Here is a 72,089-nt window from a genome sequence, read left to right as displayed (position 1 = left end):
CATTATACATTATATGCATGTGTGCGCAATATGTTAGTGGGAATGTTGATTATATATGGTATTAGAATAAAGAGGAATAACCCTATCTAAATTGGTTGCACTGTTGATTTAGTAATTACAAAATTCTATGTTTGATAATCAAAATGGTTGGCCTGGTAGTTCATCACCTCGTCTCTTAAGCATGAGGTTGTGGTTCGAGCAAACCATTTGGCCAGTCCCTTATCACTTAGTGTGCTGACAATAGGAACGTCAGATTAATCTTCTGGCTATCGGCTGGAGGGATACCTTTAAACAACCAAAAAAAAAAAAGTTCTATGTTTGATTTTCCTTGAGAGAAAATATTCTTAGTTTGACCCAACTTTAACCTGTAGGGTTGGGTTTGATCCCTGCTACGAACATATTTTGTTGAGTTTCGAAGTTAGATTGACTCGAGGTAGAGTTCAATTCTTGCCACGAATATTGAGGTTTGGTTCCTTGTGTGCAAAAATGTAAATTAAAGTTTGTTATTGAGTTTCGAATTTAGATCAGATTAACTTCATTTACCTCTTTATTGGTGTGGGGCAAGTTAATAGGACCAGAATATAGTACGACAAAGAAAAAAAAAATTAGGTTATATATTAAAAAAAATAGAAATTCTAATTTACTAAAAATCTACTATATATATATATATATATATATATATATATATATATATATATATATATATTATATACTAATAAGAGCCCAAGAGAGTTAGGCCTATAATGGGTAGAAAAAATGACGGTCAAATTTTTTAATCAAATGAATGGCTCAGATTGATCAGATTTTAATTTTTCCTTAAGATTTCCTAATTTATCCTTAATGAATATGATTTTCCGTTAACTTTTCCGTTAAATATTATCTTTTCCGTTAACTTTTGTTAGTTCACCGTTAACTTACTCATTGAATTGATTTCAATAAGAAAGGTCTTAGGTTCGAACCCCATCCTAATCAAAGTTGGCATAATTAGTATTCTATTTTACACTTATTAAATTAAATAATAATTTAGTAGCTACAACAAAAAATAATACATATGCATTTCTTGAATTTAGAATTGTGTCTCCAATGTCTTTATTCAAAAAAATTATTCATTATCAATAAATAAATTAAATAAGAGAAATAAGTTCATTAGTTATATTGTCTTTATTTTTCTCCAATATAAAAATTCTTTACATTCAAATTCATCAATTGATTATATTCACTACATTGTCTATTATCTTTTTTTGTGCACTATTTTTTAATTAAATATCAAAGTTATAATATAAAATAATGTTATATATTTATTTACCAAGTCTTTTATTAATACCATGAAAAAATTAAACAATTATAATTAATAAAGTCAATCATATTAACTACTTGAAAAATTTGTTGACAAAGGGAGTATACAAATCAAACTACAAATTGAAGTGAGAATTACCTCGCAATGTCCTTGTTTGACAATCAGCAGTTAGCGGATTTGACCAACGAATTATATCAACGCTTGGTAAAAAGATATTTGAAAAAATTAGCTATTTAGATTAACATGTAAAATGACCTAAGTGTACACATATATTTAATAATAATAATAATAATAATAATAATAATAATAATAATAATAATAATAATAATAATAATAATAATAATAATAATTATTATTATTATTATTATTATTATAATTATTATTATTATTATTATAATTATAATAATAATTGTTTTAAAAAATAAAAAAAATAATTAAGTCAATCATATTAACAAATTGAAGTGAGAAACTACCTCGCAATGTCCTTGTTTGGCAATCGCAATTAGCTCTTCAATATTAGTATATATTTAATATTTTATGCCCTAATTTTTATTTGATCTCCGTTATGTCCCGTATTTGATTTCAACCATACCTATATAATTATTTCATTAACAATTATAATCAATCTTGACTATATTATCTTGCATTTGTAAACTTAGAATTGTCTATTTAAATATGCAAATTCAACATTCAATTATCTATGCATGAATAATTCCAATATAATCTTGCCTTGATATACCTTAAAGTACTTATTTTAAAAAAAAAACATTGGGCATTATCTCAATCGCGCAATGCGCGTAAAAAACTAGTATTTAAATACAAGACACACAAATCGCTCACTCAACTAATTAATTTAATGATTCCCGGTAACATTCTTACTTAGGTTTAAATTAAAGCTCAAAATTTGAACTGATTTTTAAATTTTGGATAAAATGGATATGTTATTAATTTATTTAAACTGGTGTACCTAATAGATTGTTGAGTTAACTTGACTTATCTATTCATTATCTTGTCGGGTTAGAATGTTTGAGATTCTGAGAGTTTTCATTGGACAAAAAACAGACCTCCAATTATATTACACATTCAAACAATCAAACTTCAAAGTCGAAAACTACATATATATATATATATATATATATATATATATATATATATATATATATATATATATATATATATATATAGGGAAGGGATCAGGTGCATTTGTGGTTTCTCGTGCGGTTGTGCGGTTGATTAATGTACGTGAGATTTATACTTAATGTGCCTGAGATTTATACTTAATGTGCGTGAGTTTTGTACTTAATGTGCCAGAGTATTGTGCTTAATGTGCGAGAGGTTTGTGCTTAATGTGCGTGACTTTTAACACAATCGAACATGAAGCTATAAACAAAATACATTTAGACCACAAACTCACACACACTAAACACAAAATTCAGATGAAGACGAAAACGTATATGATGAAGAACAGAGAGAGAGGAAGAGATGATTAAGGGAATAGAAATAGAAGACGAAGACGTATATGATGAAGAACAGAGAGAGGGGGAGAGAGGATTAAGGGAATAGGAAGAGAAGACGAAGACGTATATGATGAAGAACAGAGAGAGGGAGAGAGAGAGGAAGATATGATTAAGGGAAAAGAGAGGAAGAGAAAACGAAGACGAAGACGTATATGTAACAGGAGCACATTAACATTACATACTCACGCACATTAAGTACAAATCTCAGGCACATTAAACACAATACTCAGGCACATTAAGTACATAACTCACGCACATTAACATTACACACTCACGCACATTAAATACAAATCTCAGGCACATTAAGCACAAGACTCACGCACATTAAATACAAAGCTCACGCACATTAATCAACCACACGGGAAGCCCCCAACCGCATGAGAACCTTCAATATATATATATATATATATATATATATGGGGCAATCTTTGTCACCTGAGTCATTGCAAAATAGGATGTGTATATGTTGTCGGGAAATGTCTGTACGCTATCTACATAAGTGCTGCATGCCTCCAGGTTTAATTAAAGCCTTTCTCATCGCTTTTGCACCGTCCTCCAAAATTTTCCAACTTACAAGAGAATTATATTGTTGATGAGACCTCAAAGATGTCCCATTACTAATAATTATGGGGTAAAAAACTACTCCAAGTATGGATTTATGAGAATATTATTTCAACTATATTCTTTATTGTCTTAATTATTATTTTTTTTAAACCTAAGACAATAATCTAGTGGATAAAAAATATCAGTTAAAGACTTATTCCCTGCACCAAGGTAGAGACTGCCACACCACAAACTATAACAGCAAGTTTGGTTCACGGAATGAATTTTAAGGTAATAGGAATGTTATTTCATAAGGAATGGAATAGGCAATGAATAGAATAGGAATTGTATTCTATTGTTTGGTTCACGGAAGGAATAGACTTTAGGAATTATATTACAATGTTTGGTTGATTTAAGGAATAGAAATGAAATATGTTTTAAAAGACATAAATACCCTTATAAAAATATGTGATGGTGGCGATGGTGGTGGTGGTGGTGGCGATGGTGGTGATGGTGGTGGTGGCGGTGGTGGTGGTGTTGCTGGGGTGGTAGTGGTGGTGGTGGCGGTGGCAGTGGTGGGGGCGACGGTGGTGGTGGTGACAGTGACGGTTGTGGCAGTGGTGGTGGCGACGGTGGTGGCAGTGGTGGGGGCGACGGTGGTGGTGGTGACGGTGACGGTTGTGGCAGTGGTGGTGGGGGCGGCGACGGTTGTGGCGGTGGTGCTGCTGGGTGGTGGTTCTGGTGGTGGCGGCGGCGATGGTGGTGATGGTGGTGGTGGCGGCGGCACTGGTGGGGGCGCGCGACAGTTGTGGCGATGATGGTGGTGGTGGCGGCGGCGGTGATGGTGGTGGTGGCGACGACGGTGGTGAAATAGAATAAATTTATATATATGATAAAAAAATTAGGTTAAAGAAAGGGGTAAAAAAAGAAAATAGATTCTAAAATCTATTCCTAAGCGTTCAGTAATAGGCTAATACCAGGGGGGCCTAGTAATAGCTATTACCTTATTTGAGGTAATAGGCTATTACCAGAAATATTATTCCTGATAATAGAAATGGTTACCAAACAAAGGAATATGTCTATTACTGGGAATGCTATGCCATTTTCGGCCTATTTCTTGAACCAAACGGGCCATAAGAGTTTGGGTTTGGGTTAGACTCATTGTGGGCAAAAGTATACAGTTTTAAAAACAAGAGATTTATTTCAACATTTATTCTATTGGACTCAATGTTAGACTTATATATATATATATATATATATATATATATATATATATATATATATATATATAGGATCGCGTTTAGTGCGAACTGAACGCCCAGGAGAGAAGTGAGAACCATTCAGCGTTGCCCACGCGTCCAGATCGTCTAAGGGATGAGAAACACTGATTTTTTTTTAAAAAAAACGCGTTGATATTTTCGTAAATAATTGAACACCGGCGTGCAAGTAAAATGTATTACAGGTGCAAGTAAAATGTATTACAAGTGTAAGTAAAATATATTACAAGTGCAAGTAAAATATATTACAAGTGCAAGTAGAAGTTTCATATAGTGCATCTCAGTACATGTAAAATGTATTACAAGTACAGGTGCAAGTAAAATTTACACTAAACATCAAAACTAAGTGCACATAACGTTATAACTAGGTAAACATATAGTTATAAGTAGTTGCACCTAGGTGCATGAATGTTAATCAGGTAAAATCACATGCACTTGTAAGTGAAAGTAGGTGCACTTGTAAGAGATTTTACCTGTACTTTTTACTTGCAAAGGTGCACCAACTACTTGCACTTATAACACATTTACATGCACCAAAGTTTGAGTTATTTACAAAAACATCACCGCATCGTTTTTTTTTTAAATTACATCTGATTCATTCATCTGGACACGTGAACGACACTGAATGCATGGTTCTCATTTCTCTCTTGGGAGGCCGTTCGCATGAGAGCGTGCCCCTATATATATTACACATTCAAACAATCAAATTTCAAAGGAGAAGACTACATATTATATATATATATATATATATATATATATATATATATATATATATATATATATACACACACATACACACATACATATATATACACACACACACACACGCGCAGCATATAGGGTGTGCATATATGTAAGAACTCCTTCCCAAGAGAGAATTAGGAATTAATCGGAGCCTTCCATCTGAAAAGATCAGTCGATCATAAGTAATTTTTTATGAAAAGCAAAACAAAACACGGTGCAATTTTTTGCAAATAACTCAAATTTAGAAATGCAGGTAATATGTATTTAAAGTGCAAGTGTGCAAGTAACATCATCATAAAGTGAAACCTTTTACACTATGAGTGCAAGTAATTTACCTTAGCTTTCACATTTGATGTAACTAATGATATCATTAGGTGCACTTAATAATGTTGCTCGGGTGTACTTTATATTGTTACACTCTATAATGTTTTTAAGTGCGCACCATACTATTATTACTTACAGGGGCGGATGCAAGTGTGTGTTGCTGGGGGCCTTGCCCCCCCCCCACCCCAATTTTTTAATATTATACATAATATTAAATTTTTTTAAAAAATATTATATAGAATATTAAAATTTTGTTGTTCCTCCCAAATATTTGGCCCCTCCAACTTAAATTAATCTCAGGTTAAGTTATAAATTTCATCTTCTCAAAAATTTTCAATTCTCTCCCATTTCAAATTTTGTTTTTCCTATATTGTTGACTCACATTCAAATTAAACATCATTTAACTTACTAGTTTCTCTAACTAGAACCACACATATATGCGACATATACGCTATAACAAAATAATTTATCATCAAAATCTATGCATATTTTTCAAGTTAATTTTTGTTTGTTTTTTTTTTTTTGGTTTTGTTTTCTTTTTATTTTATTTTATTTCTAACTACTTGTTTGGTTAATTTTTGTTTCATATTATATTGTTTATTTTAGATAGTTATTTTGTTCGATTCTAAATAATAGATATCAAGGTGCATTTGTTTGGTTAATTGTGCGGATTTGTGGTTATGTGATAAATTTTGTATTTAATTTAACATGCATAATAATGTAAAAATTGTGTAGTATATGTATTTGAGAAAACAATTGCTATTATGTGATGTTATGAAGAGAATAGTTTTCAAGAAATAATCAATAGTCTTTTAAAACATGCGTGAATGTTTTCAGTCTTTTCAACCGTACAAAGCAATATGCATCGAAAAGCATATTACAAAATAATTTAATATAGATTCAATTATAAATGATTTATTCTTAACTTTATTAAATTTATAATGCAATGATTATTTTGAAATATGTTAACTCGATTTCAATATATTTGATTTAGTATTTCAACCATAGTAATTGCCCCCGCACTACTCAATCCTGACTCCGCCCCTGATTACTTACATTTCAAGTTTAAGTTATTTACAAAAATATCATAATATTTTTCAAAAAATTATTTATAGTCGGTCAGATCTTTTGAGACAATGGACGACTTTGATTGGTTTCTATAATTTCTTTTACTTCTTTGAACTTCACCACCACGCACCAAATCACTAATCCAACCTTCATAGAGGTGAAACTTTGGTAGAATGACCAGGGATCGAGTCGCATCAGCGGCAGTGTGGGAGCTACCTCTCAAAGTGAGGAGGTTCCTTGTGCGCAGTGAGCAAAGGTCTATCCTCTGTGGTTCATGTTAGTTGAGTTACCATGATTTACATCCTCCCAAATGCTCTGTCAGGTCGGAGTGTGGGGGCCCTTAGGGTTGGGGTTCAACCTTTTGGAAGAATGAATCCAACCTTCACTATGGTTTGTACTTTGTAGTCTTCATCGTTCTCCACTGAAATTGCACCGTGAGACTTGAAATCAAAAAGTAATGTATTTTTACTTGTTTTTAAGTTATGCACCAGTTATGTTCATTAATTAAACTTGTTTAAACAAATATAAATAATGAAGACAGAAAGCATAAAATAAAGTAAAAACACAAAAGAATTGTTACGCAGTTCGGAGCTCCTTCTCCTACGTCTGCGGGGCTCCCCACGTCTGCCCAATCCATTATAGATGTTCACCAAAAGGAGTATTACAAGAGGTAAATACAGATGGCCTCCAGCCTTTACCACTACCACTCTTTCTAACACCTATCAGGACTGACACACGTATGCCTGGACAATCTTCACTAGATGCTTCAGCAGTACCACGTACAAATAATGTATTACAGATTAAATCTTCTTAACAATTAAATAACATGGCAGATAAAATTAGGAAGCTTTGTAAGGAAAGTGTGCACTTAGAATTGTAGACTCAAAATTGGCAACTTTCCTCTTTGGTGTGGCTTCTTTTTATAGCAAGTATTAAGCCTCATCTTTGATCCTTAATCTTAGCCTTTTTCTTTGTTCGAATAAATCATAGCCACGTCCTTTTGTTTCTTGAAAGCTTCATGCGCTGCTTGCTGACTTCATTCACCAATAGATACTGTCCACTCATTTAAACATCACATGGTCCAAAGGAAAATTAATTCTAACAACTCTAATTAACATCTTAATTAAAACTAATAATACCACTATTAAATAAAATAGCCAATAAGGTTTAACATACAATAATTTTACACTTACAATCTCCCCCTTTGGCATTTTATTTGGTAAAACTTAAGTATCAAATACTTTGGGCAAAAAATGAAAGTATAATCAATTTAGTTTTTATTAAGAGCCCTTAGTATAGGTACTGAACAAGACAAAAGGTAATAAAAAATAATAAACCTAAATTTCCTTTTGGACCATATGAGTCAACAATATACTTGTGTAGGGTGCTTCATTTATCCAACCACAACCACGAGTAGACCTGACACGGTAGTAACGAAAAAGCAGTTGACATAACATAATCCAGTAGAAGATTTTACCATAAAGCTTGTTCATGCGAGTAGTAGCTCAAAACATACATACCATACATATGCCATCATCTATCCATGCCATAATTTCTACTACTCCCCCTAACTTAGTGCCTTTTATTTCCAAAGAAGATACCAAAAATAAATATACCTTAAAAACTTCCAAAAACATCCATACTCCAAGAATACTCCCCCTTACTCTAAAATCTCCCCCCTTTTTTTTTTCAAATAAATGACAAAGGAAGGTGAACATCATAACAGTGGATTAGGTTTACCGTGCAGACGGGGTGCCCGAAACTGAGTCGTCGTCAGCATCATCAGTTTCATTGGTAGTAGCGCCAGTATCAGCCCTCATACGTACTTGCTGGCTTAGTTTATCATTTTCCCTCATATCCAATCTTGCATCATATTGATCAGTATCAAATATCATACACCAAGAGGATAAAGCCTTATAAGCAATCCCATCCAAAATATTCCTCATAAATAATCTCATCAAGTAGATAATCCAAGAATAATCCAAATATGATGATGATTATAAAATGAGACCCCAGAGATTATGATGAGCCAAATAAAACTATAACCAAACGAGATAATCCAAAATCTGAGAAATTCCAGTAAGAGAATCCAATGCATCATATAGCCATCATATAGCCGAATAAAGGCTTTATACTTGGTGAGAGATTAATAACCATAAACTTCATAACCGGAGACTGATATAATAGCAAAAGATTTACCAAAAGAAGATTACCATAAGAGTAGTAGTACTAAAAAGAATATCATATGCAGCAGTCATAGTTAAGCCAATACATCAACCATTTTAACTACTACTCAACCTTTCTTACTTACCCCCTTATTCCAACAAAAACAACCAGAACATACCAAACCAAAATTCCAACAATTTTAACAAATAACATATACGCACAAGTCAAGTTGGAGCAGATTAAGTAGATAAACCATACCAAGTAACAAACATATTCAAGCACAAATTCGTAGCAAATAACACAAAAACACACAATTGGGTCACTCAAGAAGACAGATTGGTAAATAAGGCAGTAAGCACATTCAGGTAAAACATATTCGGCCAAAGATTCAAATAGAGCAAAATCAGACACAGATTCATATAAATCAACTTCAGGTAAAAATTTATAACAGTTAGCACAATGAGTATACAAGCAAACACAGATACGGTCATGACCGGACCAACTAAAACACATTCACATAGTAACACAGGAGAATACAAATATTAAACAAATTGTATCAAATTTTCATTCAAGTAACCATAGAGAATTCAAAGATTCAACACAAGAAACATCAATAAAATAACCTAAGCAAAATAGTTCAAAAGCACTCAAAACAACGCAAGTAGAACATTTAGCAAATACATAGAAAACAGTCAAGAACAAAACACAAATAATCAATCCGCAATTTAGAGTAGTAGGTAACGAAAAAGGACTTATTGCGAGAAAATTAAAAAAAATTGGAATAGAGGAAAAATCAATCATAGAGAGACACATGCACAAAAAAATATAGATGCAATGTGAGAGCATGTAGGAACAGAACCATTACTTCAAAAGATAAATTCCTTGATCCTGAAATAGATTCTATCACAGATGCAGAATATTACACTGGCAAAGATGAATAATTGTCAACATTTGATGAATGCAAGGATATTGAAGTAGAGAGCACCAAATTAGGTAAAGGAACACATAAAACTCAGCTTTATACATAGGAATATTTGCAGGTATTTCACAAGACACATTAGACAATGACACCCTAAAAACATTCAAGGAAATAACAAAAGGAATTAGAGAGTAATGAACCTGTAAACTTTATCGCCAACGATGATGACAAAATTAATTTTGAATATGGTGTTCTATTGTGGATGCGTGTTGGAATGTCAATGCCGTCTTGATCAGTGTCAGATTTTGATTATGGTTCTAGGTCAGGTTCAGATGGCGTGGGTGATTCTGGATATGGTTCAGGAGTTTCAAGATCAGGAGTTTCAAAAAGGTTTGCGTCAGGTTCTGTCACTGACACAGGTTGTGAAACTTCAACAATATCATTCGGTTGATCATCAGCTACAACATTTGTAGATGCCATGATGGTCTTGGTCACTTTGATGTATACACGATATGCACTGCTGTTCGTTGAATAACCGGGAAAGATCCCCTTGTCGCTTTTTGGTTCAAATTTTGCAACATGATTTATATCCTTCAAAATAAAACATCGTGAGCCAAAAGTGTTAAAGTATTTAATATTCGGTTTCTTACCTTTCCATAATTCATACGGTATTTAACTTGTGCCTGGCCGAAGATAGACTCGGTTGGGGATGTGACATGCGGTGTTTACAGCTTCTGTCCAGAATTTTTGAGGTAATCCTTTGGCGTTGAGCAGGACTCGTCCTATTTCTTGAATGGTGCGGTTTTTCCGTTCCACAACTCCGTTTTGTTGGGGAGTCTTTGGGGTTGAATACTCATGAGTAATTCCTGACTGATTGCAGAACTCATCGAACACCCTGTTTTCGAATTCTCTGTCGTGATCACTTCTGATTCGAACAATGGATTCGTTTCTTTCTTTTTGGAGTTTTAATCCCAAAGTTTTGAACGCTTCAGGTGCTTCGGACTTTTCCCTGATAAAAATTACCCACGAAAAGCGTGAAAAGTCATCAACACACACTAGTATGTATTCCTTACCTCCGAAACTTTCAGTTTGAGTTGGACCAACGAGATCCATGTGAATCAATTCTAGGCACCGACTTGTGTTTATAGTATGCTGAGTTGGATGAGATGATTTGGTTTGTTTCCCAGCTTGACAGGCACCACAAATGGTTGACTCGACTTTCATCTTGGGTAAGCCACGAACACCGTTTGCTTTTACAAGTTTACCAAGTAGCCTGTAACTGAGATGACCCATTTTTTTGATGCCATAGCTCAGCTTCATCTATGCTGGACCTGCAACACAATATATTATTTGTTAGAATATAGCAATTATCAGTTGACCATTTACCTTCCATAACACATTGGTTTGTCGTGTCCATAACACTGCAGTTGTTTTTGGTGAAGCACACGTTCCAGTTTTGGTCGCATAATTGACTTATGCTGATAAATTTAGCATGAAGTCCACGGACAAGTAGTACTTTGTCCAGCTTTGGCAAGCCAGCTACATTGAGTGTCCCTACGCCAGTAACCTGACCTTTAATGCCGTCACCAAAGGTAACTTCACCTTTGCTGGCATTTACATTACTTAGAAACTTGGCATTTCCTGTCATGTGACAGGAACAACCGCTGTCAAATTACCACTTCTCTTCTCTTCCTGCACTTTTAGAGTGAAAAGAAACAAGCGAAATATAGTCAGTCTTTTTAACCCAAATTTGTTTTGTAAAGGGTTGGATATTCTTGTGCCTAAACTTCTCGATTCTTTGATCCTTGTAGAAGTAGTAGCATTCGGGTCTGGTGTGGCCTCGCAACCTGCAATAATGACATACGGGGTTATAGGATTTATAATGCAGTTTGTTCGATCTTACTATACCATGGGTGCGTTTCATTATGCTGGATTCAGGGATATCCTCTGGATCAGGTCCAGATGCCTTGACAAATACCGTTTTGTCTTTGGAGTTGCTTCCTGTGAAGCCCAAGCCGAATTTTGCAGAAGTTTTTCTACCAGAATCAAGGATTTTGTCAAGTGTTGAAGTAGTGTCCATCATTTGGATTTGTCGTTTGTAAGTGCTTAGTTCTTGCTTCAAGGTCTGTACTTCTTGTTGGAGTTTTTCTTCTCAGTCGACAGCCTCCTTAAGCAGTACATTCCCAGTTTGTACTTGATTTTGTAACTTTTCTTCTCGATCAGCTGCCTCTTCAAGTAGTACATTCCGAGTCTGTACTTCGCTTTGTAATTTTTCTTCTTTGTTAGCTGCCTCTTTAAGTAATACATTCCTATCAGGTATTTGAGTTTGATATACTTTGCTAGCATTTATTACAATCTCTATCTCACTAGCTAGTTTACGATTTACTTTTCGTAGGGCTTCCCATTTGGGATACAACTTATTGAACTCAACTTCAAAAGATAAAGCATTTAGTTCCAAATCTTTTGCGGAGACATATTCACCACTCTCTGAGCCAGCTCCTTCAACGGATTCAGAACACCCAGTGACTCGTGCAGTAAACGCGACAAAGTTGCCCGAGATTTCTTCGACATCTGATCCAGCTGGTTCAGCGTCAGGCTCATCCTCACTCCAGGTAATGGCTGACATAGACTTTTTACGTCTAAGATAGGTGGCACATTCTGCTTGTACATTTCCAAAGCCTTCACATTCATAGCACTTAATTCCTTTGTTGTTAGGTTTTTCTTTAGACTGTCCTGGACGTGAGATAGACTGTTTGAAGTTTGATGAACCTATCCTGGGACCAGCTTTGGAGGATGTTGTTCCCCTTTGTGAATTTCTGTTGCATGAATTTTTGGATACCTATTTCAGAATTTTAGAAAACTGTTTAGTCAAGAAAACAACTGTATCATCACCTGTTTCGTTTGAATCAGATACAACATTATTTTCTTCAGCGACAAAAGCAACATTTTTTTTGTTTTTTCGTGTAATCAGTTAAGATTTCCATTTCATATGTTCTAAGATTTCCCATTAACTGGGTGACCGTTTTATTCTCCCAGCCATCAGGTTCTTGTATAGCTGTGACTTTCATTCTAAACCTGGATGGTAAAGATCTCAGTATCTTCTTAACAAGCCTTGTTTGCGAAAATGGTTCATCAAGAACCATTGCACGATTCGCCAGCTCTTGTACACGTGTGTGAAAGTTGATGATTGTCTCATCCTCATTCATTCGAAGCTCTTCGAAGTCAGACTGGACCAACTACAGTTTTGATTGTTTCACCGATGTAGTTCTTTCTTAAGTTGACTCAAGGGCTTCCCAAGCACCTTTAGCTGAAGAGATACCTGCAACAATTGAAAACTGTCTTTCATGCATAAGAGATTAAATTGTGTCTAAAGCCTTATCATTGTTTCCTGCGTTAGTTATCTCTGTTTGAGTCCACTCAGTCTTAGGCTTAGCTACTTCTGTTCCGTCAGTGCTGGAACTGGGTTTAGTGGGATGTGTCCAACCTGACATCACAGACCGCCACACGGCTTCACCTTGAGCTTTTAGGTGCGTACGAGTGCGAGCCTTCCAATAGGCGTAGTTGTCACCGGTCAACTGGGGAATGACTTTAGTTCGATCCATTCTGTAACACTTAACACCCCGTGAGATCAAACAAATAAGCAATAAACAGATAAATAATAAGAGCCGCTGAAGAGATGAATTCAAGGGACACGGAATCGCCAGATCGATAGACTAATAAATTAAGTCTACATGCTCTGATACCAATTGAAATTGCACCGTGAGACTTGAAATCATAAAGTAATATATTTTTACTTGTTTTTAAGTTATGCACCAGTTATGTTCATTAATTAAACTTGTTTAAACAAATATAAATAATGAAGATAGAAAACATAAAATAAAGTAAAAACACAAAAGAATTGTTACACAGTTCGAAGCTCCTTCTCCTACGTCTGCGGGGCACCCCACGTCTGCCCAATCCACTATAGATGTTCACCAAAAGGAGTATTACAAGAGGTAAATATAGATGGCCTCCAGCCTTTACCACTACCACTCTTTCTAACACCTATTGTAACACCCCCTAATTTCCATGCTATTTAAAACCTTAAACATGCAGATATCTAATCAAAACATCAAACACAGCGGAAGACTAAAAGAGGTTTATATAAACTGGAAGTAAAAGGGGTGCTATGCCACGCTCACCCAGAGGTGAACGCACAGGCTAACATCTGCATAGTTCAACATCTAAAAACCAAACATGTCCAAAGTACTAAGTCAATACTTGGCTCACAGGCCACAAAACACAAGAAAGGAGCGACAATAGCTGGCACTAAACCGCGCTCTCGTCTAAACATCACCTAAAAGAAACACATAAAAGATGGGAAGACGCCCGGTCAGCGAATAATGCTGGTAACCCACCAATACATGTGAAATATCATACATAGATAAGATATATGTTTGTAAAATCATTTGCGAAACGGAATACATATATATAAGTTCAGAACCAAGAGTAGAAGTCAGCACAAGACTCAAACACTCACAACGAAGATAAGGGAACACATCCCAAGACCACAAAGAACAACAACGACTCACAAGGATGGATCAAGGTATAATCTATCATCACACAATAGATCAACACCCGACAAGCTTAACACAAGAGAGTAAAGACACAACAAATGGCAACACATGCCTTTGTGACTACACACGTCGCAAAATGGAGAAATACACAACAACGGCTATGCAAGCCTTCGTGACATCACCCATCACGAATTGATATGCCTTCCTTATGCCCGGTTCCAACCTTATGGCTACCCCCAACCTTATGTCTAGTTCCAACCGTTACCTCCAGGACCCCTGTACAACCAAGTCCAACCTTTTCCCTCCTGGGACTGTCGTCCCCCACCAACGACCACCAACAAGACCACCAATTCATAGTACACGAGGGTACCGATCACACACACGGCAACACATGCCACCCAAGAAATACGTGAACCCATCACTCAGGTCACGAACTCCATAATCGCGTCATGGCCACCACGAGGACCACTATCGTACCTTGGTGACTAGTGTCTCATACCACTAATCGTGCAATCCAAGTACAGCCACACACACTACACCATCACAGGAATCAATCAACGGATTACAACGAAGATATGAAATCATACTCAATCAAGGAATGGATCACAGTCCAACAACAACGATGATTAACACAAGTCATCATCAACAATAGGAAAGGTACAAACAACACACACGCTAGCATTTAAACACCGAACTAGCATGCTTATCAAACGGGTAAACCGAACATAGTTCCGAAGAACACACAAGACTCATCACGGTTCAACGAAACACAATGTTGAACACTTAGCACGATTCAAGACACCAAAACCTACATGGATACCTACCACATAGTTCTAGACATACGAAACATCAAGAAGACGCTCAAATAGTTCCACAAAAGAACATCGGGAAGTCAAAAGACCAAATACTGAGTCAAAAGAATCACGGGGAACAAATCCCCGCCAATCACCAATGTGTACCCCGCGGGTGGGCCCACGGGTAGGCCTGTTGGTCCCAAAAGAGGTAAGGTGAAACTGTGAAAGTCTAGAGGGGGGGGGGGGGGGGTGAATAGACTTTCAAACTTTTTAGCACAATACAACAATTGCTAAGCCAGAGATAAACCAAAACTCTTAACTAGATTGTTAGAGTATGGTGCACAACGGAAATAATAAACGATACGGTGTGTGTATAGATTGTGTCAAGATTATTCTCGTGAGAAGCAAGCAAGAGCAGTAAGTAAAGAAAGCAGTAAAGAACACAAGGCAATTTATAGTGGTTCGGAGGTGGTGTAATCCTCCTACTCCACTTGCTCTTATCGTCTAAGAGCAATTCACTATATCCACCACTTCTTGGTTCCAAGATACAATGAATTCCGTGATCTAGTGCTTTGATCACCAAGCCCACACTAATCACGCCCAGTGCCACCAACACTGCTGCTTACAATCCAGGATTTCACAACTCCGTGTTACTTTCCTCCTTTCCTTTGTTTTGCTCCAAAACAAGTTTTGCCTTGCTTCCAACTTTGAGACTCTGTAGATGATCTTCGATGATGCTCTTGGTCTCTTGTAGTTGATGAAGATTCTAACACTCTTGGATATTGCGTTTGTAAGCTATGTATCACTCTGGGTGTTTATCTCACTAAGAATATATCAATTTAAGCTCTTGAGATGGAAAGCTTTATTTGAATTTCGTATGCTCTGTTTAGCTCTGTTTTTCCCTCTTTGTATTCTTGCTTCTGCTTTCCACTGCTTTAATCTTCATCCTTTTATAGCTGGTAATGAGAATCTGTCCGTTGGAAAGAAACGTTCTCATTTTTTAATTTCATCTAGCTGTATAGCCTTTTCAGAGGATAAGATAACGTTGCAGATATGTCAGAGATTCTCTGCAAGTTGAGCTTGAGGGTTTAGCAAAAATGGCGTCCCAAAAATCTTCATCTGGTGTAGATCACGCCTCTTGGGATTTCTACCTTCAAAATATAATCTCCAATTTAATCCCTTATTAGTTTAGACTAGTATTTTTGTTTCTGCAACTTCTTCTTGTATTTTCCTCTGTACTTCACGCCTGGGTCTGTCTACTGCTTCCAGACTTCATCTTCTAAATTGACTTGGGAAATCTCTTCCCATGTAAACTTCATCCCTTACTATATTTGGAAGTGAAATCTCATCCCTTCCTTGATTTGTCAATTGAAATCTCATCCCTTACTTGATTTGGACTTGCAACTTCATCCCTGAAATCTCATCCCTTCCTTGATTTGTCAATTGAAATCTCATCCCTTACTTGATTTGGACTTGCAACTTCATCCCTTGCTATTTATATCTTGAATTGAATTGAAGCCCTTTGCAAATCTCATCCCATTGTAAGATTTTCCCTAATAATATATATTGTATATTATATATTAGGGCCTTAATTAAGTGGTGCAAGTTGACTAGGCTTATTAAGTGGTCTGGTTGGACTTAATAACTAGTAGTTGTTAGTCAACCAAACTCTGTGCCTAATATAAACCTGGATTGATGGGATACAGGTTTATGGATTAGATAGCACATTCAGTTACGGTACTCAGACTGCTCAGTAGATACCAATACACCATCTAAGGTTCTGAGTCAAGTCTGAGGCAAAACATGGCTAACGGTCTACCGTTAAGAGGCAACACAACAGGAACATCAACTATGGCTGGAGATCAACACGTATACTATTGTTCAGTTAGATTATTATGTATCTAACATTTGGTTTCAGAGCCTTTATAATCTCTGTCTGGTTGATTGAGTTGCCTATAATCAACATTAGTTTGTTTCATATACATCAAAGTTTTTGTATATATTCTATGTTAATATTTCGAAATCAGCATACAAGTATATCTTGAGATAATTGAGTAATGAATTAACTGTAGTTGGTTTTTAAAATTTTTTTTTTAAAAAAAAAAAAATCAGCATGATGCACAGTTAATCTCCATATTTCATATTTCATATGGATTTCGAAATTTAATCTCCATTTTGGCCGGAGGTTCACAAAGCTGTTGACTACGGGAGACGTTGGCTGCTTTTTTCCGAGGCTGTCAGTGCTTCCTTCAGGTGGCCGCGGTGAGGACGGTGGCGGAAGTTGCTTACTGCCGTCATCTCCCCTTCAGGCGGCAGTCGATCCGGCCGTCGCTGCTTCCTTCTTCAGACACCTTCAGGCGACATTGGTTCACGCCGGCGCCGGTTGTTGGTGGAGGAGCATGCAGGTCGCTTCTTCCTTCTTCAGTCGGCTGCTAGGGCTCGGCTGCTAGGGCTCATGGCTGAGAAAGAAGATGATGGTGATGGAAATAAAATTTGGGCCGGGTCTGACCCAGTCCACTATACAATTAATAAAAAAAATATTGGGCCTATTTAAGATTTTGGGCCTGCTTCAGTTTCATTCATCATATTAGGACTTCTTCTGACTTAATTGATCAAATTAATTCATCTTTCAGTTATTATTAAATTATCATACAATTTTGGGCAAATATTAAGTTTTAAATTTGCTATTTGAATTTTAATTTAATGTTGAGATTTATATTAAACTGCCTTAAGTATTGCAATTTACTTAGGATATATGGGTTAATAATACATTAATATGCAAATCCAAGCATGCTACGTATATTTATTAAATAATTATTTTATTGTTATAATTATACATTTATAAAAGCATGCGTTAAGATTGGATATAGCATATTATTAATTCATAAATTCATTATTAAATATCATTTAATTTTGGATCCTTAGGTCAATTTTAGGTATTATGACCTACTAAAGCAGCTTGTTTGGTTTCTCCTTAATTTTGAGCACATTTTAGTTTATGTGTCTCAAAAACTTTAGAACCTATTTTGAACAAGCTATTTGGGACCTATCTTGAGTCATTAAAGCATGGATCCCACCTTTTTTATTGATATTTTAATAATAATTATAGCTCCTTATAACATATTTATTAAGTTTTAATTATTACTAACTACCATTTTTAGGTATTCATCGTTAGTAATAATATTAAATTTTGGGTCTATTTCAGTACTTAGACCATTTTTTATTCATGTTATAATTCGATCACTTGGGCCATTGAGGTTTATGTGCCTAATTTGAGTGACAAAAGGCTATAATTATTGTCTTGACCTGTTTTGAGACATTAAAGTTTTAAGCATTTAATTGTTATTTTGGCCATTAAAACTATAACTATTGTTTAAGTTGATTAAATTTTTAATCTATCAATAGTTTTTCAGGGCTTTAATAATAATATTAAGTCATTAATTTTATGGCAAAAGCAATATAGTTGGTATATTGTGTATCATGGTAATTTGGTAATACATGGTAATTTGGTTATTACCTTAACTTCAGTCTCCCTAAGTATCATAATAGTCATGGTTAATTATTATGTGATGAATTGAGATTTGTATTTGGCATCCCTTAATTACAGTTTTGCCTTTATTATAGTTATTATTAATTGGCATTATTAATTACTGTTATTAAGTTTAAGGGCTAATCTCATTTTATTACTTTTCATAATAATTATCATTTCATGGTAATCTACTATATGTGCTACATTGGCATGATTACCACTCCATTTTTACATGACTATTAATGTTGGTAATTAAGTCCTACCAATAAATTTTTTAACGTACCATTGGACGCTGCATCGAGTTTATTGACACCGATAGTGAAGATTGGGAGAATTATGGAGTCTTTTCTTCTCTTGTGGATCATCATCGTTGTTAGCGCAATGAGGAGATGCGGTTTGCATCATTAAGGTTAGCCATTAATTATCTTTTATGGTTGTTATTGATAATTAGTGCTACAGTTTCAGTTTACCGCTAATTTGGACTAGTCACGTATTTTATCTTTAGAAAAATGGAAACATTAAAAGTGCATTACCATACTTTAGTTTGTCGTTATTATTAATGTTAATAGTGATTATAATGTTACTTATTGCTATTAATAATTAATTAATGATAACATTAATATTGTTATGGTATTCAGATATGCATCTTAAACTGTTTCCAAATAAATTTATGTGACAATACTCCAGTTCAGAAAATAATTTTCTGGACATTAATATTTTTCGGACTTCAAATTTTATTAAGTTTTTCAAAATTTTATCCGAAAACAGTTATAAATGTTAGCGGTTTTAACTATTGTTTTTCCATATTTAGTCTCCTACTTAATGTGATAATATTATTATGGCTATTTATTGCTATTTTGATTATTTGCAATTTTGCCATTAATAATAATAATATTATCAAATGGGTTATGGAGAGTGATTTTGAATCAATTTAGTAATCTTGGAAAACATATTTGCTAGGCAATTGACTTTTGCCATTAATTCCATAATTCATTTAGTTCTTGAAATTATGATTTTAGTTTTGACTGCCCATATTTGGTTAAGTATGAATAAATGAATATTTTTGTTTAAATTCATATTCTTTAGTTGGTTCATATTCCTTAGATTGTTTTATGCACTTGATCACATTAAGTGCATAATATTAAGTTTAATTATGCAATTAGGGTTTATGAGATTTTAATTTACAAATGATAGCATATCCTTTTGGTTTGATATTGTTTGAATTTGTAAATTCAATTATTTCTCATAAATTTGATCTTTATGCATTAAAACATTTTACCATGGGCTTACAGTTTAAAATTTTAAAGTATATATTCAATATATTATTATTCAAAATGTTGGGTCTCTTTTGGTTTGGACTCATCGGTGTTTGAATATTAAGTTTATACTTTAAAATCTCATATTATAAATTGCTTTAAGTTATGCAATTTAATTATTTAGAATATATGAGTTTAATGTTTAATTTATGCATATTCGTCCTCAGCATAATATTATGTTTTAAATTATGCAATTTTATTATGCCTTTAGCAATGCATACTTTGAGATGGAATTATATTAGTTCCTATTTAAGTTGGACTTATTCATAAACTTTAGTTGCGGTAGTGCCTGAATTTAAGCACGTTTAGTCCGCTAATTTAGTTCACCATTTAAGCTTTAATCATAGGTGAACCCTACAGTTTTCTGGTGTATACCCTACAGTTTTAGGTTCATACCCCCAAACAGTTATACATTAAGTATATATGAATCGGGGAGACATACTATTTTTAATGGCCATGACTTAAGAACATCTTATGCCACTAGTCTCCTTAAATTGATACTCTATTTAAGGAATTGGTTTTCAGTGAGACTTAGTCTCTAACCACCTTTGATTGGAGTATATTTAGATTTTCCCATCACAATCTGGTATAATCTGTTTGTCAAAATTTTAAGTATTTCTTGCCAATGTGATTTGATTTCGGTTCATTAAAGAATAGCCAAAGCATCTTTAATTTACTGAAGTCTCTTAAGTTTTCAATCTTGGTTAATTAAGGAATAGCTACAGCATATTCAGCTACCTAAGATTATTAAGTTTTAATCACATAAAGTTTAGGCAAGAATTTGATAATTGTCTAGTGATCTTATAATTTTAATTTGATTTGGGAGTAGCCACAGCATCCTTAATCTATTAAAATTATATATTAAGCGGTTTATTTTGATCACATAAAATTTTGGACATATCATTTGTGATTAATTGTATGTAATATGATGGAATTTAGCCCACAGGCAATTTCGTTATATTTCTATAATTAATCAGGATGAAATACTGGACTACGGTCATAATTTACCCCACAGGCAATTATGTATCGGAATGTAGTTTAATAGTTTTATCAGTGACGATAGAAATAAATGAATTTATTTACTTTATGGTTGTTTGTAAATAATTTCCAATTCTATCATGAAGTTTAATTTTTTGATGTAAACTTTAGATCATATTTCTTAATTTGCCCACAGGGATTAAAAAAAGAAGCATGATTTCTTAAGTTTTATCATAATGGTTGTAATGAATCTTATTGAATAAAACTTTAGCCTACAGGCAAGTTTTATGTCACTTGATTATTCGACTCATTTGATAATTGTTTCATCACAAATACAATTTCAGTTGTATCTAATTGAGTAAAACATTAGCCCACAGGCAAGTTTTATGTCACTAGATTCCTCTGGCTCTTTATCAATTGTGAAAAATATTATCATAAGGGTTTCTTAATTGGATTTAATAGAATTAAAACTTTAGTCCACAGGCAAGTTTTATGTCAATAAATCCCTTAACCCATTAGATAATAATTTTATCACAATTCTTAGAATTTATAAATTTAGTTCAATTATAATTCTAAGTTTCATGGTTTGCATTGGCAAAACATGTATTCAGTCACTTCCCAAAATTTAGCAACTTTTATTAATTGATCCACGGATCTTGCTCGGTTCTACGGACTAACTGTAGTAAGTTACGTGATTTGACATACCTCTTGGATTCCAATAATGATAAAATGTATCTTTTGAGCCAAATTCTAACTTGGTTTTGGAAGGTGTATTTTTATTTTAGTATGTCCAACTATGGTGGGAAAATATATCTTCATTATTTAGTTGGACTTTAATTGGAACCAAAAATTGATTATTTAGTATGTCCAACTAATGGTGGGGAATTATGTCTTCATTTGTTAGTTGGTCAATAAATCAATTTTGAGTATGTATATTATTAAGTTCATTTTATTAATTTCGCTGAAGATTGTTTTAATCAGTGGGAGTGATCATTTAGAAAAAAGATCATTAAGATACTCCACTAAAGTTTTTGGATTTAATTATTGTATTCATACATCCCATATTGGATTGTATGTCAAACAATAAGTCTAAAAGACTGCACAAGTATTAATCTTGTATTTGTTCATATAAATTCATAAGTTCAAATTATTGAACATTTTGTAGTGCAACATATTTATGAAAATGTTGCAACAATATTAAGGAATTTATTAGAACAAAAACATTTAACTTGTGGTGCACTGTAATTTAGTAAATTCTTCGGTGATTAATAGATTTTTTAGTTTCTTCAAAATTGATCCTGAGCCATTTTGGTTTGTAAGGCTTAAAACAATTTTGTGAGACATATAAGTAAGACTCATTATGTTCAGTTCGTTTAAAGTGGACATTGAAGTTATTTGGGAAGTTATGGTGTATGTTTAAGATTCCAAATTTATGGACTTAGGCCTTTGGTTTTTTGTCTAAGTTATTGGAATGCTTCTGTGACTTGACTATCTTTTGGCTATTTTTGATGAGTGGGAGTGACAGACGTGTCAACTCCAAGCTCTTAGCTGTTAGAGATAATACTTAAAGTTAACTTATAAAGAAGTCATGGAATATAGTTAGCATTATGCTAACATTAAGAGATCTCTACTTAAGGCATGCTTATAAAGTTTTAGAGATCATACATTGTACTCTTTTGTACAATTTGGATGCGTTTTCTCCTTCAGTTGTGCACATAATGTATTTTGAGAAACATCCCTTAAGGTACCGAGAATAAACATAGGGTTTGTTCATTAAGGACCTAAGTTGGAGAATTAAAATGCATGTGACCATAATAGATACTACTCTTATTAAATAGAGGAAATGTCACTATGATTCGTGTGTTTTGTTCTTTGATGAAGGTTGTGCTAGTACTTGAACCAAGTGGGAGAATGTAAGATTTTCCCTAATAATATATATTGTATATTATATATTATATATTAGGGCCTTAATTAAGTGGTGCAAGTTGACTAGGCTTATTAAGTGGTCTGGTTGGACTTAATAACTAGTAGTTGTTAGTCAACCAAACTCTGTGCCTAATATAAACCTGGATTGATGGGATACAGGTTTATGGATTAGATAGCACATTCAGTTACGATACTCAGACTGCTCAGTAGATGCCAATACACCATCTAAGGTTCTGAGTCAAGTCTGAGGCAAAACATGGCTAACGGTCTACCGTTAAGAGGCAACACAACAGGAACATCAACTATGGCTGGAGATCAACACGGCTACGCTTCCGCTATCATACGAGGTCAGGTTTCTCGTATACTATTGTTCAGTTAGATTATTATGTATCTAACACCCATCAGCCCTTTGCAAATCTCATCCCATCAAATTGAAACTTCTGCCCCAAGGGTGAGATACGTGAACTTCATCCCTATTTCAATTTCAAATTGCATCCCTATTTCAATTTTGAGATACTTCATCCCTTGAAATGCAAATTGCATCCCTATTTCAATTTTGAGATACTTCATCCCTTCAATTCCTAGTCAACTTGGAAATCTCATCCCAATTGACTTTGCAAATTGCATTTCATCCCTTGGAATGCAAATTGCATCCCTATTTCAATTTTAAGATACTCCATCCCTTCAATTGGAATTGCATCCCAATTTCAATTTTGAGATACTTCATCCCCATAGTCAACTTGGAATCCCAATTGACTTTGCAAATTGCACTTCATCCCTTCAATTGGAATTGCATCCCAATTTCAATTTTGAGATACTTCATCCCATAGTCAACTTGGAAATCTCATCCCAATTGACTTTGCAAATTGCTTCCCTTCGGGCAAACCATAAACTTGGCTTCTTTAAAATATGTGGGATATGAGATTCAAACTTGTGACCTTGCATATAATATTTCAAGCTTCTACCAACTCGTCCATACAACCTTTTGGTTATCATTTTGTTTCACTTGGTGTACTTCTTTCTTTCTATAGATGCTTGATCTTCAAGATAGCTTCATGCAAACTTCAAGTCACGTTCTTTCTTCTTCGGGATTTCTTGAGGGATTTCTTCATTGATTTCTTGAGAGATTTCTTCATGGATGATAGTCTTCATAACTTCTTCATACGCATACATCTTCCTATTTTGTTTGCCATTTTCACTAGGCAAATTCTTGATTTTAGGCTTTATCTCTTCTTCATCCATTTCCTCAACTAATGAATTTATTTTTCCCTTTCTTGGTCTATGACTCGACTAGTCTAACCAAAATAAAATTGGGGTTCTACGATTTACAATATGGCATATCAAAATCTATTACAATTTATTCCTAACAAGGTCCCTACCCGCGGGTACATACCCACGTCTCACTTGTACCCCGCGGGTGGGCGGCGGATGGACGCCTACCCGCTGTTCCGCCCGCGGGTACGTACCTGTACACCAAATAATCCCTTCGGGGATTTTCAACACCAAGCTCAAATTCAAGTCCAAAACATGCCAAATCTCACCAAATACAACAAAATGACTTGAATCAAATGAATAGCCAAGCAATGGCATACATGAACCCTAATAACAAGCTCTAGATATGCATTTTCACAAGACAATGCATCAACACTCACATTTCATAGCAAAACACATGTAGAATCCAAGAAATCATCATATAGGTAAGCAAAATAGATTTTGTAGAGCATGGGTTACCTCTTGTAGACAAAAACCTTCACTTAACACTTCACTAAGCTCCTAATAAGGCTCACCCTCCAAACCCACTTCAAGAACACACCAAAAAAATCATAAAGATTCTATCTTTAAGAAAAGACACCTTAGAAAATACTAAAAACACAAGATGAACATAGATCTTACCCTCCTAGATGCTCAAAGGTATGAAAGGTAGAATCTTGGAGACAACCCTTGAAGATTTGACAAAGCTTCAACTTGGCTTGGAAGAAAAACTATCTACCTTTTTAGAGAGAAGATAGAGCTAAAGTTTGGAAAGTGTAAGGAGAGAAATGAGGAGTGTCTACTAGGTTAGCTCGCATTACTAACACAAGGTGAAAAGTCATGAATACCCTTACTAAAATGAAGAGGTGTAAGGGAACAAGGGAACTCCTCACAAAGCTTAAGATACAACCTTGACTTTGGGTTGACTAGTCAATTACTAGTCCTCGACTATTGAATTTTCAGGAATTTAAGGAATTAAATTACCAATTGAATTAGGATAAATTACTTAATTAATCCCTTAATCGAATTTGGATTAAGGGGTGTCACATCCTCTCACCCTTCAAAGAAGCTTCGTCCCCGAAGCTTGGGTACGACGAATTATAACAAACGGTGAAAAGAACAACAATGTGACAAGAGTGTCAAGAACAATCTCTTTTGGTCAAAACCCAAAAGATTCCACAAGAATTCAAGGCAACAAGGAAGGTATACCAAAACAAGGATTGAAAGAATTTAACAAACGGATATATTGAGCATAACGAACTCTAAACCAAACACAACCACTAACTTCTAGCCAACAACTAAGAACTAGACAACTACCTCAAAATACCAACCACAAAACTAGCTACTCAACAAAACAAACAAGCAAGAACAAGCACACAAGGCAAGCAACAAACAACCAACAAACGGTAACAACAACTAAGAGATACAACAACTAAAGAAATGCAAACGAGATTACCACAACACCGAGCTAGAACGACTCGCTCTCCGACTCATCGGTGCTCTCCTCGGATTCTTCATCATCCCCTCCTCTGCGGCTCGAACTGGCCTCAATCTGATCTAGCCTTTGGTGCACGACAACAAACTGCGTCTTCATGTACGCGAAGCATTCTTCGATCATACGGTTCTGTTGACGAAGCAAGGTAACAACACGCTCCTCATGCGTCATGGAGTCATGCTCTCTCTTGGTAAGGGCTTCCCTTCTTCTTTGATTTTCTTCACTTTCAGAATCACTTTCTTCGGCCTCGGCAGATTCCAGTGCTTCCACCGCTTCCTCACGGCCTGCTTCACCCTCATCTTCTTCATCGCCTCCCAAGCTCTGGACTGCGAGGTTCAACTTCCCGGCATGAATCCCAAGCTCGGCTGCCAACTAGGCTCTTTCTTTAAGGGATTTCCTTGCAATTTCTTCGAGAGTGATGTAATCACCATCGTCCAGCTGAAACAAATTGCAACTTCGGAGATTGGTGGCATCCAACACCAACTTTCCCATGGCCTTCGGTAGACAACCATCAACACTTACACCTTTCCTAACAAGGATCCAGCTCAACACCATCCCATACGGTAGGCTTTTCCGGTTATGATCACGACAGAAAACCATATGTTGCAACATCAAAGCTGGCAGATTGAACTTGACCATATTCTTTGGACAAAAGGCAAAGGTGCACTCTAACTTTCCCAACAACTTACTTTTGTTGTTATTGGGCAACAAACAATCCGACACCAGCATAACCAAGATCCTTTGCTCCACGGACAACCACTTTTTCTCCGGTCTGGAAGCTTGAGTGAAACCACTCGTGCGGCACAACAAATAACTCAGGTAGTCCCGGTACCCCATGGTATCCGTACTAATCCACGAGTTACCGCTATACTGAGCAACTCCCGAAGCAGATAAACTCAAAAGCTGAGCCAGCCTCTTTTCAGACAGAACTACCTTCACACCTCTCAGTCTCTCACTTTAGAAGTGATCTCAAGCTTATCACCATCCTTTGTCACAACCATGTGACGATAAAATTCCTTAATCAAACTTGGGTAGGTCTCGACCCTTATGGCGAGAAACCCATCCAACAAACCTTGGAATCTAAGCATATCCAACAAAGAATTAGGAAAAGATTCCGGGTCAAAGGCTTTACCTTCAAGAACGAGGTAATGGGTATCCACCCATTCCGCTTTCCTAGCCAAACTTGACCTTCTAGGCATGGTAGAAGATGATCCAAAGCTCAACAAAAGAAGACCACAACTCCTCTTTCTTCTCCTCTTCACTCTCGCTGTCTCTCACTCTCTCGCTGCTCTCTCGGCATCGCGGCAACGCAGCAGGTCGACGGCGAAGCTCCGGTGGATGGTGGCTCCGGTGGGCGGCGATGGTGCGGCGGTGGTGCGTCGGCGGGCAGGTGGTGGTGGCGGGTTGCAGGTGGGTTCTCGGCTGCACACGGGTGGGAAGGGAAGAGAAAGAAAGATTTGGGAATTTAGGGATTTTGGGAAAAAATGGGAAAAAGATGATTTAATTTGGGGATTTGGGTAAAGTGGAAATTTATGGTTTAGATGGAATTAAAGTTGGGTAGGTTCTAAGAAAGATAATTAGCTCAAGTGGTTTAGAGGTTGAGTTGGCAAAGAGTATATTCGGGTTCAAAACTTAAGGCTTGTGTATAAACATTTTACTTGACTTTTAGGCTACACAAGAAATGATTTTGGTTTGGGTTTTCTATTCTCAAATTCAAAGAATACTTGGAAAATTTAGGGGGTTCTCACAGGAAAGGTTGCAAGAATTTCCAAGTGCAAAGATTATAGAATTAACCCAAGCATGATTCATTCCAAAGATAAATAACTAGCTCCGCAACGAAGCTTACTCGTGAAAACTAAGAGAATTATCTATCAAGAAGAGCTTACACTTAATTCCAAGAGAATCATTTATCAAGGGAAAACGTGACAAGGATATCCAAGTAACTCAAGTAGACAACGAAGAAACACAAGACAACACACTAGGCAACAAGGAACAAGATGCGTACTAAAGACAAGGGTAGGCTAGGAAAGGATTACCTGCTAGCTCCTCCTCCACTAAACCCTCGGACTCCGCCTGCGAACGCCCCATCACAAAGACTCTCCCTGATGGTCTGGCACCAGCTGCTCCACGACTCGAGCTACCTCCCGCTGCTCCTCCGGCTCCTAGGGGTGGTGGCAACGCCCTCTGATTGGCTTGCTGGGGACACTCAGCGACCTTATGACCCCTATCTCTGCATCGGAAACACCGAAACGCTTGGCCATGACAATCTTGGCCCGCGTGCACCTTCCCACATCTACGACATGCAAACATCCTAGCTTGATTCTCTTGCTCCATCCGGTTGGGTCCTTGGGTTGGAGACGATGTATTCTTAGCTTGAAAACTCGGTCGTGGCTTCTTAAAGGTGGAAGAACCTTCGCTCTCGGTCCTCTTCCTCGCTAGCTCATAAGACCCTCGCTGAAGCTGCTGAACACGGTACAGATTCGCGGCACTCGCATAAGCATCCTTAAGAGAACTCGGCCTGCTCACAGTCAAGGCCTTTCGTGCCTCATAATTCAAGCCGGCAACGAATTTCTCGACCTTAGCGAGCTCCGTAGGCACGAGCATCCGAGCAAAGCGCGCCAACTCCAAAAACTTCTTGTGGTACTCGACCACAGACAGAGATCCTTGCTGCAGATGGAGAAATTCCTCGTACATGGCGGCTCGAACGTGTGCCGGGTAAAACCTCTCGCGCGTCCTATCCTTAAGCGCGGACCAATCGAACTCAGGCTCCTCAAGGTAGGCAGGACCCTCATGAATCCACCACAGATCAACCTCATGACAGAAGTAGAACGTTGCCAGTTATACCCTTCTCTCCTCAGGACAACCCACAACCGCGAAGATCTTGTCGAACACTCTCATCTATTCCTCCAAAACAACCGGGTCTTCTTCACCCGCGAAGGTCGGTGGCCTGTGACCCGACACCAAACGACCCATGTCCCTGTGCCCAGCAGGTTGAGGAGGTGGCACGGGGTGGTTGTTGTTCAGCAACGCCTCACTAAGAGTCTGCATCGTCTGTGTCAACTGCTGGAGGCTCTGAGCGAGCTGCTCATTCGTAGGGGTCTCCGGGGTACGCGTTCGTGGACGAGGAGGTATCACAAACTTGTACAACAACAACGCGGTTACCAAAAAGACAACAAACAAGCAAACAACTATAAACAACACTCAGCTCACCGCGCAACCTAGAGTCCTAAGCCTAACACTTAGATTCTTAAGGTCACTTTAAGGTCTCAAACCACACTTAGCCACTTAGAAGTCTAGACTTTACCCTCCTAGGCTCAAACCTAGGCTTTGATACCAACTGTAACACCCCCTAATTTCCATGCTATTTAAAACCTTAAACATGCAGATATCTAATAAAAACATCAAACACAGCGGAAGACTAAAAGAGGTTTATATAAACTGGAAGTAAAAGGGGTGCTATGCCACGCTCACCTAGAGGTGAACACACAGGCTAACATCTGCATAGTTCAACATCTAAAAACCAAACATGTCCAAAGTACTAAGTCTATACTTGGCTCACAGGCCACAAAACACAAGAAAGGAGCTACACTAGCTGACACTAAACCGCGCTCTCGTCTAAACATCACCTGAAAGAAACACATAAAAGATGGTACAACGCCTGGTCAGCGAATAATGCTGGTAACCCACCAATACATGTGAAATATCATACATAGATAAGATATATGTTTGTAAAATCATTTGCGAAACGGAATACATATATATAAGTTCAGAACCAAGAGTAGAAGTCAGCACAAGACTCAAACACTCACAACGAAGATAAGGGAACACATCTCAAGACCACAAAGAACAACAACGACTCACAAGGACGGCTCAAGGTATAATCTATCATCACACAATAGATCAACACCCGACAAGCTTAACACAAGAGAGTAAAGACACAACAAATGGCAACACATGCCTTTGTGACTACACACGTCACAAAATGGAGAAATACATAACAACGGCTATGCAAGCCTTCGTGACATCACCCATCACGAATTGATATGCCTTCCTTATGCCCGGTTCCAACCTTATGGCTACCCCCAACCTTATGTCTAGTTCCAACCGTTACCTCCATGACCCATGTACAACCAAGTCCAACCTTTTCCCTCTTGGGACAGTCGTCCCCCACCAACGACCACCAACAAGACCACCAATTCATAGTACACGAGGGTACCGATCACACACACGGCAACACATGCCACCCAAGAAATACGTGAACCCATCACCCAGGTCACAAACTCCATAATCGCGTCATGGCCACCACGAGGACCACTGCCGTACCTTGGTGACTAGTGTCCCATACCACTAATCGTGCAATCCATGTACAATAACACACACCACACCATCACAGGAATCAATCAACGGATCACAACGAAGATATGAAACCATACTCAATCAAGGAATGGATCACAGTCCAACAACAACGATGATTAACACAAGTCATCATCAACAATAGGAAATGTACAAAAAACACACACGCTAGCATTTAAAAACCGAACTAGCATGCTTATCAAACGGGTAAACCGAACATAGTTCCGAAGAACACACAAGACTCATCACGGTTCAACGAAACACAATGATGAACACTTAGCACGATTCAAGACACCAAAACCTACATGGATACCTACCACATAGTTCTAGACATACGAAACATCAAGAAGACGCTCAAATAGTTCCACAAAAGAACATCGGAAAGTCAAAAGACCAAATACCGAGTCAAAAGAATCACGGGGAATAAATCCCCGCCAATCACCAAAGTGTACCTCGCGGGTGGGTCCATGGGTAGGCCCCTAGCCGCGGTTCCGCCCGTGGTTACATACCCACGTCTCACTTGTACCCCGCGGGTGTGCGGCGGGTGGACGCCTACCCGCTGTTCCGCCCGCGGGTACGTACCTGTACACTAAATAATCCCTTCGGGGATTTTCAACACCAAGCTCAAATTCAAGTCCAAAACATGCCAAATCTCACCAAATACAACAAAATGACTTGAATCAAAGGAATAGCCAAGCAATGGCATACATGAACCCTAATAACAAGCTCTAGATATGCATTTTCACAAGACAATGCATCAACACTCACATTTCATAGCAAAACACATGTAGAATCCAAGAAATCATCATATAGGTAAGCAAAATAGATTTTATAGAGCATGAGTTACCTCTTGTAGACAAAAACCTTCACTTAACACTTCACCAAGCTCCTATTAAGGCTCACCCTCCAAACCCACTTCAAGAACACACCAAAATGATCATAAAGATTCTATCTTTAAGAAAAGACACCTTAGAAAACACTAAAAATACAAGATGAACATAGATCTTACCCTCCTAGATGCTCAAAGGTATGAAAGGTAGAATCTTGGAGACAACCCTTGAAGATTTGACAAAGCTTCAACTTGGCTTGGAAGAAAAGCTATCTACCTTTTTAGAGAGAAGGTAGAGCTAAAGTTTGGAAAGTGTAAGGAGAGAAATGAGGAGTATCTACTAGGTTAGCTTGCATTACTAACACAAGGTGAAAAGTCATGAATACCCTTACTAAAATGAAGAGGTGTAAGGGAACAAGGGAACTCCTCACAAAGCTTAAGGTACAACCTTGACTTTGGGTTGACTAGTCAATTACTAGTCACCGACTATTGAAATTTCAAGAATTTAAGGAATTAAATTACCAATTGAATTAGGATTAATTACTTAATAGAATTTGGATTACGGGGTATCACACCTATCAGGACTGACACACGTATGCCTGAACAATCTTCACAAGATGCTTCAGCAGTACCACGTACAGATCATGTATTACAGATTAAATCTTCTTAACAATTAAATAACATGGCAGATAAAATTAGGAAGCTTTGTAAGGGTGTGCACTTAGAATTGTAGACTCAAAATTGGCAACTTTCCTCTTTGGTGTGCCTTCTTTTTATAGCAAGTATTAAGCCTCATCTTTGATCCTTAATCTTTGCCTTTTTCTTTGTTCGAATAAATCATAGCCACATCCTTTTGTTTCTTGAAAGCTTCATGCGCTGCTTGCTGACTTCATTCACCAATAGATACTGTCCACTCATTTAAACATCACATGGTCCAAAGGAAAATTAATTCTAACAACTCTAATTAACATCTTAATTAAAACTAATAATACCACTATTAAATAAAATAACCAATAAGATTTAACATACAATAATTTTACATTTACATCACTCCTACGAGTACCAAATTGCCGCATCTGTCTCTAACTTGCGTTTCTGGTCACACCTTCTGGTGCTTGCATGCAATCCGGAAGAAACATGAAAAAAGGCACCCAAGGTTGCTTAATTAAAAGCTTATTATTATTATTATTAAAAAATAATAATAAATGTAAATAATCAAAACAAAACATAAATAAAGAAGAGATTAGTATTAAAAAGAAGTTGTCAAGAAAGCTTTTTGTATAATTGTATACTTTGCAAGCTTCCAATAAAAGAAAGCTTGCAAGAGATATAAGGGAAGAAATAAATTTGAAAATTCTTTTTCATAAAAACATGTCATCTTGAAAGCACCGAAATTGCAGGGATAAGGCTGGATAGCTTTAGAGTTAAATTAGCTTATGCTTGCTTATGAAATTTATTTATGTGTTATGGAGATATTCTTTAATAACATGAATACATATTTTGGTTCATCCCGTCAAGGTAGTGTTGAAGTGTCAAGTGTATGACCATGTATTCAAGTTAATTTAAAAGATGGACGTGGACCTGTTTACTAACTAGAGAATTTCACCCGTTTTCTGGAAAACGGGAGAATTGGGGAATAGAAAAAAAAAAAAAAAAAAAAAAAAAAACATGTTTACTATCACAATTTTTCATTTTAAAAACGGAAAATATTCTCTAGTTTTCTATAAAACTAGAGAACTTTATAAACTGTTTTCAAAATGGAAACCAAAATCATTTATTATAATCATCTGTTTGGCTATATATTACTATACCCACATTCTCGTCATTATCTACTTACATATTTATTCATTACTATAATTACATTCATTATTATCTTCTTTTACTTATCACGATCTTCTATCTTTTCTACTGCATTTATTTACTTATATACACATAACTTATTTGATTACGCTTAAAAGTAGACATTATTCACATCATCACAATTAAAACTTGAACTCTACAATAAGCTTTAGATGTTGATTGAATTCAATAGATTATTGGTTCAGATATTTTAGTTATTTTATATCATAATACAATTTTTAGTCCGGATATCAGATATTGAAATTTCACATATATTAGATTTTAAAGTAAAAATTATATATATACATTTTATTCAAATAAATTTATCCAAAATTATTTTAAATATTAGCTCAAAAATATTAGTATTATCTAAATTAAATTTTATGTGAATTTAATAGGTTATTAGTTCGGATATATTTTTAGTTATGGATGTTATAAACAGATATAAATTTGGTTCGGATATCAATTGTAAAAATATTACGTATATTAAATTTAAAAGTAAAATTATATTTATTCTATTTAAACCAAATATATATATATCCAAAAATATATTAATTATAAGGTCTAAAAATCACACTAGTTTTAATTTTATAACGTAAGTCTAAAAAATATTCCGTAATAATTTATTTTTTTAAATAAACGTTATTAAACAAATTTTATAAATAAAGAACATCGAATGAAAATTAAAAAAAATTAAAAAATTGAAAATTGAAAATAAAAAACAATTTTCTGAAGTAAATCAGCCCTTGATGTTTGATATTTAATTATGAACATTTTTGAATCATTTAAACTTCTCCCCACTCAGCAATTTTCTGGAATTGCCCCTATATATATAGTTTAAATTATCACCTCTATTGTATACATACTATACATCTTTCCTCTATATATTTGATTCTCTTTATTTTTTTCTTTTGACAATTAGTGTTGCATGCATGGCCTAACAAGGAGTTTAGGCATTTCCTAAAACCCTAAAAATAAAAGAATGAAAAACAAACCCATTATTATATGTGAGTACTTTTGTCTCCCTAAGTTGTGGCAAAAGTAGGTGGGAAGTGCTAACTTTGTTTACTTTGCCTTGTTTCAGCCAATCATGTGGGGCTAACGGATTCAAAACCTTAATGGAATAGATGCATTGGATCTCTTTTATCCCTGAAAACAAAGATATATGAAAAGGTTGAAGAAGAGACAAAATAGATGATACGTTCCATAGTTATTTTATTTAGAAAACCTTATTTGTAAATATTTTTGACACTTTTACTACAATAATGGACTCATATTTTACTATGTATAATTTTTTCTTGTTATCATCTATTGACTCGATAATTTCCTAGCAAGTTCTCGAGTTTCTTTTCTTATAGTTAGTCAGCAATAGTTTACCAAGACCATCATCTGTAATGTTTCGATCTTATCTGATCTGCGTATCTATATTTATGTGTAGGCATAGTCTTTCACTTGAATATGTGCATATAATTGATTAATTTCTTGCACACACACACACCAACAAACTAGAGATGCATTTTACCATAGATTTGAGGTTTGCAATTCCTCCAATTGTGAATTCCATCCTTTACATAACCCTCAATCCAAAAGGAGGGTTTTGGGATTGGGATGAACACCCCATGCTAAAGATGACTCTACTACTTGCATTTTCCATTTTAGTCCTTGTAGCCTCCATCAAGCTCCCTCTCTCCCTCATGTTAATGGCAGCTCCATTGCAAGTCCAGTTTGGGGATTTCTACTCCTCCATCCCCATCGCATTCGGACTCTTCTCCTCCTACCTTTTCCCACCACCATTCTTTTGGTATGTTTATCTCGTTTTCCTATGCATTTCTCCTTGCCTGCATTCTGTTCTCTCCATTGTTACACAGTCGTTGCGAACGATTCCCACGTTCTTTATTACATGCACAACCACCCTTCTTGGAGATGGAAGAGCTGTTGAGGAGGAGCAGCAAGTGGATATAGAAAATCAAGAGCTTGAAATGGTAGTTTATGGTCATGCGTAGCTAGCTAGGGTTTTACTACTTAACTTGCATGTATGTGCTTTACATCTCTCTCTCTCTCTCTCTCTCTCTCTCTCTCTCTCTATATATATATATATATATATATATATATATATATATATATATATATATATATGTATATAATGAAACATACTTTGACGTACTATGTATGTTATGCTCCAAGAATCATATTTTTTTTTCTGGGGTAAAGTATGTAAGATGTGTAATTATGTCCAAATTAAATGAGGAGTTAACTTTTGTTAGGATGCTAAAGCTTTGAATGTGCTATATATACATATGTGTATGTGCGTGTGGAGTTATCGGTATTTTATGTTTGTGTGTGTGAGACAGTGTATAAAAATATTTATATTTATCCTATTCATGATGTATGTACTAGGGTGGATCTACAAGAGTAATGTTACGTACTTTCACTCCTTAAAATGTCTTCTTAGGTTGACTAAGAAAATACCCAACCACTACTTAAAGGTGTGTACTAGATAAACCCAATCCGGTATAATATATATAATATTAAACATTATCAAGCAGCTTTTTTACACAAAAGTAAAAGCAAATTTTGAGCACTATATGCATATATGTTCCTTATATATATTGCGTTGACCAGTGCAAGGTCGTCAAGTCGGAGGCAGTGAAATGATTTTGACTTAAAATTTAATTACCATAATGAATCTGCATTGGGGGCTGTGAAGAACATAGCACATTAGCACACTAACTAATAAATTTGATGAATTTGTTATTGATGTGCATGAGTATGGAACTCGTATAGTGTATAAGTATAAAAATCACTCGCATAAGTATGGAATTTGTTAACCCGCACGGACTTAACTTAACTCACTGATTCAGTAAGTAGGTATGTTTGGGAGAAAAGAACAAAGTTCAAACTTCGGTAGCGGGAGTTTGGGAAATATGCATGTCCAAAGTAGACAGATTGATCCCTTGTGCGCATTGACATTTGGACCTGTCTGCTGAGCCATTAAGTCACCGTAATTTACATCCTCTTAAATGCTCTCGGGCCAGGGTGTGGAGAGCCGCCCTTGAATTGGGGATTCAACCTTTTGGAAAAAGAAACTTATTGACTTATTGACTTTTTTACTTTTTTTTTTTTTTTCCTTGCAACGTATTGAAATTTCACACTACATTATTACTGTTGCCTGAGCTAAACTCATGGGAGATCTTTAGTGTCATATACAAAAAATTTAACTAATAACTACACCAAAATCTTTGTGAAACATAATAATTACCAAAGTTATGTCATCTGGATGATATACTCATTGTTGGTATTAATGATCTGATCTAGTCTACCAAAAAAAAAATGTTAAATTACAAAATTTACATGATGGACATGAGTTAGGAGAATTTAATCGTAGGCGGCATAAAAAAATGTATGAATACTAAACGGCATTATGTTAAGCTAATCTCATTATATATATTGATTAAATTCATGGAAATTTTAACAATGATAGTAATTAATTGGCTAGGAAATTAAACCATAGGATACTAACATACGTTTATCTAATAATCGATGGAGTGTATTTTTCTAGTAGAATATGCTACAGTACGGTTATTATAAGTTTAATGCATCTAATGAATTCTACTAACTAGGTTGATTGGATATTGCATGTGTAGTCACCGAATTGAATAGATACACTAGTGGTGCCAGTCGTGAGCATTGGAAGACAATTGTAAGGGTGATAAGATATTTAAGTTATACTTGACCTAGAGTTATACTATATGAGATATCTAGTTGCACTAGAGGGTTACAACAACGCTTATTAGATATTAGAAATAAAGATTCTAAGCCCATGAGTAGACACATGTTTACATTAACTGGTCCGATCATATTATGGATATCATCAAAATAAATCGTGATAGCTAGATCCACAATAGAATCTAAGTTGATAGCCTTAGACAAGCTAAGCGCAATGAAGAGGTTGAATGGCTACGCCGCCATTTTTCAAAGGATACTCCAAGTAGGGAAAACTTATTCCTCAATTTGTATACGTCTTCCATTTCGCCTCTCTAACGAATTGAGACCTCTAATGTGTTTTAAAGTCTATGCTAATTGTGGTGTCTGCTAAAATTAAGTTGGTTGATTAGTTCTCGTCAATTTCAGAAGTTACATAGTTTAATTCCAATTTAATTTAATTTCATTCAGTAACCTCTGGTGTTAATTTCATATTAAATAAAAGGTTACAATTTGAATTTTAATTCAAATTAATTGTCATGTTGAATACTATTATTTCCAGGTTCCCTATAAATACTTGGTTATTGGCAAAATGTTTAAGCGCGTGAAGAATTCTCAGTTTTCTCTCTTGAAACTTTGTCAAAATTCCTAAAAAAAAAAATATGTGACATCGTTTCTAAAATTCTAACGTTAGTCCATGTATTATATTATGAGAAATTAACAATTTAAAGCTCTTAGCACCCTTAAGAAAAAACATTAATTTCAAGAAAAGTGTGTACGTAATACACGCAATTGTATCCTATTCTGTAATTGATTTTATTTTTTGAGATTTTTTTTTGAATAAATATTCCAACAAATGTGTCCTATTATCTATTCCAGTCTCTCAAAAACCTACAAGATACATAGATACATTTAGGAATCCACTTTTACAATTAGCATCATTATATTCTGAACCCAATACATACTAAAGGCCAATAACATGAGCACCCTTGAGTGCAAAAGGTAAACACCCCTCTTTAATAGCATAGTTAGCTTATCAGTCATTTTTGATTTATTTGATCACAATTAGCTATTTGACTTGGTTAAACATTCAATATAAATGTTTGATTAATTAACTTTTTATAACAACTTATTGCTCTAAAATGCTAAAATTTAAAAATGTATATACTCAAAGTAACTTTTTCGATAAGCTCTTTGAGAAAGTCATTTTACATGTAATCAGCTATCAGTTAATAATTAATTTACCAAACATCTCTCTACAATCAGCTAATGCTATCAACTAGTCAAGCCCACTAACCCAATCAGCTAACAACTAACAGTTATTTACCAAACACGCTCAAAATCCCTTACCTAATGTCTACAAAGAGTCACTTCACAAGAGTGTGAAATTTTTACACTGTTACGATCAAAATTTAATCTTACATCAATAAATGCGTGTAATTTATAACTCGAGAAACAACTGAATTACCCGTAACAACAGGACATGAACACCATTTTATAGCAAGATCGAATTCCTTTTATTTCCTTTGCGGTTTTTTATCATCAAATCCTTCTTCGATTGATGGGCGTATTGAAAACTCCAATTCATTATATCATTCCCTAATCTTGATTGGTTGAAAAGACCCAATTCAAGGAAGCATGCTTTGTCCCTGTCAAATTCATAATCTTAATTGTTTAAAAAGAATTGAACGCCTTTTATATAAACTCCAATTATATTACAAGCTAAGCTTAATACATTATATATTACCAATCTTTATCATCTGACTCACTTAAAAATGGGATGTGTTATATGGTGTCGTTTTTGCACCGCCCTCCAAAATTTTCCAACTTACAAGAGAATTATATTGTTGAATGTTGATGAGACCTCAAAGGCGTCCCATCACTAAGAATTATGGGTTCACAATTATGAGTATATAGTTGGATTGTATTCTTTATTGACTTAGGGTCAATATGAAAATTTAAAAAATATAGGGTCCGTTTACTACTTGAAAATTTTTTCCAACTGGAGAATTGGAGAACAGAAAATAGAAAAAATGTTTACTAGCACAGTTTTCTATTTTGAAAACAGAAAATAATTTTTTAATTTTCTAGAAAATTGGATAACTATTAAAAATTGTTTTCTGAATAGAAAATACAATCGTACCATCTATCATCTATTTCACTATAACTACATTATCACCATTATCTACTTATTACATATTTATTAATTAGTATGATTACATTCATTATCATCTTCTTTTACTTATCACCATTTAACTATCAAAGGAAAATAAAGTCAATAAAAATACTCACTCTTATTAAAGAAAAAAATGAATTATTTTGGCAAAAAATATTTTTCAAGATTTGTACTCTAAAGACGTTTTCGGAATCTCTTTCTCACACTCAATTCTATTTCTCTCTGAATGGTGTAAAACAGATGAGTTGGTTCACTATTTCTCCCTGAATGGTGTAAAACAGATGAGTTGGTTCATCATCTGTTTAATTAGTTATTATTTGAAATGAATTATCGAGCTAGACTGGACCAAACAATAAAAATATTAGCCATGCCCACAACCCACAAAATTAAGTTTTTTTTTTCTTCAACTCCTTTAGTTCAAAGTTATTACATTTAGAGAAATCTCGTATAAAATCATCTCAAATAAAAAGCGTAATGCTTTTTAACTAAAATATAATATTTTTTTATGCATCTATTTACAAAAAAGTATTACATTATAGTTATAAAAAAAAGAAGAAAGTATTACACACTTTATGCAAAATGGTCTCAACAAGATTTATTATTACAATTATCAATGCATAATTAAATATGGGTAGGGTCGGGACAAATCAAGCAATAAAAATCTATGTCTAAACTTGGCTCATAGCCCCAAAAAAAATTAAAAAGTACATATTTTTTACCAATTTTTTTACTTCAAAGTTATTATATTTATCAATTTATGTATTTATATTTATTATAATAAGTTACCCTTAAAATTATTTATTTGCGCATTTTTATCATAGTTATTGTTTATCTTTCTAACTATTATAAATTTTCATTTATAACTTTATTTTAATATAAATTATAATTATTATCATCACTAAAATTATTAGTATTTTATAATAAATAATTTTGTAATAGTTTATATTAATGAACAAGAAAAAAAATCAAAGTACAAATTTCTAAATTTTAGCCAACTAAAAACCACTGTTTTTTTTTTTTTTTTTTACTTTTGTAAAACACTGTAAAATAAAAATATTTTATGGAAAATAAGTCATTTTATAAAAAATTATTTCTTAGATTTAAAAAAAAATAAAAATTCAAGTGGACTCTTAATTAAAAAGAAAATATTTAATTCAACGTTTATTATATTTAACTCTACATTAGAGTTAAAATGTCTACCGTAATGGTTTAGTATGGTGGTATGGATGCTTTTGAGGCGATCTCATCATCTGTGTTGGAATGCATGCATGGCGGCCTAGCAAAGAGTTTAGGCCTTTCCTAAAATACTAAAAATAAAAGAATGAAAAACAATCCCAACATTATATGGGACTACTTATTGTACGTATCGATCTCCCTAATAAGTTGTGTCAAACGTTAGTGGGAAGTGGTAGCCTTAGTTACTTTGCCCTGTTTCAGCCAATCATGTGGGCCTAACACATTCAGGACCTTAATGGAATAGATGCATTGGATCTCTTATCTCCACTTAGAAAGAAACAAATTATATATAAATGGTCGTCAAGTTCCTATAAGTAAAGTACTTTCCGTGCAGCTGTGCAGTCAATCACCATTAGATACGCATAAATGCACCACAAAGTGTTTGAAAATGTATCATTACGTGTAGTGCATTTTTTTTTGGTGTGTGGTGTGTTTTGGGGTGCAGTGGTGCATTTTCGAATACTGTGTGTTGTATTTAATTTATGCATACTTGATGGTAAATACGCACCGACTGCACAGGAAGCACTGTCCGCATTTGAACCAATATATATACACACGCGCGCACGGACACACACATACACACAATATATATGCATGCTCCATAGTGTTTTTACATTTATCTAGAAAAACTTAATGGTAATGACATTTTTATCACAATAATGGTCGGTTTTACTATGTGTAGCATTTTCTAGTCATTGTCTGTTGACTCCATAATCGTGAAGATTTCTTAGCAAGTTCTAGAGTTTCTTTTCTTGTGACTAGTTTAAACTTTCTATTAAATAATGACGTGAGATACAATTTATCTTATATGATGTATCTATATATTTATGTGTTTGAACATGTACATATATACAATTGATTGAATTAATTTCTTGCACACACACACAACAAACTAAAGATGCATTTCACCATAGATTTGAGGTTTGCAATTCCTCCAATTGTGAATTCCATCCTTTACATAACCCTCAATCCAAAAGGGGGGTTTTGGGATTGGGATGAACATCCCATGATGAAGATGGCACTACTAGTAGCACTTTCCATTTTAGTCCTTGTAGCCTCCATCAAGCTCCCTCTCTCCCTCATGGTATTGGCAGCTCCATTGCAAGTCCAATTTGGGGATTTCTACTTCTCCCTCCCTCTCGCGCTCGGGCTCTTCTCCTCCTACCTCTTCCCACCGCCATTCTTTTGGTATGTTTACCTCATTTGCTTATGTATTTCTCCATGTCTGCATTCTCTTCTCTCCATTGTTAAACAGTCGCTGCGAACGATTCCCACGTTCTTTATTACATGCACAACCACCCTTGGGGCTGCAAGTTTAAGTCCTAATAATGGAAGAGCCATTGAGGAGCATCATCAGCAGGTAGGGATAGATATAGAAAATCAAGAGCTTGAAATGCTAGTTTATGGTCATCCCTAGTTAGGGTTTTACTTTACTTGCATATATGATATGATGTATGTGCTTTACACTTTACAGCTTATCTTGTTTCCTTTAGTGATCAACATATGGTCCTTATGTTGCGTTGACCATGGCAATTAACCTCGTCAAGTCGGAGGCAATAATGAAATGGTCACCATAATGAATCAGCATTGGGGATTGTGAACAATATGAAGAACTTAACATATATAATAATTTGATGAATATATACAAATATTCCTCTTATCCTCTATACTATTTATATCAATTATATATCATGTGTAATAATTTGAGTTCAAATTTCATTGCCTCATTAGCTAGCTTCTCATGATATATTCCAATTTTTTTTTTTAAATATGTAAAAAAAGCATATCAGAAACCTTATTGGGCAATTATATAACATCGAATGATATATCATGTGTAATAATTTGAGTTCAAATTTCATTACCTCATTAGCCAGCTTCTCATGATATATTCCAATTTTTTTTTTAAAAAAAAATATGTAAAAAAGCATATCAGAAACCTTATTGGGCAACTATATAACATCGAATGATTGACTCTTAACTTGTAGGGGCATGTTATATTAAATTTTTTAATTGAGTCAAGTTGTTTGATTCTAGGACCAAATTTAATTTTGATTCTAGTAAGGGGTTGTTATATCGTGAGGCTCGATTTCATGAGCTCCCACATGGAAGAGATCACTACATGTCATCTAAACACAAAGTGCTTGTCACAATAATGTGTATATATTATTATTATTATTATTGAAGAAGAAGATAAGAAAATATATGGTCGATGCATGTGCATGCAGTAATAATATTGGAAAAGATAACGGAAGTTATAATAGTAGGGGTATGTTTGTCCAAAATATTGTAAAGTACAACTTTTATAGCATAATGCATTAAAAAAAAAAAAAAAAAAAAAACTTAACAGAAAAAATGGACATAAATGAAAGGTATAACCTTCCTTCACACTTATTATATTTTTAAATAAATAAATAAATATATATATATATACACACACACACACATATACGGATCAAATGAAATTGGGTGCTCATCAAGAGATTAGAGAGCTAGGAACCAATTATAGTCGTCCATTTAAAAATATCTAATAGATCATAAATAATTTTTTTTTTTTAAATGTGGTGGCATTTTTGTAAATAATTTAAACGTTGAAGTGTAAGTAAATTGTGTTAAAAATGCAAGTAACAGTTTCATAGGGTGCAACGATAGTGAAAGTAAAATGTATTAAAAGTGCAACAATATAATATACACCAAGCAACAATATTATATTAATCAAGACCTGTCTAGACTTCAACTACCCAATTTCAAACTTCAAAAGTGATAATGTTGATAATCCCCCATGGAAGTGATACAATTGCCAAATCTCAAGCTTGAGTGTTGTAGATCCAAAAGAAAAACAAAAACAAAAAGAATGCATTTGTTTATACGCCACAACAGTTTGGCAGAAGCAAAGGTGGATGATATGTATGCGGTACTTACTTGCATGCCGGGTTTTTCAGGCCTGTCAATGATGATTTATTCAAAAAATGTGATTTTCGGAAAGGATATTAGTTATGATTCGTTGTTTAGTTTCATTTTGTTGATTATGAAGGATTCGAAGGGTTCGTCAAAGGTCAATGGAATTTGATTGGAGATTATGAATTTAAAGAGAGGAAAGATTGTTGTTAATATTATGGACAATGTGTTAATGGATGCCGAATTTGAGCAATATGTTTGCCTAAATTTTAGTGATTGAGATTGATTTTTTTTTTTTTTTTTTTTTTTTGTATATTTCTGACAGATCTTGAGCTTTTCATCAAATTATGTTCTCATGTAACCTACTGATACACATCAATATATTAATCTAAACTTCAACTACCCAATTTTAAACTTCAAAAGTGATGATGTTGATAATTCCCCATGAAAGTAGTACAATTACCAAATCTCAAGCTTGAGTGTTGTTCAGATCCAAAAGAAAAACAAATACAAAAACAAAATGAATACATCAAGGGCGAAAGCTACGATGATGGATTATGGATATGACGATGGCTAGGTTAGGCCTATGGTAGTGAGATTCATACCCAGGCGGTGATGGAGTAGTGCAGTGCTCACTTTTTTATTTGGATTGAAACATTACGTACAAATGGTACAATTGCAAGTGTTGGCAAGAAAGAACGAGTGTTGTGTGGAGGTTGAAGATGAATATTTAGTTTAAAGGGAGAGAGTTGGTTGTAAAATATTTTACATTTAAAATAAATAAATATCACTTGCCACATCATTTTAACGTGAAACCAAATCATCAAAAACAGGGAGAAATCTAGAGAAAATGTTAAATGAAAGAAATTTTGAGGGTTAATATTTCAAAATTAGGGCCGGTTCTGAGCATGTCTAACATGAGCGACCGCACAGGGTCCCCCAATTTTTGGGGGTCCCATATTTTAAAAATAAAACTATAGGTATATATAGTAATAATAGTATTTATTTTATAAAAAGAAACTTGAGCCCAAATTGCTTTAAAAACAGTATCTATATATATAAGGACAATTAGGTCAGACTATAAGGACATTACCAAAACTGCAATTCGGGGTAATTAAATTTCCTAATCCGAAATCTCAATTAACAAATTCTCAAATCTCAATTAGGCAATAGCATGTTCAGATTATAAGGAATTAAAGACATTTTCAATTTCGCAATTTGACAATTCGAAACCCTATAAACTATGTACCGGTATCCTAATAAATTGGGCAATTCCCAATTGGCAAATTCAGCAGATCGCAGAGCGCAGCTCAACTGATTCTTCAATTCTTCTTGATCACACAAACTTTCAAGTTCTAACTCCCTTAACAGGTAATTAAAATTATGTATTTTTCACAATTTTTGTTTATTGTTTTATTGACATGACTTAATAATTCTGAATTTAGAATAATATATTTAAGATTTTGTTTATTGATTATTTATTTATTTATTTATTTATAGAGTTTCTAAATAAATTCTTTTTTCTATAGGATTTTATAATTATGTCTTCTAGAAAATATTCATCTGGATTTGATAAGCGTAAAAAGAAAAGAATAATTGAGCAACTAACTCAATCTCAAAAGGGAGCTCTTGAATTTCTCAAATAGATGAGCAAAAAAATGATGTCAAGGAAAAATTATTAGATGCTAATCTTCATATAGAAGATCAAGATGATTGTGAGATTGGGAAAAATTTGAATGATAGTGTGCACAATGATGATAGGAATCACAGTGACAATGAAAATAATATGAATGATGATAGTTGTTTAGATGATGTTTGTTAGAAAGATAAACCAAGTGATTCGCTTTTATTTGACATATATGATCCAAGAAATTGGGATGCCCTTGATTCTAAATTAATAGATATTCTTGCGAAAGATGGTCCTAAAAGAGATTTATCAATAAATAAAGGTCCTAAAGATAAATTCTTTAGAAGATTTTTTCAGCATTTTACACAAGATATTTGCCAAATGGAGAGAAGTGGGATCGAGATTGGCTTGTATATTCAAAAGAACTTGACAATGTGTTTTGTTTTTGTTGCAAAATTTTTAAAAAAGGTATAGGAAAAGGTGTTATGGTCAATGAAGGTTTTAGGGACTGGGCACATCTTGGTGTTAGACTTAAAGAGCATGAAACTAGTGTAGATCGTGTGACAAATATGACAAGTTGGATGGAGTTGCGTCTTAGATTACAAAAAAAATGAGACAATTGATAAAGTGGCTCAAGAACAACTTTTGAGAGAAAAAGAATATTGTAGGCAAGTACTATTTAGGATTATTGCAGCTGTGAAGTATCTTTCTAAATATAACTTGGCATTTCGTGGAACAAATGAGAAGTTGTATGAGAATAACAATGAGAATTTTTTGGGTCTAATTGAAATGTTTGCTGAGTTTGATCCTATCATTCAAGAGCATGTTTTACGTGTTAGAAATCGTGATATTCATCATCATTATCTTAGTCATAATATTTAAAACGAATTAATACTTATGCTTGCTACTGCAATTAAAACAAAGGTCATAAAAAATCAAAAAAGCAAAATATTTTTCAGTGATTTTAGATTGTACTCCTGATGTCAGTCACCAAGAACAAATGTCTTTGATTTTAAGATGTGTGGATATATCAACATATCCAATTAAAATAGAAGAGTTCTTCTTAGAATTCTTGGTTATGAATGACACTATTGGCCAAGGTCTTTTCGAAGTATTACAAAATGTGTTGATATCACTTGATCTTGATATAGATAATGTAAGGGGACAAGGTTATGACAATGGGTCAAATATGAAAGGGAGACGTCAAGGTGTACAAAAAAGACTCTTAGCTGTAAATCGTAGAGCATTTTATACTCCTTGTGGTAGTCATAGTCTTAACTTGACTTTATGTGACGTTGCAAACAGTTGTGGGAAAGCAAGAGATTTCTTTGGAGTAGTGCAACGTATTTACACAATATTTGCTAATTCCACAAAGAGGTGGCATATCTTGAAAAGTAATTTAATAAATCTAACTCTTAAGCCATTGTCATCTACTCGATGGCAAAGTCGCGTGGAATGTGTCAAAGCAATTAGATATCAAGTCAGTGATATTCGAGAAACCCTACTTCAAGTGGCAGATACAGACAGTGATTCTAAAATTCAAAGTGAGGCAAGATCTTTAGCTACAAATGAGCTTAGTAACTTTGAATTTTTGCTAGCGACAGTCATTTGGTTTGAAATCTTATATGCGGTTAATTTAGTTAGCAAGCAATTACAAACAAAAGATATGCTTCTTGATGTTGTTATTAATCAAATTAAAGGGTTAATTAGTTTCTTTCTTCAAGAACTATAGAGAAAATGGTTTTTCTAGTGCCATGGATAGTGCAAAGAAAATTGCCAATGAATTAGAAATTGAGCCAGTATTTCCTCAAAAGCGAAAAATTCGCAGAAAAAGACAATTTGATGAGAGTGTTGATGACATTTCATTATCACCCGAGGAATCTTTCAGGGTTCATTATTTTTTATACATTGTAGATCAAACTATTATTTCATTGACCCAAAGATTAGAGCAATATGAAGTATATGAAAGAACTTTTGGTTTTTTGTTTAGTTCTGACAAGTTACAATCGATGACTGATATCAATTTGAAGTCTTGTTACACTTGTTTAGAAGCAGCTCTTAAGAGAGATGATCAGTGTGGTGATATTGATGGAAATGAATTGTATGTGGAGCTAAAATTGCTTAGAGAGATTTTATCAAAAGAAAAGATAGGTGCACTGAGTATATTGAATTCATTGAAACAGATGGGTTGTTTTCCAAATGCGACTATTGCATATCGAATATTATTGACTATCCCAATTACTGTTGCATCTGCAGAAATGAGTTTTTCGAAGTTGAAATTGTTGAAATTTTACTTACGATCAACTATGTTGCAAGAGAGACTCAATGGATTAGCTTTAATCTCCATTAAAAATGAGTTTTTGGAAGAAGTTGATATCAAAAGTTTGGTAGATGATTTTGCGTCTAAATGTGCACGGCGCGTGTCACTTTTTAAATAAAATTTTAGATGTATTTTTTATGCAATGTTTATATGTTGATACAACTTTTTGAACATCGTAACTATTATTTATATATAGAAATTACTTATGAAAAAAGGGCCAAAATTATGATACTGTACAAGGCCCCAATTTTTATTGGAATGGCACTGTTCAAAATAAATCTTAGGGAAAAGTATCAAATTGGCCCCCTAAGTCAAGTGGATAGTGCAATTGGGTCTCTTAAGTGAAAAAAGCTTCATTCAAGTCCCCTAAATTGATAAAATTGTTCAATTAAGTCCGATATGACTTGTTTATCAGGTTAAATCGATATGGTGCTGACACGTGTCTTTCTTATTTTATTTTTTTTAAAAAAATATTTTTTATTTATTAAAAATATTATTTATTATTAATTAATTAATTAATTAATTAAAATAATAATAATAATAATTTTAAAAAATTAAAAAGAAAAAAGAACAGCAACCGGCTGTCCGCGTTGGACAGCTGGTGGCTGTCTTCCTTCTTCACGGACACCCGTGGCCGTCCGGCCATGGCCATGGCCGTCTTCTAGATCTGGACGAGGGCTACGGCCTTGGCCGCCGCCCTCGTTCCAAATGGAGGGGACTGGAACGATCCCCTCCGTCTGGAACGAGGGCGGCGGCCAAGGCCGTAGCCCTCGTCCAGATCTAGAAGACGGCCTTGGTCGTCTTCCTTCGTCGGTCATGGCTTTCTTCCTTAGACGGCAGTGAAGAAGGAAGACAGCCACCGGCTGTCCGGCGCGGAGCCGCGGACAGCCTGTGACTATTTTTTTTTTTTTTAAGTTTTTTAATTATTATTATTATTTTAATTTATTTATTTATAATAAATAATATTTTTAATTTTTAATAAATAAAAAATATTTGTTTTAAAAAATAAAATAAATAAAAATGACACGTGTCAACACCATATTGATTTAACCTGATAAACAAGTTATATTGGAATTAATTGAACAATTTTACCGATTTAAGGGACTTGAATGAAGCTTTTTTCACTTAGAGGACCCAATTGCACTAAACTCGACTTAAAGAGCTAATTTAACACTTTTCCCTAAATCTTATTTTATCTCAAAACACTTGGGAGTAATATATGGGCTAAACAAAACAAAACAAAACAAAAAAACAAAAACAAAAACAAAAACAAAAAACCAAATTACGAACCGACTCAGACGAAAATGTTACCTCCTCAAACCCTCAATGGAATGCTCAGGTCACAGTGATAGAGACAGAGATGGTGGAGATGGCGAAAGCTTTGAGCAGCGGAACGATGGATAGGATTTCCGATAGACTATCGCAGCTTGATAATCTTTACTTCCCACGCGCCGTCCAGTCGTCGGCCGCCACGCCTTCCCACCGGAAGTCCCTCCTCCTCGACCTCCTCTCTCGCGATGTCCCCCTTTTCTTAGGTATTCTTCAACATATCCGTGTCTCAATTCTGCTTTCGTTTTAACTAAGATGCTGGACTAATTTCATTTCTAAAATTTTTTAAAAGTTTGTATATGCTGCTGAATTAGAAATTGTCTGAGTTAGGTATCCGTTTTCTGATCCTTACGGTGTTTGCTTATGTTGAATTGCTTGAACTTAGAGCGCTATGGATCACTTTTGGCAGAGGAAGAGCTTAAAGAATTTGACGTGTTAAAGGATGATTATGAAATCAATTGGCACCTAAACCATCTGCTTAGTGTGATTAGCCCAAGTCAGGAGGAATTGAAGTCCAGATCAGTGAAGATTAAGAACCGGAGGCGGGCATATTTGGACAAGTTGATTAGTGGCGGGCAATACTTCTCGGAGGATGCAATGAGGGAAAGGGAGCCGTATTTGCACCATGAGTATGTGGGGAAGTTTCAGGATCCCAGTGGGAGGAGCATGGCAAGGCCTGGGGAGCGATGGTCAGAGACACTGATGAGGCGGTCAGAGGAGGCGATGCTGGTGGAGAAAATCAGGAATGAGCAGCAGAAACGAGGCGTGGCTCAAAGTGATTGGATAGGGTTTGGAAGGGATATGGAGGAGGAGGAGGAAGAAGAAGAGGAAGAGGAAGAAGAAGAAGAAGAGGATGATGAAGATGAGAAGGAATTGGAGTTGGAAGAAGAAGGGGAAAAGGATGAAAAGCAAAATCCAAAGGACACCATGGAGAATGGACCTGAGGTAATTGCTGCATATTAAGTTCTCTTGAATAAATGCTGCCTTTGGAGCTGTTGCCATTTACTTTTCCTAGCAATTAACTTGCCCACAGAAGGCGAAATCCCTCACCCGGGTCGCCCTACACCCCGGCCCGACAGGATTTGTCCAGGTGATAAATCACGGTGACTCAGCCACCTATTTGGTGGAGGACCAGTGTCTGACTGCCCGGTGCCCACCAAAAACCCACCACATTGAGTGTAACTCCCACACTGTGGTTGTCAAGCTCGATCCCGTGTCCTAGCTATTGACTGATAGTTTAGATTGTTGCATTTTGCATGGCTGTAGTACTGTCCCACTTGGAGCATAAGTTCTAAATTGTGTGTGTTCATTCTAATGTCCAACATTTTTTTTTTTTTTTTTACTTCCACTTCCTGAACATGCCTATTGTTCTTTTGAACCAGATACATACCTTTAGGGACAAATTTTAGCATTTAATTAAGAAGAATGCAACTATGCAAGCTTTCCCTTTTCTACATTTTTCCAGTATTTTAAGTTACGCTTTCAACCAGCTTGGTTGGCGTGAGTGGCCGTGCACTCTCATCCCTCAAGAGAGGTCAGGAGTTCGAACCCCCTCTCGTATGGAAAAACCAATATGTTGGGCCAGCCCGGTGTGAATGGGGATTAGTCTGAGTGTGGTACGGGCTTAAAGGTGTCTCCTACAGTTAGGGCCTGCTCAAGACACCTCATGTTCTGACAAAAAAAGTCACACTTTCTTCTTGGGGGGTTATTTGTAAATATGGATATTCTATTATCTATGTACTATGTGATTGTAGTATTTATATCAGTTCTTGCCTCTTGCATATTAGGTTTGATGCTTTCTTTCTGAAATTGGAGCTTAGTTATTCCTATTCTTATTTGTTCTTCCTTAAACTCTCCAGATACACGCAAACAATCCTGAAGGCAGCAACAACCTCCCATACGCAACCGCAATACCTGCTGAGATGGAGAGCTTGTCTGTGGAGGATATGCAAGACCGAATGGACCAGTTCACGTACATCATGCAACAGAAATTTTTATTAGGCGAAGATAACTTGGATTACTCAAAAATTGACGATGACGAAGCCTTGGATGATCATTGGATAAAAGAAGCAAATTATGATGCTGAAGAGAAGTACTTTGACGACATCTGAAAGAAGGGCGGGCTACACACAGGCAGTCTTCAGTGTACATTTCAATTGAACGCTTTCACATCTTGCACACTGACTGCTTTGTTTTCAATTCTCAGGCAGCTCTTCGTTTTGCTTACGCCAGAGGTTGCTGTTTGTAATGTAAATTAACTAGTTGGAATCAGGTAATCTTCTTTCAACGAGGTTTGGTATGAATAGTAGTTGGATGCCTGAATAGAGTTTCTCAATCAGTTCTGGGTTGAATATTAGCAGTGTTGGATCCTCTTGGAGAAACCCCCTCCCCTAAACCACAGGATCTTTGGTAACAGTGAATGGCATTGCATAATCTGCACCATATTCTCAGCTATGTTTTCAATGGGAACAGAATATGATAAAAACAGATAACAAATGTAGACATGTAAGTGAATTCAATTGCGATAAATTTTTTATCAGTAAAGGATTTCGATACAATTTTTTCTAGTTAAGAGATTCAATTGCGCTATTTAATGAACTTAGTCTTATTATATTTTAGCATTTATCCTTACAAGAATTGATAGTAGGCCTCTAAGATTGAAAGAAGGGAATTCATGTTAACCTAGCCTTGAGTATTAAGAGTTGTATTTGATTAAATATTATCATGTGTCATAATGTACATTATAGTTGACTGGTTGAGGTAGAACTGAGGAGTTGTGTTATAGAAGTAGGAGATTTGACTAAATATCTTATGATTAATGGCAGATAAGATGATCAGGGAACACATGGGTTGACTATGTCTTTTTTTTTTTTTTTTTTTTTTTTTTTTTTTTTTTTTTTTTTTTTAGCTCATATCCAATTGATCCTTTTGGATATTAGTGTGACAACATATTTTATGCAAAAACTTTGAGATGGATGGGTTGTATGACAAGGATGAAATAATTCTATTTTATTCAATAATCATATATATCTAAGGTTTTATCCCTTCAAAGTTTTGTATCCTCAACTATGAAGGTGACATTACTGAATTGGGCATTTATTCTTTTTCTCAAAAGAATATATTCCAATCTACGTGATAAAAATAATTAAAACAAGGTTGGAGTTAATTACTTCAAAATAAGAACAGCACTCAAGTAAGGCAAATTATGCGGTGCATCCGTATGCACCATACAGATGCAAAAACAATGTCGTTTTATTAAAAACGCGTGTCTCACTTTAAAAATAATAATTCAGTTTCGATTCCCAGCAACAACATATGAACTAAAATTCCAGAATCGATGAACTACAATTCCATAATCAATGAACTAAAATTCCAGAATCTAATCTATGAACTAAAAATTTCAAAATGAATGAACTAAAATTCTAGAATCGATGAACTAAAATTTCATAATCGATGAACTAAAATTTCATAATCGATACTAAAATTCCAGAATCTTTGAACTAAAATTCCAGAATGAATGAACAACATAATGCTGTTGAGGGGAATCAAACCTGATTTTTTTTTTTTTTAAGTGGGATGTGCGTTTTTAATAAAACGACGTCGTTTTTGCATCCGTATGCACCATGCATGGTGCATACGGATGCACAACGTAACTATCTACCCGAGTGAATTGAACGACCCCCGGCCCATGCGGATCAAGCGCAATTGTTATACCGTGCACCGCTATGTGCGCCCCGCGTCTTACAAAATGACGTCGTTTTGGTGCATTGTTAAAAAAAAAAAAATCTGTTTCAAATACACAAACTTATAACAGAATATACAGAAACTCATAATTGAATACGCATAATCTAACATGATACATAATACATAGTAACTCTTAATTGAATACACAGAAACTCTCAACTAAATACACATAAACTCTTAACTGAATCTACATAAACTTTTAACTGAATACACATAAACTCACAACACAATACATAAAAACTTTTTACTGAATACACATTATGAATTTTGTCCGTTTGGACGGACGGAGTGAACATCAGCAATTGAAACGTGCGCGTTTTGTGCCTGAGTGCACATAGCATGGTGTACGATATAAATTGCCGATCAAGCGCCTCCAACAACTTTGACTCCGTGTTACATGAGCATATTTAAGCCGAGATCATCATTGGCCAAGCTCACTAGCTGAGCCCATGCCCTAGCCGATTCCAAATTCGAACCTTGGGTCACGCTCAGGGCCACCTTGGGCTTGCTTCCCTTAGACTCCACTTCCCCCTTGAGTCTTCTTGGGCAAAAGTGTAATATCCCCATCACTAGGTTTGTCAACTTATATCATACCAAGTATATTGAATTTGGTAGAGAATCAACTATCTTTTTTGTAATCCAGCGTTACTTATGTAATATGAATTTAGAGGTGATTAACTATAGATTTACATTGATTTAAAACATTAATAGTTAAACGAAGAATTTTTTTAAAACTATTCAAGCTAAACTCATTGGAGTTTCCTTTCAAAAAAAAAAAAAAAAAAAAAAAAACTCATTGGAGTTTTTGAAAGTCACGTTCAACAAGTTAATTGATACAATACCTACTTTAAAAGTTCAGCTCTCGATCTTTAATAAATTCAATAATGTATAAAAGTAATATTTATCCTTATAGATCATCATTATTTGTCTGAAATGATATAGTCATTAATTTTAAAAAGATTAATGAAGAGGATTAGATGCATAATTCACAGAATTGGTTGCAGAGCTGTTACAGAAGCTAGAGAGGAAGAAGATAACTAAACTCTAACAAGATTTTTAAATTTGCCATTAGTGTCATATGCAGGTAAACAATCTATTTATAAGGATTAAACAAATAAAGCATCAAATGGTCTCGTAGCTCAGTTGGTTAGAGCGTTGGTCTTATGAGCCGAAGGTCGCGGGTTCGAGCCCCGCCGGGACCATATATACCCTTTCTAATTTCTACTATATCAGAAAATTCGAGGGATGATGACTCTTTTATACCCACAATTTGGTGGTTTACTCTTTTGAATGTTTTGCCATACATGATTTACATCTCCTTTTATATTTTATCAAAATGAACATTTACCAATGATCCATGCCTTGATTTATTGTATAATTTTTCATACATAATTTACATCTTCTTTTATATTAATCATTTATTATATAATGTATATACACACATGCAGTAGTACTGTAGTAGGCATCTAAAATTGAAAGAACGTGTAAGATGGGTTTAGAGTTGATTAATGAAAAATTTACATCACATTAGTATGTTTATAACGCAGTTAATGTCAAGGAATTGATCGTGATTTTGAACTTGTTCTTTCCATGACCCATCTTAATTGAAATGAGACGAAAGATCATTGCTTAAAGTAGGAATCACTAAAATTTAGTTAATTCGTTTGAGTTAGAAATTGATTTAGATATATACATTAAACGTATTGCATAATGCTCTATTACTCTTGTTTAGTAAATGGCGTTTTGGTTATTAAAAAATCAATATACTTGATTACTTTAACGGTTTGCCTTAGTATCAAAATGCAAATAAATAAATAAATAAATAAAGGTTTGATAACTAAGTTTGATATCTTTTCAAACTTAAAAATGTTAAAATTTAAAATGCTACTTAAACTACCATTTTGAGTTGACATTTTGAAAAAAAAAAGTTTCTTCTCTCCAAAATGCCCCTACATTAAGAAATCATAATAAACCACCAATTCACATGTGAACCTTTTATCTCACAAATATTTGTAGACAATACAAATTAAACTCTAAGGAGTGTCTGGTTGGATGGAAAACATTTTTCATGGAAAATGATTTCTTAAAAGTGAAGGAAAATGTTGTTTGGTTGGATGGAAAACATTTTCTATTGGAAAAATTCCTCAAACTTGAGGAAAATGAATTCTTTGTAAATGGGTGGGATTTTGTTTTCCATATGGATTGGGAAGAAAAATAACATGAATGTATCGTTTTACCCTTATGAAAGTTTATTAATTACATAGGCACCTATTTATTCATTCATATTTTTAAAGGCATATTGGTCTTTATATTCATTATTCCTTATCTTACTAAACCCAACCAAACAATGAAATCCATATTCCCAGTGATTTCTTTTCCACCAACCAAACAATTGAATCAATTTTCCATGAAATTTCAATTCTATTTCCTTTCAAATATTTTCCAGCGAACCAAATGGGCTGTAAAAGTTTGAGTCTCACGACTCCAGAGAGTCCTCTTTTCTTCACAATCAATGTGGCACAAATACAAGGGGAGCTTAGATGCAAGCTTTCCATATGTTTTGTTTATATACTTAATTTTAATTTTTATTGTTATATAATAATAATAATAATAATAATAATAATAATAATAATCATAATAATAATAATCATAATAATAATAACAATAATAATAACAATAATAATAATAATAATAATAATAATAATAAGAAGAAGAAGAAGAAGAAGAAGAAGGCTTGACTTGTGTGCACCTCAACTTTGTAACATTATATCTCTCTTAAAATTCTTAATGCTCATTTGTTCAACTCCATTTTATCTTGTGAAATTGATGTTACAACGCTTGTAGCATCTTTTTTCATCATGGGAGACTGATGCTCCTAACACCTTTGTTTATCTCTCTATTTTATCTTGGGAGACTGCTACAATACGCCTAACACCTTTATTCAAATATATTTGTAATGTTAAACATCAATTATATAATATTAATAGTTTTGTAGCTCGGTTGATTAGAGTGTTGGTCTTATGAGCCGAAGGTTGCGGGTTCAAGCCCTGTTGGGACTATCATATCTAACATATATATATAATCGACTTGACTAAAAAATATGTCACAATCCATATTAGTTAAATTCAATTTCTTTTTTCCATCTGAAAGACTGATGCTCCTAACATCTTTGTTTATCTACATTTTATCTTGGAAGACTAACACTATAATACACTTAACACTTTTGTTCATCTTGGGAGACTGACGATACAATGTTTCTAGCACCTTTGTTTATATTCATTTTAACTTGAGAGATTGACACTACCACGTTCCTAACACTCTTGAAAGGTTGTGAATAAATTTTATGAAAATGTGTGCATAACACGACTTAAATTTTATTCTTTGAACTATCCGTTCCATTTGCTTCTACTTAAATAAATTTCCTACATCAAGGCAATCATTATTAGTCAAAGTTGATAAGGTCATTGACTTTGAGAAGACTAATGAAAAGGATTCAATGGTTCACGAGCAGAAATTAGTTACAGAGTTGTTATATTAGTTAAAATTACTGTTTTATTCAAATAGATTTCTAATTTTAAACATCAATTATGTATTATTAATGGTCTTGTAGCTCAGTTGGTTAGAGCATTGGTCTTATGAGCCGAAGGTTGCGGGTTCGAGCCCCGTTGGGACCATTTTACCTAGTATATAATATACATATAATCAACTAGACTGATGGTAGTGGGTTTGAGTCTCAACATTTATAACGTCACGCTTTCCATATGTTCTTTTTATTATATACATAATTTTTATTTTTATTGTTATATAATAAATAGGAGTAGTTTTTTTATATACATAATTGTTATATAATAAATAGTTTTTTTATATACATAATTTTTATATAATAAATGTTATCATTGTTGGAATTCGAGCAAGTAATTGCTCAAATTAATAGTTAATGTGTAGATGTACGCATGCGGTGCTGTAATTTTAGATATTTTTATATATCATTGTTTATGATTTTTATAAATTTGGCAAATGCGCTCGTTCTCTAGCAACTTAGTTATAGTAATAATCAATTGCAATCCTAATTCATTTGTATAAAGGATATATAGCAATTTTGTCATTTTGGGAAAAGAATGTAATATCATCGATTGTATTAACACATTATTGAAAACCTCTTTGTAGACGGCATTGGTAGTCGCAACACAATCTTGTCCATCCTTGTATAGAGCTAACACCTTCAGGCCATCAGGATGGGTGACTCTGGAGAAAATCACGTACAATTGTCCGTGATTAAAGACCGGTCTTTTTAGCAATAACCCAATGTGAGTTAGTGTTAGGCCTTGACTTTGTTGATAGTCATGGCATATGCAAGCACCAACGGGATTTTTTACGCTGGAACTTGAAGGGCAATCTTATATCAAAAGGACTGAGAGACATTCGGGGGATAAGAACTTCGGTTCCTGTGTCCCAATAACTATTCTTGCTTAGACAATGTGATTTACAAATCTTGTGATGATGAGTCGCGTCCCGTTGCAAAGGCCAAGAGAATGATCTATGTTCCGCAATAACATAACAGGTGCACCAACCTTTAATGTCAATGGATAATTATGAAGACCCGACAATATCAAACTATTTAAAAATTCAGGAATGTGTACTTCTGATAGATTTTCACTGTCTGATTATGCCTTACACAAAGAATCTCAACTTAAATATATTCGTCATTCTGCAATATTCATCAAAACACCAAAAATATTATTTGATAACTCAGCAATTTGCTCCGAACTGCTAAAAACTAAAACATCACATATACATTTTGTGGAAAAATAAGATTAATCTTTCCTAAAACCCCATAATAAATAAATAAATTTAAAAAACTAAAATAAGAAGCCATTATTAAGACTTCTCAAAATTGATAAAAAAAAATGCTCATCCACTGAATACAACCAAAAGTTATGTTGCATGGAATTTAAAATAAAAGTTGTTATATTCTAAACAAAAGAATAAAAATGTTTTTTGAATATATAACAATTAAAATGTTTGAGTATACAATTCTACTCATTTTCATGTTTATTTTCTGAAAAATGAACCAAATACACAAAGACATTTTCTGAATAATAAATCAAATACAAAAAAGACAATTTTCTGTTATGTAGCCAAACATCGAAAAGAAAACTGTTTTTGAAAATATGACTCATTTTTCAGAAATTATTTTCCTACTTTCCAAACGAACTTTAATACATGTACAAATAATTTGTTAATTTTCATTTTAATTATTACATAATGACCATGTTTGATTATTGAGGCAAAATTTAACAAATTCGCCATTTTAACGTTTTGTTTTTAATCAAAACATCAAAAATATTATTTAATAACTCCGCAATTTGCTCCAAACTGCTAAAAACAAAAACAACGCATATACATTTTGGGAAAAGATTAAGATTAATCTTTTCCCAAAACCCCTAATAAATAAATTAATTAATAAAATAATAAATTAATTAAAATTAATAACTTAATAAATTGATTAATAAATTAATTTATATAAAAAAAAAAAAAAAACTAAAATAGGAAGCCATTAATGCTTTTTATATAAGAGCCTTTTGGCTTCTCAATACTTGCCCACATTGATGGGCAAGCAATTATGTTTGGAAGAGGAACATTACTCTTATATAGAGGAGCTCAAGAGCCCCTCTTTCCAAACATTTTCGATGTGGGATTAAAATGATCTCACACCATTTACAAAGGGCAGCCCGTCTAGCTCCCCTTTGTCTTTTTTTTTTTTTTTTTTTTTTTTAATTTTAATTTTATTTGGTCTATAATGTTGTTTTGATTATTATTATATTATTAATTATTAATATCATTATTATTGTAATTTTATTTTATTATTACATAATAATAATATAAAAATTTCCTATTATTACATAATTGTAATTATACTATAATTATGGTAATGGTAAGTTTGATTACCATAATAATTATTAGTTAATTATAATATTATTTGTGTAATTATTAGCTTAATTACCATAATAATTATTAGATTCATATAGTAATAATTTGGGAGATATAAAAATGCTTTTCTTTGGATATATAAAAATTAAAATGTTGAAGAATACAATTTTACTCATTTTCTTGTTCATTTTCTAAAAAATGAACCAAAAACACAAAGACATTTTCTGAAAAATGAATCAAATACACAAAGACAATTTTCTGTCGTGAAACATTGATAAGAAAATTGTTTTCTGAAAAATAACTCATTTTGCAGAAATTATTTTCCCACTTTCCAAATGAATTTTAATATCCATACAATTAATTTGTCAATTGCCAAACAAACTTTAATATCCATATAATTAATTTGTTAATTGCCATAATAATTATTAGATAATAGGCTTGCTCGATTATTGAAAAATTCACCAAAATTTTAACAAATTTACCATTTTAACATTTTTTTAATCAAAATGTCAAAAATATTATTTAATAACTCCACAATTTGCTCCAAACTGTAAAAAAAAAAAAAAAAAAAAAAAAAAAAAATCATATACATTTTGGAGAAAGATTAAGATTAATCTTTTCCCAAAACTCCCTAATAAATAAATTAATTTTGAAAAAACTTAAAATAAGAAGTCATTAAGGCTTTTTATATAAAAGTCTTATGGCTTCTGATACGGCAGCTACCGCAACTAGTGATACCGCAGGCAAAGCTGATTATGGGAATAGGGAAGAAGTGGTCATGCATGATGTTGAATCTCGCAAGTCAAAGCGCATGAAAAAGCCTCCAGCGCGATTTCAGGATTATGTGATGCATTGAATTGTTCTTTTCATTATTATTCGATTTTATTGTTATGTTAACGTACATTTACGTGCTTTCCTAGAAAGTAGCATTTTCATTACCATACTGTAGTATTTATATCTGTATGAGATATGATCTCAGGGAACGAATATAATATATCTTCTCAAGTCTTATTTTCTCTACTCTCTTCTATCTTTAATTCTGGGAGTTTACCCTTGCTCGAAAAGGGGCCTCTTGATTCAACTTTCGGGTTGTATCACTGGTGCTCTTGTTGAGAGTCACCCTTAACCGCCAAAGCATTGAAAAAAACCAACAGACTCTTAATTCACAAACCTCACCTTCAACATGTCAGACAAAGCAGACACCCAATTAGATTTTCAGACTCTACAAAAAATGTTTGAAAACCTCCAAACCCAGCTCAGTGAGCAGATGGCCACGCAGGAAGCCAGGTTACAAGGGCAAATAGGAGAGCAAATTAATTCATTGGCTGCCGCCATGGAGGCACGACTGCAAGTTACCGCTGGAGTTGGCTCACCTCCTGCCCAACCATCCATGAATCACGGACGGCCTCCCGACGAAGCTAACCAAACAACACGGGTGGTAAGGAATGAGATTGTTGCAACCGGGCCTCCAGCTCCCCGTCTCCATACTATGAAGTTAGATATTCCTAAATTCAATGGAGAAGACCCCCACCAGTGGATATTTAACATCCAAGAGTACTTTGACTTTCACAAAGTTCCAGAGGACCAACGCCTACAGATAGCCGGGTTCAGTCTAGAACGAGAAGCGTCCGAGTGGTATCGCTAGACACGAAGGAACAACTTAATATTTGGTTGGCATGACTTCTTGGAGAAAGTACAACACCGATTTGGAACACACCATTTTGAAGATTATCAAGCTGACTTGGCCAAATTGACTCAGAAAGGGTCTGTAGCAGAATTCCAAACGGAGTTTGAAAAACTCATGAACAAGGTAACTGGAATCCAAGAACCTTTATTAGTTTCTTTTTTCGTTGGTGGGTTGAAGCCGAACTTGTGTCGAGAGATGTTAATTGCTAAGCCCCAATCACTCTTGGAAGCATTCAAATTAGCCCAAGCATTCGAAGTGAGACATGAGGAGATCGTACGTGATAGCCGCCCAACTAACAGGGGTTGGAATTATAAAACCACCTTCCCGGTACGTGATAGTCCGGCGGGTAACGGTGGCCAGGTGTCCGTAACTCAACTCTCTTCGTCCAAAGGGCTTCTGCCAACCCCTTCTCCAGCTAACAAAGGTGCTGCAGCTTCTACTATTCCGATTCGTCGAATGAGTGCAGCCGAGGTCCATGTTCGGAGAGAAAAGGGCCTTTGCTTTTACTGTGATCAAAAATATTCTCCTGGCCATAAGTGCAGGAGAAGCCTACATTTGTTGATTGGAGCAGATGATGGCGGTGAAGATGGAAATGATCTCGGGGAGTCTGACACCGCTCTTGAGGAATCGCTTGCAGATGAGGAAATTACCGGTGATATCTCGGCATTGAACACATTGGCTGGCCAAGGTAACCCACGCTCTTTACGATTATGGGGAGATATCAACAGACAAAAATGCTTGGTGTTGATTGATAGTGGAAGCACCCATAACTTCATTAAACCCTCTATCGTTGAGATGCTTCAACTACCCATTCAACCCATTAAGCCCTTTCAAGTTTATATTGGCAATGGTGATACTCTGTTGTGCCGGCACTATTGTCCAAATGTTACAATTGTTTTGCAGGGGACTACATTTCAGATTGATCTGCATGTTCTCCCTATTGCTGGTCCCGACGTAGTTCTAAGAATTCTTTGGTTGCAGAGTCTAGGAACAGTGGCACATGATTATGCAAAGTTGACCATGAAGTTCAAATACAATAACACCATGGTCACGTTAAAAGGCGAGACATCATTTGAACCCCAACCGATTTCTTTTTCCCGGTTAGAGGCCATGGTTGACTCACAACAGGTGGATTGCGTATTTGCTCTCTATCAACTTACTCCAGAAAATAATACAATCCCCGCGGCCCCAGAAAATCCACCTACTTTAATCATACCTACTAACCTTCCTGATCCCTTTCGCTCTCTCCTACAAGAATTCTCCCTTTTGTTTGTTCCGCCTACAACCTTACCTCCTAAGCGCCAATTTGACCATCAAATCCACCTCTTACCCGGTACTAACCCCATCAATGTTCGCCCTTACCGATACCCACATTGTCAAAAGAATGAGATGGAGAAGTTAGTGCATGAAATTTTAGAACAGGGTATTATTCGCCCAAGTCGGAGTCCTTTTTCCTCGCCTGTTTTGCTAGTTCGAAAGAAGGATGGCACGTATAGATTCTGTGTTGACTACCGAGCATTGAATGCAGTAACAGTTCGGGACAATTTCCCCATTCCTACGGCTGATGAACTATTTGATGAGTTAGGCAGAGCTACGGTTTTCACCAAATTGGACTTACGTGCAGGATATCACCAAATCCGCGTCACTCCGCGTGATGTTTACAAGACGGCTTTTAGAACGCACGAGGGACACTATGAGTTCTTAGTCATGCCTTTTGGTTTGACTAACGCACCGTCCACTTTCCAAGCAGCTATGAACACCATTCTAGCGCCATTCCTGCGCAAGTTTGTTACAGTATTTTTTGACGACATCTTGATCTACAGCAAGACGCTCAGCGAACACCTTGGACACCTACAACAGGTTTTATCTAGCCTACTCCATCATGAATTTTATTTGAAATTCTCCAAATGTAATTTTTGCCAGCACTCATTTGAATATCTTGGGCATATTATCACTGATGGCGGCATCCAAGTGGATCCCAACAAAATTGCTGCTATCACTTCATGGCCTACCCCGGAGACTTTGCGTCAACTACGGGGGTTCTTGGGACTCGCAGGATATTATCGGCGATTTATCAAGGGGTATGCTACTATTGCAGCGCCCCTTACTGATTTATTACGCAAGGATAATTTTTCCTGGTCCAGTGAGGCTGAACTAGCTTTCTGTTATCTCAAGACTGTATTGTCTGAAGCCCCGGTTTTGAGTTTACCAGATTTTGAGCAACCTTTTGTGCTTGAAACTGATGCTTCGGAAATCGGTATCGGGGCGGTCCTCATGCAGCATGGTCACCCCCTTGCCTATTTCAGCAAAAAGATTGGCCCTCGAATGCAAACCGCTTCTGCTTATATTAGGGAGCTTCATGCTATGATAGAAGCCGTGTTCAAATGGCGACAATATTTTTTGGGTACTTCTTTCACCATCCGGACTGATCACAAGAGTCTTAAAGATTTGTTTCATCAAACAATCTTAACCCCAGAGCAACATAAATACATCCACAAGTTAATGGGTTTTGATTTTCAAATTGAGTACAAACCAGGCAAGGACAATTCTGTTGCGGACGCCCTGTCTAGAGTTTCTGAGAAACCAGTAGTCCTGATGATGGCTAGTATACCAATTCCAGATTTTTTTGCCATATTACAGCAGGAAAATGATATTTTGGAAGATCTACGTGATTTACAGAACAAGTTTGATACCGGATGCCTTTCTGCTGATTTTGAACGAAAAAATGGTGTTTTATTTTATAAGCACCGTTATTATCTTAGCCCGAAATCATCTCTAATTTCTGACTTGCTCCATGAGTTTCATTGCTCACGGATGGTAGGACATGCGGGAATCAAACGCACACTGGTAAAATTGGCTGCTTTTTTTTTATTGGCCAAACATGCGAAAAACTGTGGAAGATTATGTCTCATCTTACCTCATCTGCCAGCAAACGAAATACCTCACCAAGGTACCTGCAGGGCTCCTCCAACCTCTGCCTATTCCAGAACAGGTATGGAATGAACTTACCATGGACTTTATCGTGGGATTACCAACATCTCGAGGATTTTCGGCTGTCATGGTGGTTGTCGATAGGCTCACCAAGTATGCTCACTTTGGTGCTCTTCCGGCTCACTTCAATGCAATTCGTGTTGCCCAATTATTCGTTGATGTCGTTGTCAAATTACATGGCTTTCCCAGCGTTATTATCTCAGATAGGGATCCTTTGTTTATGAGCAAATTTTGGGGAAAACTCTTTGAGCTTAGCGGATCCAAATTAAAGCATAGCACCGCTCATCATCCCCAAACGGATGGATAGTCAGAAGTGGTGAACAGGGGTCTGGAACAATATCTGCGAGCTTTCGCTATGGACAAACCTACCTCGTGGTTTGATTTTTTGAGCTGGGCACGCAGAATTTTGCTACAACACCAGCTTTAATGAAAGCATTCGGATGACTCCGTTTCAAGCTCTTTATGGATGTCTTCCTCCGGTGATCCCTCGTTATGCACCTAACTCTACAGATATCCAAGCTTTAGATTCTCTTCTCACCGAACGAGACTCCATCCTCCGTTTGTTGAAGGAATCTTTGCGTAGTGCTCGCAATCGCATGGCTCAGAAGGCGAATAAACATCATCGTGAGGTTGTGTATAATGTTAATGATTTGGTCCTCTTAAAATTGCAGCCATTTCGACAGAATTCTGTTGCTAAACGCCTTTCTCACAAATTGTCCAAGCGTTATTCCGGGCCTTTCAAAGTGTTGGAGCGACTCGGACCGGTTGCTTATCGTTTGGAGCTACCACCGGGGTCTCGTATTCATCCCGTTTTCCATGTTTCCTTGTTAAGACCGTATAAAGGGCCTGACATTACCTCTTCCTCCGCCTTACCAATTGATTTTCCGGTGGATTCATCTAATCCTCCATTTACAATATGTGGGACGCGTCAAGTTCTCCGTCATGGACAATTGAAAACTCAAGCTTTGGTTCATTGGCTGGGCAGTTCGCAAGATGATGTGGCCTGGATTGCTGTTAACAAGCTGACTGCAATGTTTCCAAATTACCACCTTGAGGACAAGGTGTTTTCTGAGGCAGGGGGTAGTGATACGGCCGGTCGGCCGCTACCGCAACTAGTGATACCGCAGGCAAAGCTGATTATGGGAATAGGGAAGAAGTGGTCATGCATGATGTTGAATCTCGCAAGTCAAAGCGCATGAAAAAGCCTCCAGCGCGATTTCAGGATTATGTGATGCATTGAATTGTTCTTTTCATTATTATTCGATTTTATTGTTATGTTAACGTACATTTACGTGCTTTCCTAGAAAGTAGCATTTTCATTACCATACTGTAGTATTTATATCTGTATGAGATATGATCTCAGGGAACGAATATAATATATCTTCTCAAGTCTTATTTTCTCTACTCTCTTCTATCTTTAATTCTGGGAGTTTACCCTTGCTCGAAAAGGGGCCTTTTGATTCAACTTTCGGGTTGTATCAGCTTCTCAATACTTTGAAAGATGACTCATATATAGAGGGGCTCAAGAGCTCCTCTTTCCAAACATTTTCAATGTGGATCAAAATGATCACACATCATTTAGAAAGGGGAGCCCGTGGCTCCCCTTTGTTTTTTTGTTTTTTTGTTTTTTTTGTTTTTTTTTTTTAATTTTAATTTTATTTTGTATATAGTTTTGTTTTGATTATTATTATATTATTAATATTAATAATGATAATATTATTGTTATTGTAATTCTCTAATATTATTACATAATAATATTAATATAAATTTTTTTAGACAATTTTCTACTATGCAGCCAACCATTAAAAAGAAAAATATTTTATGAAAAGAAAAAATTAAAATAAGAAGTCATTAAGCTAAGGTTTTTTAAATAAGTGCCTTCTAGCTTCTGAATACTTGTCCACGTTGATGGGCAAGTAATTATGTTTGGAAGAGAAGCATTGCTCCTCTTATATAGAGGAGCTCAAAATCTCCTCTTTCTAAACATTTTCGATGTGGATCAAAATGATTCCATATCATTTACAAAGGGGAGCTCGTGGCTGGGTTCCCCTTTGTCTTTTTTCTTTTTAATTTTAATTTTATTTTGTATATAGTTTTGTTTTGATTATTATTATATTTTTAATTATTAATATTAATACTATTATTATTGCAATTTTATTTTATATAATAATAATAATAATAATAATAATAATATAAATTTTCTTTTAGATGATGTTTATAACGTCAGTTAAACTAAATTGATTGAAATATATACATCAAACGCTTTCCATATGTTCTTTTTATTATATACATAATTTTTATTTTTATTGTTATATAATAAATAGTTTTTTTTATATACATAATAATAATAATAATAATAATAATAATAATAATAATAATAATAATAATAATAATTATTATTATTATTATTATTATTATTATTATTATTATTATTATTATTATTATTATTATTATTATTATAAATAGGCTTGACTTTTGTGCACCTTAACTTTGTAACATCATATCTCTCTTAAAATTCTTAGTGCTTCAATTCCATTTTATCATGTGAGACTGACGCCACAACGCTTGTAGGAACTTTTTTTTTTTCATCCTGGGAGATTGATGCTCCTAACATCTTTGTTTATCTCCATTTTATCTTGGAAGACTAACACTACAATACACCTAACACTTTTGTTCATCTTGGGAGACTGGCGTTACAATGCTTCTAGCACCTTTGTTTATATTTATTTTATCTTGAGAGATTGACGCTACCACGCTCTTGAAAGGTTGTGAATAAATTTTATGAAAAATGTGTGCAACACGACTTAAATTTTATTCTTTGAACTGGCCGTTCCATTTGCTTCTACTTAAATAAATTTCCTACATCAAGGGCTATCATTATTAGTCAAAGTTGATAAGGTCATTGACTTTGAGAAGACTAATGAAAAGGATTCAATGGTTCATAAGCAGAAATTAGTTGCAAAGAGGTTATATTAGCTAAAATTACTATTTTATTCAAATAGATTTGTAATTTTAAACATCAATTATATAATATCAATGGTCTTGTAATTTAGTTAATTGGTATTTTGTTGCTCTTATAAGCCGAAGGTTGTGGGTTCAAGTCTTTTTTGGACCGTATATTTTTTCCCACCTTCCCACAACACTTTACATATAGGGCTTATCTCAATCTCAGTTTTTTTTTTTTTTTTTTTTTTTTTTTTTTTGCCCCCTTAAACTTGAATGACTCTCGGTTTAGTCATCATACTTCCCACAACACTTTATGTATAGGGTTTATCTCAATCTCAATTTAATTGTCATAACGTGTTAAGCCAACTCTTTGAGAACTCTTATTTATCACTCTTCGAACCCTGCTGGGACCAAAATTCTTTCTGCAACCTTAAACTTGAATACCTTCTCGTTTTTGTTATCACGCTTTCCACATCACTTTATATATAAAGCTGATCTCCATCTCAATTTAGTTGTTTAAGCGTGTTAAGTCGGTCCTTTTGGAACTCTGATCTTATTCTATCACTCTCTTTTGTTCAATTATTGAAAATATATTATGAGTAGTTTGTCCTCTCACTGCTCACATTACATACCTCATACACCATCTAGAGAGAGCTGAGTAAAGTGAGAGACAAAGCACTTATCATCTCTGCAGCAGCCCGGATCGCTCAACCGTAAGAAGAACTATGGCTGGAGGTTAGTACGATCCTATTATCACATATAAGATTATGCATGTGATATTTTAGTCTAACATAGTTATCCATTCAAACAATCCAGAAATAAAATAATTAAATGCAAATTTGAATTTTTGTTAACATTCTTTGTCAACCTACGATTGATCTTCCAAATTAGCACATCTGAAAACAAAGTGTAACCAAGTGACAAGCCTGCTTTTATGCTGCATCATTTTATTTGATTCCATTCCTATCCTTTTCATATCTTTGTTGTGACAAGTACAATGATGTCTCAAGTCATAAGAAAACAAATTAAATAAATAATTAACACAAATAAATAATTGTGAATAGATATGTATGTGTCATTCTTGTCTTTTAGTATTATGATTGATTATTGCAAAAAAAAAAAAAAAAAAAAAAAAAAAATCAAGTTTTTCTCAGATTATAACAACGATATAATATTTAAATAATTGTGAACCAAGACACATAAATTTAAGATAACAATAATCCAACTAGTTTCGGATGGCTAAATAAGTTAAAGCAAGACATATATAGTCCTTTTAAACTTAATTAAAGAACATTTATCTAGCTAGCTAGTTTCTTATAACAATATAAGGGCTTTTATTTTATTCTAATCAGTATCTATGTTTAGGGAAGAGTTCATTCCAAAAGATTAATCTAATAGGTGAGATAAATAGACAATCTTTAAACTTATCACTTTGCAATTTATTCAACAGTCAATGTAAGATCGTATCAGCAGTCCACACAGAGACGTAGCTAGACTTCAAAATGCGTTTCCTTTATCAATTTTCTGTTGTATTGTTGGCCATAAATTTTGTACGTCGGACAGTTTTTGAAGGTACTAAATTGAATCGTTGTCAAATTGCAGTGTGGAAGGGAAGTTTTCAGAATGGATTGGGTTGCTCTCTTTGGCCGGAAACATGATAGCTTGTCGGAGAATAAATGAAACAAATGTAAAATGACTAAAATATCCCCACTATTTTACCTATTAAAATTTTTCGATGAGTTTTGGCTGACAATTTGGCCGGAGGGATCAAAATTGATAAAAATTAAATAGTTAAGATACTAAATTAATAGTTTTAAAAATTGTGGATTGCAATTAAGACCCAATAGTCACTGAACCAAAATTAAAATTTACTCTTTTTTATAATTAAATATATAAGTATTTCAATATTTTTGTAGTGTGATGGGTAAATGTATTGATTAATCATTGATTTATTTTTCTTCTCTCGTTTCCACCTAACCAATATAATCACATACATGTCCATACCAACAGTTAACACACTAATGGCCCGTTTGGTTCACGGAATAGGCCAGGGATGACATAGCATTTCCAGTAATAGGTTTATTCCTTTGTTTGGTAACCATTTCTATTACCAAGAATAATATTTCTGGTAATAGCCTATTACCTCAAATAAGGTAATAGCTATTACTAGGGCCCCCCCCCCCAGGGGCCCCCCCCTGGTATTAGCATATTACTAAACGCTCAGGAATAGACTTTAGAATCTATTTTCTTTTTTACCCCTTTCTTTAACCTAATTTTTTTTATCCTATATATAAATTTATCCTATTTCACCACCGTCGTCGCCACCACCACCATCACCGCCGCCGCCGCCGCCACCAGAACCACCACCCAGCAGCACCACCGCCACCACCACCACCACCACCGCCACAACCGTCGCCTCCCCTACCACCACTGCCACAACCGTCACCGTCAACTGTCACCGTCGCCCCCACCACCATCACCACCACCGCCACCACCACCACCGCCGTCGCCACCACCATCGCCACCATCGCCACCACCATCGCCACCATCACATATTTTTATAAGGGTATTTATGTCTTTTAAAAGATATTTCATTTCTATTCCTTAAATCAACCAAACACTGTAATATATTCCTTCCGCGAACCAAACAATAGAATACAATTCCTATTCTATTCATTGCCTATTCCATTCCTTATGGAGTAGCATTCCTATTACCTCAAAATTCATTCCGTGCACCAAACGTGTTGTAAGTGGTAAGGTTCCATTCACGGGATTGAACCCCCAACCTCATACTTAAGGGACGAGGTGTTGAACCACCACATCAACCATGTTGGTTATTTTTTTTAATTTCCTTCTTGATAATACTATAAAAAAAAAATATTTAAAAGATAGGATAGAACCAAAGGAACGTAGGCACGTACCCACCTTAATCCCCACAAAGAGAAGCAATATAATTCAACTTGATTATTGTTAAAAAGGATTGGGTGAAAATGATGGAAGATTATTGATTACTCAAGTTCTTGTTTTTAGTGATGACCCTGCCTTTGATCGATTCACATTCGGTCTTTTTTTTTTTTTTTTTTTTTTTTTTTTTTTTTTTTTACTTATTGAATATGATTTTGTTTTTTAAGTAATTAGTAAATAAATATAATTATTTTAGAAAAATTATAGATTATTTATTTTGAAAACATATATGAAAGGTTTTGTTTTTTTAGTGACGTGAATGTAATTGTTGTATTTATGAGAACAATGTACTCTTGTAAAAAGTGTGGACGAATCTCACCCGCTTATTTGGTTTCATCAATAGTTGAGGATTTTAGTAAAAAATTAAAATTTGAGTCAATTTTATAAATATTACAAACGCAAAAGTTTACAATATTTATAAACTAATATTGTATTGTCTTTCTTTTTTTTTTTTTTTTTTTTTTTTTAGCATCATTCAACTGTTGATCTATCTAAATAAATGGAGGAGATTAATCACACTTTTTACTTCAAACCTAACCCTATAGTAGGTGTGTTCAACTTGATTAATGAAATATAAATATCATGCATGTTTAAAAGGGTTGATGACATGTAAAAAGTGTGTTTAAGAAAATTGGCAAAATATAAAAAAGCATTTTTAATTTGTTGGGCCTCTAGCATGATTCTTGTCAAAATACTAGTTGTTTTACGTGTTTTGCGCGAATGGAATAATGCCCAATAATTATTTTTAAATAAATATTTCAAAGTATATCAATGCAATATTATATCGGAGATGTTCATGCATAGGTAAATAAATATTGAATTTGTTTATCTAAATTGGTAATTTAAAATATATAAATGCAATATAATATATGAGAGGTTGATTATATTATCACTAAAATAAATGTTTACAACTTTGTAATAACGCTAGTTTAAATACTTAAGTCTAAAAATAATAGTCTAAATAAATACTACTTTTGATTTAAATTTCTCTAATTCATCTTTGTTCTCTTTTGGGTAGCATTGTCATTGTCTTCATCTTCAGTACATGTCTTCTTTAGATTTGCCTTGTTATGAGATCTTAGTTGTACTATTAACTCTTTATCTTACAAGCACCTATTGATATTTGGTAGTGGTAGTTTTTCCTCTACATGTTTCATGCGTTAAATAGTTGGTAAAATAAATATATAACATATCTTTATTATAATAACTTTGATATTTTTTTTTTTTTTTGAAAGTTACTGGCTCTATTACATTGTAGTATCTGTTCATATACTTTCTCAACCTACTGAAACACAAAGAACCAATAACGCCTCCACTGAGGCTCAAACTTATAATCTTCCAAATGGAAGTCCAACCCGGATACCATTGGACCACATAGTCCTGGTAATAACTTTGATATTTAATTACAAGATAATGTAAAAATAAGACAATGGACAATGTAGTGAATATAATAAATTAATAAATTTGAAGGTAATGAATCTTTGAATTGTAAAAAATAAAGATAATATAACTAATGAAATTATATCTCTTTTAAATTTTTTATAATGAATTTTTTTTTTAAATAAAGGCATTATAGACATCTAATTCTAAATTAATTAAATGCATATGTATTATTTTTTGTTGTAGCTACTAATTTATTTAATTTAATAAGAGTAATAAAGTGGTGTACATACTTTTCATCAACAATAATGAAATCATTGATTTTTTTTTGAAAGCTACTGAAAAGAAAAACAAATTGATTTTTAGCTACTGAAATCATTGATTTTTTTTGTTTTAGTTTACATTCGTTTTTTAGATAAATTGTTTTGAGAGTTTGTCAACGAGAATTGTTACAATTCTTTTCAATAGAGGATGATAATAAATAATTCAAAATACATAGTTACAATAGATATTGTTATTATGATATAGTAAAAATTAACTTATAAATTTCTTTAGAAGTTTTCATGCATTGATAAAATTCGGATGTGTAAACTTGTTCAATTGGAGCCAGTAGGATGTCAACATTGTCAAATTATTTGGAAAATGGTCCTACCGTTTTAGAGTCCAGGTAAAATTGTATTTATGATCAACAACTTTGTAGTTAGGTTGTATGAGCTATATTATATTTGTTGTATTTAATTCTCCTGTATAGTTAGTTAGTCTGACTTTGTCTTCCTAGACTATAGGAGTGAGTTACGTTAGTTTAGCTCTTCAGGCTATGTATCTCTATCTGTAATGCTGAGAATAATCTAATCGATTGATTTCCATTGTTCATTTGGTATCAGTTAGCCTAAACATCGATCCTATCCTTTCTTCTTGTCTCCCCAACCGTCGACCTCCCTTTTCATTATGTCGACCAACAGCTCCGAGCGCACGGTGACCACCACCACCGCCGCAGCTCCGGTAACCACCAACCCTCTCTCATCGGCGCATCATTTCATGTCAATTAAACTAACGGCACGCAATTTCCTTTTCTGGCGGACACAACTCGTGCCGTTCCTACGTGGCCAAGGTCTCCTTGGCTACGTAGATGGTGATCTCCCATGCCCTCCACCGGTTCTCGCTGCTGCTGCCCCGTCCGGTGAGTCTGCCACGGCTACAATAACTCCGACTACAGTTGCGAATCCGGCATACGGCGCATGGATTCAACAAGATCAGTCGATCTTGTCGCTGCTTATCTCCTCATTATCCGACGAGGTGATGTACCTCGCGGTTGGCCGGACGACATCCCGGGAAGTATGGCAGTCTGTGACGGCGGCGTTGGGGTCCTCCACGCGAGCGCACTGTCTAAACCTCCTCGGCCAATTCCAATCGCTCCGGCAAGGGGACAGCACGCCGGCCGAATACCTCGGTCGGGCACAGCTCATCATCGAAGTTCTTGCACTAGCAGGTCGGCCGATTTCCTTAGACGAACAGAATCTGTACGTCTTTAGGGGTCTGCGACCGGAATACCGGGCAATGGCCGGAACTCTAGCCGTCTCCGGCACCTCGGTAACCATTCCCCAGTTGGCGGACTATCTCCAGGCCCAACAGTTCATATTTGCAGACGACTTCGCTGGAGACTCCTCAAAGGAAATGCTCGCTGGACGAGGCCGTCGCAACTCGGGCGATGGTGGCCCTCGGCAAGGACGCGGCGGCTCTGGACGTGGCAACGGAAACAACCGTGGACGTGGTGGCCAGAACCGGGGCAGAGGCGGCACTCCCCGCTGTCAGATTTGTAGATCGCACGGTCATACCGCGATCTACTGCTTTAAGCGGTACATTGGACAACCGCCGGCAGCTCGGGCTTCATCCTCAGTCTGGCATAAAAGATTAGGCCACCCGCATGATCAAGTTCTACGTCATGTTCTACATGATTGTCCAGTTCGTCCCAATAAAATCAGTTCATCACCAAAATGTTCCGCATGCCATATGGGAAAGTCTTGTCGGTTTCCACTTGATAGAATAGACCGTGCTAGGAATAATGTATTGGATTTAATTTACACGGATATTTGGGGGCCTTCACCCGTTATTTCTAGTTCAGGTTTTCGATATTTTGTTTTATTTGTGGACGACTGTTCGCGTTTCGTGTAAAGTCTGATATTTGTTTCACATGGTTTTATCCGCTTCGTGTAAAGTCTGACATATATAAAATATTCGGGTCTTTCCGTGTGATGGTGGAACGCTTGTTTTTGCGTTCTATAAAATCCATCCAGTCTGATTTAGGGGGTGAATACCGTAGGTTACACTCTATATTTGAATCTCTTGGTATAGTGCACCGTCAATCATGTGCCTATACACATGAGCAAAACGGTCGGGTTGAGCGCAGAAATCGGCACATTGTCGAAACTGGCTTGACTCT

At 34.9% G+C, this 72,089-nt stretch overlaps 2 protein-coding genes and 2 non-coding genes across 4 annotated transcripts; all 4 read left to right on the top strand.

Annotated features, from left to right (window-relative positions):
- The first annotated feature begins 46,111 nt into the window (after positions 1 to 46,111).
- On the top strand, positions 46,112 to 46,795 carry LOC109174846 (zinc finger MYM-type protein 1-like). Its single transcript, XM_019324074.1, has one exon. It carries the CDS (start codon positions 46,112 to 46,114, stop codon positions 46,793 to 46,795), a length of 684 nt encoding a protein of 227 aa, XP_019179619.1.
- A 1,150-nt stretch (positions 46,796 to 47,945) lies between these two features.
- Positions 47,946 to 50,387, top strand: LOC109174804 (coiled-coil domain-containing protein 97). The gene is made up of 3 exons (XM_019324041.1): positions 47,946 to 48,212; positions 48,392 to 48,951; positions 49,866 to 50,387. Exons 1-3 carry the CDS (start codon positions 48,038 to 48,040, stop codon positions 50,115 to 50,117), a joined length of 987 nt encoding a protein of 328 aa, XP_019179586.1. The 5' UTR covers positions 47,946 to 48,037; the 3' UTR covers positions 50,118 to 50,387.
- Positions 50,388 to 52,878: 2,491 nt separating this feature from the next.
- Positions 52,879 to 52,952, top strand: TRNAI-UAU. Its single transcript has one exon. It is a non-coding gene; the product is annotated as a tRNA-Ile (tRNA).
- A 2,398-nt stretch (positions 52,953 to 55,350) lies between these two features.
- On the top strand, positions 55,351 to 55,424 carry TRNAI-UAU. Its single transcript has one exon. It is a non-coding gene; the product is annotated as a tRNA-Ile (tRNA).
- The last annotated feature ends 16,665 nt before the right edge of the window (positions 55,425 to 72,089 follow it).

The sequence above is a fragment of the Ipomoea nil genome, unplaced genomic scaffold (assembly GCF_001879475.1).
Source record: "Ipomoea nil cultivar Tokyo-kokei standard unplaced genomic scaffold, Asagao_1.1 scaffold0666, whole genome shotgun sequence".
Lineage (NCBI taxonomy): Eukaryota > Viridiplantae > Streptophyta > Magnoliopsida > Solanales > Convolvulaceae > Ipomoea > Ipomoea nil.
Note: the sequence above shows the minus strand (reverse complement) of the source record. Positions and strands in the feature narration are given on the sequence as shown.

Excerpts from the sequence above, each read along its gene's own strand:
- LOC109174804 (XM_019324041.1), top strand. The coding sequence starts at position 48,038 with ATGGTGGAGATGGCGAAAGCTTTGAGCAGCGGAACGATGGATAGGATT. Across the intron at positions 48,213-48,391 it reads CGATGTCCCCCTTTTCTTAG|AGCGCTATGGATCACTTTTG; the intron begins GTATTCTTCAAC and ends GCTTGAACTTAG. Across the intron at positions 48,952-49,865 it reads CCATGGAGAATGGACCTGAG|ATACACGCAAACAATCCTGA; the intron begins GTAATTGCTGCA and ends TAAACTCTCCAG.
- LOC109174846 (XM_019324074.1), top strand. The coding sequence starts at position 46,112 with ATGGATAGTGCAAAGAAAATTGCCAATGAATTAGAAATTGAGCCAGTA.